Source organism: Urocampus carinirostris, chromosome 17 (genome assembly GCF_059441175.1).
Source record: "Urocampus carinirostris isolate Australia breed hairy pipefish chromosome 17, RoL_Ucar_1.0, whole genome shotgun sequence".
In the NCBI taxonomy this organism is placed as follows: Eukaryota; Metazoa; Chordata; class Actinopteri; order Syngnathiformes; family Syngnathidae; genus Urocampus; species Urocampus carinirostris.
The window spans coordinates 8,545,043-8,605,990 of record NC_142365.1 but is presented as its reverse complement, the minus strand read 5'-3'; the positions used below and the strand labels follow the sequence as shown (position 1 = coordinate 8,605,990).

Here is a 60,948-nt window from a genome sequence, read left to right as displayed (position 1 = left end):
CCGGTGATTCCAATGCTGAGCGATATTTGGCGTCTGATCAATGTTTGCTCAATTACAGGTCATACATGCACAACCAAACTATTGAGTTTTTTGGGTGAAAACTGTGTGTATGCACTAGTAAATCCAGTATTTAAATATTTTAATGAACTGCTTGTTCGAGCTGGGAAAAAACTCGTAAACTAGAATGAACTTGTAATGACCAGCGTCATTACAAGTTCCTCCCAGTTCACGTGGGTCTTTTCTACTCATGCTTATGTTCAATAACTCAACACCGTGTCCATCAAGTTATCGCCAGAAGGATTCTTGGGAACATTTACAGACAGGGACTGAAAGGGGCTCAGCAACGTGTCAAAGTCTGCACACCTCCCACCTCGAGGAGGCCCTGGGGTCCTGGTGCCGCACAACAAATAAAACGTCCGACGGAGGGGCCAAATCCTTTCTTCTTTGTGAACGTGCGCACGTTTAATCCTTTAAGGCGACTCAGCAGACCGCCACCAAATCGTGAGTAAGCGGTCGCTGCCGTCATGATGACCTTCAGCTCAGATGTTCGTTTTTTGTGGCAATCCGGGTGATCTTTTGACAGCTTGATTTGAAGTCAAGGAGATTGGAAGTGTCTGCAAAATGGGATTCAGTGAGCTGCTGGATGAGGTGAGTCATCTGATTACAAATGTCAACTTTTGGAAGTGAATCTGATTACCAGAAAAAAGTTTCAGGAGTTACCCGATTACAGTCCATGATTTAAGACATTTTATTGTCCCTCCAGTTGGGATTTCTGTTCAGAAGAGAATACACTTACAAAGTATAACAATACTGTCCAGTAAAATTAATAAAGTGACCGCTATTAATGACGCATTTTTACATAAAATTGTATTAGATAGACACTGTATTCATCCCCGTAGGGAAATTCACACTTGCAGCAGTATCCTCGTGTTGAAAAATAAAATAATAAAACAAAAGGGATAGAATACAAAAATACCCAATATTTGTTTATATATATAGCAGGGGTGGCGAACACGTGGCTCTAGAGCCGCATGCGGCCAATAAGAATGCGGCTCTTTGCCTCTTCATATTTTCTATTTACTGTGGCTCTTTGCCTTGTTTCATGTTTAGTTTTTTTGTGTGTGTGTGTTGAGGGTGGACACTTTCCTTGAAATCAACACAAGAACAATGCTTGTTGTATTGTAAGGAGAGGAGTGTGTTATGGGAAATAATATGTTTTAATTGTTTGTGTTTGTGTGTGTGTCTGTCATGGCAGGTCAGTGCGCGGTGTGGCTCTTTGACTCTCACAGTTAAAAATTTCGGCTCTTTGTGTCAAACTTGTTTGCCACCCCTGATATAGAGTATTTAAATAGTGCTACTGAAAATACTGTAAAAAGAATAGGGTTATATGCAAATGAGGGGGTCGAGTTTAATGTAGGCTTTTACTCCCCCGGGTGGAGTTAAAGAGCCTCATTGCATGAGGAAGAAATGATCTCCTCAGTCTGTCCGTGGAACAAGGCTGTGACAGAATTATTACTTAAAACAGAATTTAAATTAAATACAGTATACCCCCAGGATATAACTCTCTTCTAATGGTGGAGGATAGAAACCATGGTAATTTGCTATTGCGTTCCAAACCCAGTTACCTTAATAAACACATTAAAATAACAAAATAGTATTTGAAGTACTACTGATGTGTAATACACATGTATATGAATAAACAATGTGATAAATGAATATACATCATACATCTCAGCCAATTCATTCATTATCTGCATCACTTATCCTCAGTAGGGTCGCGGGGGTGCTGGAGCTCATCCCAGCAATCTTCGGGCAGTGGGCAGGGGACACTCTGAACTGGTTGCCAGGGCACACAGGGACAGACAGTTCGCTCGCTCATTCACATCTAGGGACAATTTGGACCGGCCAATTCACCCAACATGCATGTCTTTGGAATGTGGGGGGAAACCGCAGTGCCTGAAAGAAACCCACACAAGCATGGGGAGAACATGCAAATTCCAAACAGGAAGGTGCAATCTCATGACCTCAGAACTGTGCCGCACATGCGCTAACCACTGCACTGCTGTGCTGCCCTTTGAGCCAATTGCCCCCTTTAATTATTTGGATTCCACTTATTATGCCACAATAAGCCTTGCACAGGAAAACGGACCATGTTGAATAAAAATTAAGATAGTGTGAAGAAGTGTATTTACCAATAAACGCCGGAGAACGCCTATCTACTCAGATGGAATAAAGCCAAAACCCCTTCACTTTGCCATTGTAGATAGATCGATAGATACTTTATTCCTCCGTGTAGGGAAATTCACACTTCCAGCAGTATCCTTGCGTTCCAAAATAAAGTAATAAAATAAGATATAGAATACAAAAATACCCAATATAACATGTTGATGTAGAGTATTTAAATAGTGCTGCGGAAAATACACACTGTAATAAAAATAGGGTAATATGCAAACGTGGGTGTGGGGTTTAATGTGGGCTTTTACTCCCCTGGGTGGAGTTAAAGAGCCTCATGGCATGAGGAAGAAATGATCTCCTCAGTCTGTCCGTGGAACAAAACTGTGACAGCAGTCTGTCGCTGAAGCTGCTCTTCTGTTTGGAGATGTGTTTCTGTTAAAGTCAATCATTATTATGACTATTTCGTGGCCATATTTCCCCATATAAAATACATATATATAGTTTAATTCGACATGATGGTGGGAGCATAAACTCACGACCTTCTTGGCTGAGGTCCCGAACAGAGAGAGGGGAGTGTTTATTGACGTCAGAGGAAACAGTTGACAAGAACACGATTTCAAAATAAAAGAATACAAGATTGATAAAAGTACAAGAGATATAATTACACTCATTGTTGAAACGTTCCTTTATGTGTGTGTTTGTATGAGAAACATTGTTTTTATATTTAGTAATATAAAAACAAGCTAATTACCTTGAGACAGAAAATCAAAAGATTTACATTGAAAACCTGACAGTTTCTTTTTCCCTTGTGATTAACTGCAGCTGGCATTGGTTTGTACGGTATTGTCCTATGAAGTGTCATCGGTCCCTGCGGGTTGCGCCCAAGGTGCATGCTACATCTAAACAGAGTACTATGAAATGCTTACTAGTGTAAGGATTACATATAAATTATGGACATTTATTTTGGGCCATGCAAAAAATAAGGTAGTCAAGTCATGTTTATTCGTATAGCCCTTAATCACAAAGAGTCTCGTAGGGCTGCACAGATCACAGTTTATTACAAACTACAGACTATTGTTACACCATCCCCTGATCTAAAACCTACACGAGAGCAAGGAAAAACTCAAAAAGCTCAGAATGAGGAAAATAAAGAAACCTTGAGAAGGGACCACACATGAGGTAATCCTCCTTCCTGGATGACCAGGCTGCAATGTAATATTGATAATAATAAAAGTTGTATGCAGTTAACTCTTCAACAGAGCTTATTCCTTTCATTAAAAGGTGAAGTCTCATCGTCATCGTCTGGTCAGAAGGGATGACGTTGAATTATTGAGCTAACTGTTTTACTATTGAACATTATAGAATATATCAATTTAGCGTTTCCTTGTGGTAAATTGTAAATCCTGCAACTAAAAATGTAAGCTACATATGTCATTTCTACCCAACATCTACATCGGGAGGGATTTGTCTCTGAAACAATTATAGTAACGATTTACCCAAGATCTAAAAAATCTTGTGCACGGGCAAGATAAAATCACATAGTTAAATTGCAAAATACATGATTTAATTCATTTTTTTAAATCTTTTAACGATATTGGAGAAATTGGAGAACTGGCTTTGAAATTCTTTAAAAAGTGCTTGAATTTGACCAGGAAAAATGTACAAACCCTGTTATCCGGTCTGACTAATCAGTTCCCGATATCGTGGGTTTTTAGAGTCTCATCTCATCTCATTAGCCGTTACGCTTATCCTCAATAGGGTCGCGGGGGTGCCGGAGCCCATCCCAGCCATCTCTGGGCAGTGGGCAGGGGACACCCTGAACTGGTTGCCAGCCAATCGCAGGGCACACAGGGACAGACAACTCATTCGCTCATTCACACCTAGGGACAATTTGGACCGGCCAATCCACCTGAAATGCATGTTTTTGGAATGTGAGAGGAAACCGGAGTGCCCGGAGGAAACCCACGCAAGCACGGTGAGAACATACAAACTCCAGGAAGTCTGGAGCTGGATTTGAACCCACGACAGATTCCCATGACATGAACTGTGCTGCACAAGCGCTAACCACTGCGCCGCCGTGCTGCCGGTTTTTAGAGTAGTAAGACCAATTTCGGCCATCTCACCATTAAATCTCCTATTTGTCAGATGGGCGGTTTTGGGCGATACCAGTGGATCCACGTGACCCTCATCAGTTTTCCGGGTTTATTGATGGCGAGTCAAAACCTCCTCAACAACTTTGTGTCCGGAACCCCCACACACCACTGCAGCTTTTCTACCAATCACAGCCTTTGGAACCTCACCCAGCAGGTACGAGTCGGCCTTTTTCGATCGGGCGCCACGCCACTGACACAGGATCTTATTTCAGCCAGACATGTTGAAGGCTTTCATCCCAATGGACTCTTCGGGAACACGACTGGAGCGCTGCAGGAGGTCAAATGGATGACTCGGCCGTTCTTCCTGTTTGTGGCCTCAATTTAATGATGTTAACTGTTTCTCAGATTTGTGACACCACAGTGGCAATTGCTCATCGCTAACAGCTCAGCTAACACAAGTCTCCTGCAAACGGAAAACTGTGTGGACGGGTGGACCTTTGACCACTCGGAATTCCTCGCCACCACCGTTTCCGAGGTAACCAAGATTACCCATTCTCAAGCATCAATTCACTAGAGGTTTTGTGTCATCGGTTACGTTTGATCATGATTTGTCTGTTTTATCCGAAATCTCTGGATGAGGTTCAATGTTCCCTCTAATTTTTTAGGGGTCTGAGCTTTCATTCAAAGTCTGTGAGCAACGCTTGAAACAACAGTGAGCAACAGCAATCCCAAGCGTGGCAACTAAATCATTATCAAACATGTCTATGTTTACGGCAATGCAAAATTATTTTTCACTTCTGCATGAATTGACTAATGTACGATACTTCGTTTGTTTTTACAATTCTTTCACAAGATTTCCATTTCTTTTTTTTTCCTGATATCTTTTGTCGCAGAATACTAACATTTTTGGGGGCTTATTTAGTCGGTTGAACGATACAGAACTGTATTTAATTACATTTTTTAGTGGAAGTACAATGTTGGCAACAAGATTGACTTGATATAATCGGTAATTATTTGAATGCAACACAAACTTTTTCTTCTTTTTCCCTGTTTTTTTCTACCTTTTTTTGAATTCCTTTAAAAAAATGCTTTTTCCTTCATTTGTATATTTTCTTTTTTCCTGCTCTTTTTTTCTTAGCTTTTCACTACTTTTTCATTTTGGTATTTTTTTTCTTTTTTGTTCTATTCCCCCCTTCCTTTAACTCATTTTGTACATCATTTTACATAATATTTGGTCATGTTGGGATTAAAGAAGCAAAACAACCCGAAGAGCCGCTTGGGACCCGAAAGAGCCGGTTCTTTTTAGTGAGCCGAGCCGAATAAGCCGGCCCCCAAAAAATTCTACTGACTTTACTCAACTTCGTTCTACTTCGACCTTGACTTCAAAATACCGCATTTAGAACACAGCTTCAGGGGAACCCTTGTATTTTTACCTTCATGCACTGTAACTTTGACTTAATTCGCTTCTTTATTAGCAATTTCGAGCCCTGATTTTTGAGAGCTGGCTAGAATTTCTTGTGCGCGAAAAAGCTCTGGGTAGTGCGCAATTGCGCACACATGCAGTTTAGAGGGAACATTGATTAGGTTTTTGCTTCTCCCTATAGCATCACTGCAAGTCTGGTTACCATGGCGATTGTATACTGTGCAAAAAATACAGTGTTGTATCGTCTCGTGTTGTCTGTCCTCAGTGGGATCTGGTGTGTTCCTGGCGACCCCTCAAGCAGATGATCCAAACGATTTACATGGGCGGCGTTTTAGCAGGCGCCGTCATCTACGGTGGCCTCTCCGACAGGTGAATTTCTTTCATTTGGATAGCACATCAGTCCCCCAGGATACAACATTAATTTGTTCTGAGTTGGGGTTAGCAGGGGGAAATTCTAGTATAGCGAGGTACAGAAACCCATTATAATTAACTACTGCCTTCGAAACCCCCAGTACCCCAGGTAAAGTTAATAAAATACAAAATTGGTATCTATAAGTAGGATTTATGTATAATACATGTATACGAATAAAAAACAAGTAAAAATACATATGATTTAAAAAATGAAACTGTAAAACCTTGGTGTGACATGACTTAAGCTGGTCGGGTGGAGTAGAGGGTGGATGCAGGAAAAAGAAGATTCTCATACTCTTAGATTTCCATGCTTTAATCGCCTCCTTATCATTAATGGTTCATTTTCATGGTTATTAGGTTTTCGTTTCCCCATTTAGCATCACAGCAATCCTTGAATCCCAAGTGACTAAATACAGTGGAAAATATATAGTACTGTATCGTACTGACTTGCAAAGTCTTAAGAAGGAGAGAAAGACCCCAGCATTTTTGATAATATCTACCAATAACAGACAAGCATCTTAAACATGGCCGCATGAAATGTTTTTCTCGTTGCTGTCGCGTAGAAGGTTCTTCTAGTCAAGTCACATTTATTTATATAGCCCTTAATCACAAAAATATCTCAAAGGACTGCACAGGATTACAATTACACAATTTCCTGATCTTAAACCATCTACACCATAAATTCAGAGTGTCAAAGGCGGGTATGCCGTATCATGGTGTTCTTCTGTATAGGATAATATACATTTACAAAAGTACTTTAGCAGTTGATGATAATCCCAGAAGTAGATATTCTGTAGAAAAAATACAGTACTGTATCAATGACTCTCAAAGTCTTTATGAAGCGCATAAGAACGAGAGAGGGCATGGTAGGAAGGAGTTTAGCTAAAAGCCTGTCGGCATTTTTATGATACCAGAACCAAACCAATAGCAGAACAGCAAATATGAATGACCTATATTTTATGTTGACGATTTCTGTGTAGGGCAGAACGGCGATACAGTGGTTGGCGTGTGTGTGGCAAAGTTCTGAGGTCATAAGATCGAACCTCCTGTGTGGAGTTTGCATGTTCTCCCCGTGCTTGAGTGGGTTTCCTTCGGGCACTCCGGTTTCTTCCCACATTCCAAAAACATGCATGTTAGGTTAATTGTGAATGAGCGAGCGAATTGTCTGTCCATGTATGCCCTGCGACTGGCTGGCAACCAGTTCAGGGTGTCCCCTGCCCACTGCCGGAAGATAGCTGGGATGGGCTCCAGCACCCCCGCATACCTACTGAGGATAAGCGGTGCAGATAATGGATGGATGGATGGAATGTCTGCGTATTATTTGTTATTGCGACATCCGTGGCTGCCTGGTCATCCTGAAAGGGGGATTACCTCATGTGCGGTCCCTCTCAAGGTTTCCTCATGTTGAGGTTTTTGAGTTTTTCCTAGCCCTCATGTCGGTTTTAGATCAGGGGATGGTGCCATAATAGTCTCTGGTTTGCAATAATCTGTGGTCTGTGCAGTCCTTTGAGACTCTGTGTGATTAATGGCGTCAGAAATACTCATGATTTGACTTGACTTGAAGTTTTTGAGTTTTCCCTTGTTCTCATGTTGGTTTTAGATCGGGGAATGGTGTCATAATAGTCTGTAGTTGGCAATAATCTGTGGTCTGTGCAGCCCTTTGAGACTCCTTGTGATTAAGGGTCTCACAAATAAACTTGACTGGACGGGCTTAGAGATGTCCTTCGTTATACGCACAAATTGATACTGGGGAAAATTACGTAATGTTAGATTTTAATATTACAAATGTATCGTTTACCAAACTGTTCGAATTAGTTAGCTGATTTCGCCTAACAATGAATCCTCGTTTCTTTATGGAAAAATGAACAAGAGACCGGCATTTCCACATGCGGGCAGATTTAATTTCTTAAATAATAAACTAAGTGAATTCCATCGAATTAGTGTTGCTCTTTGTCGAGCCTCTCTCTTGATTGTTTCTCTCGATCTTCTGAAGTTCTTCCTCTGCCCACGCCTTTCTTCCAATCTGGCGTGTCAGCTCCTCCCATGTGGGCTCCACCTCGTCGCCTCGATGTCTGGACCGGTCAAAACATCCCCGCGCGTTTCCATGTCATCAGGGCTTTGTTCTCCAAACATTGCCGGCCATCTGCGTCAGAATTCTGTTATCAACATAAATAAACAAAACATTCGCATTCGGAACGGCGTGACCTGTCATTGGGGGCGGCAGTAGCTCAGGAGGTAGAGCGCTCGTCTTGGGATCAAGAGATCGCAGTTCGAATCCCGGCTCCTCCGTGTTACATGTCGAAGTGTCCTTGGGTAAAACACTGAACCCCTAATGCCCCCAATAAGCAGGTTAGCGCCTTACATGGCTGCACGGCCGCTATTGGGAAATATGAAGCACACTGTAAAGCACTTTGGGAAGTCTTGACTTGAAAAGCGCTATATAAATGCAGATCATTTCATTTCATTGAACTTAAGCCTTCTCTGTGAAAAATCTTCATTGCAATGAATAAATGTAACTTGTATAAAATCCTTTATAGTAAAATGTATAAAATCCTTTAGTAAAGAGGGGCTGAAAATACATCCATCATACACCTTAAATTGAAAACGTGGCAAGGCGAGGTCGCCATATCCTCAAGGTCTATTGTACAAGGTTAACTCTGTTTTCTCACTTCGTCCCAGGTTCGGGAGGCGCTCCATCTTGATTTGGTCTTACCTCCAGCTCGGCGTCTTGGGCTCCTGCTGCGCCTTATCTCAATCTTACACCATCTACTGCATATTTCGGTTCCTGAGCGGCATGGCGGTGTCCGGCATCATACTCAACTCCGCGTCCTTGAGTAACGCTTTGAATGAATGAATGAAAGAATGAAAACTCTATTTTGAACATTAAAATAAAAACGGGACAAAAACATTGAGTCAACAACAAAATAATGTTACATAACTTCATTTATTTGTAATTTACATAAATTACAATAATCACATATTTTATACACTAATCTTCGTAATACCCATCCCTCAACGTCATAATGCCATTAGTTACCAAATATAACTGCGGCACCAATGATAATAACAACAATAAAAATAAACATAATATTTATAACAGTTATGATATAATAATAGCAACAATAACAACAAGTTAACCATAGTTTTAAACCCAGTATTTCCAATCTCACTCATATACCATTTTCTTCATCCCTGTATTTCGCCAGTAATATTTTTTGGTATTTAAATTTGAACTTGTGAATAGTTGGACGTTGTTTGATCTCATCTTGTAAATTACAGTGGAACCTGGGTTTTCGAACGCCTCTCAGTTCGAACAAATCGGTTCTCGACCAAAAATTTCGAGAAATTTTTGCTTCGCTTTTCGTTCAAAAAATCGGAGTTCGAACGCCGGTACGCTAGGGGCGATGCTGAGCGGCGTACGGGTGTAGATTGCCCCCACCCCTCGTGAAGAACTGTTGTCACGTGACCGCGCACTTCTTTTTGCTTTCGTTTTTAATATCGGTGAACGGAGTGTTTTATCCCCTAATTATGCCTCGGAAGAAGGGCGGTGCAACTAACAAAGTTGCTACAGGTGAAAAAAGAAGAGTAGTGCGTACAACTATTGCATTTGAGAAAGAAATAATAGCAAAATATGAAGATGTGCGAGTTTCCCTTCTTTCGAGGGAAAAGAGCATGGTAAGAAATCCTATTCATAAATCTTTTATTTATCCTTTAACCGCTCACCACTTGTTGTGGAGACCCCAGTGCTAAATGACGTGTAAACTACCTGATTTTTTTTATTTTTGCACGTTCATGTTAGCGTCATCTTTCGTACGGAAGATTACACTAACGTGAACGTACGATTAGCCTGGGTTAGCTTCATGTTTACGTTCATGGTAAGCCTTTAAGGATTCGGAACGGATTAAAATGATTTTACATTACTTTTAATGGCAAAAACGATTTTCAGTTATCGACCAAATCGGTTTTCGAACAGGGTTCTGGAACGGATTATGGTCGAGAACCGAGGTTCCACTGTATTCCAAAGTTTGACTCCACACACAGACACACACATACTTTTCCTGGTGGTTCTCACCTTTGGGATTTTGATTTTACTACAGCCCCTCACGTTATAATTTCCCTATTTCCGAATGAATAATTTTTGGATGTTTTCTGGCACCATGTTTTTGTTGACCTTAAATAACAGTTGTGAAGTGAAAAATGTTATTAAATCATTCAATTTTAATCATTTGGACTGCAGGAATAAAATATGAGTATGATCCTGATATCCTACCCTGTGTATGGTTCTAATTGCACATTTTTGGAGGATAAAAAGGGGCTGTAGTAAACTTTTGTCATTATTGCCCCAGACTTCTGCACAAGTATGGCAGAACTAGAGAACAATATAATAAATACAATGCATTATAGTTTAAAATGAATTTGGCTTTATTAATTATTGAAATGCTTTTAGACACTAGTTTGTATGTGTCTGATGTGTGTTTTCCAGCTTAATCTATTGTCTATTATGACCCCTAAAATCTTAATTTCTGATACAATGTTTATTGCGGCACCATCCATTTTTACTTCTAAATCTTGATTTGCTTTGCGATTACCAAAGAATATTGCTTAGGTTTTGTTTGAATTTAAAGATAATTTATTTATATCCATCCATACTTTTAGGTGAATTAATTAACGATTAATGCAGGTATTGTATTACACCCGGGCGCTCAGGGTTGCACTGATGTACCTGACCCAACCCACTGTTTTCTTTCACCAGAAGTGGAATGGATCCCGACTAAAACCAGGACTCTGGTGGGCACGCTTACTTCTTTCTACTTCACCTTTGGACAATTAGTCCTGGCAGGGTTGGCTTATTGGCTGAGGGACTGGAGGAAGCTACATTTGGTTGTGTGTGCTCCCCACTTAATCTCATTTGCCTACAGCTGGTTCGTCCTTTTTCAACATTCAGTTTGCATACCTGCCAACCTCCAGGGCTCCATGCGCTTACAAACTGTCGTATTTTCCCTTACAAAATACAAAATAATCCTACACCATATTTTGTTTTCCAAACGTGTTTATTTATGTAGTTTAACATGTTATATTGTACATGTGTTTCGTTATATCATATATATTGTTAATTAGCATTTTGTTGTGAGATACTGAGTTGCTCGACATGAATGAGGTTTATTATAAAAAAGTTCAAACATTAAGTAGCTTGGATCCACTATAGAAGGAAAAAATACATGCAAATAGAATTAAGTAGAATAATACATTTCCTTGTTCAAATTATTTATTCATTTTCTGCATTAAATTATTGCTGGTAATGTACTTATATTTTTCTTCTTTATGCAACATAATTCGTAATATAATGGATCAAAGCAAGTGAGCCGTTTGAGCGCCGGCTCTCTTTAATGAGTTGAGCCGAAAAAGCCGGTTCTTTAAAAAGAGACGGACTTCCTTTCATTACACAACTACCACATGAAATCCCATGTTTTTTAAGACAGCATGTATTTCAAATTTACTCAATCAACCCCGCCTGTTGTTTTCGGATCAAAATGACTTACGGCGTTTTAATTCAGGTTCGGCCATTACGACTTGATGATTGTATCCAAAGAAAATTCAAAACTATGTTGTAAGGTAGGCCTACTGCTCTGCTTTCGCTTTGTTCACTCGTGATCAGAATGATGCATGATGGGAAATCCCCAAGCGGCAGACACATGCGCCTAGTAGCATCAAACCGCTCGCTTCGTTTGCAACGAAAAAACGATACCGAGATGGAGGATACCGCGGCGAACTCGTTTGACTCGATTGATTTACCGTTTCGGATGGTATCCATAATTGAAAAATTTGCGTTTTTCCGTACAGATTTTCTCGTACGTCGTACACGTCTTAAAATGCATAATAAACGTACTTTGTACGGCAAAAACCTACAGGTTGACAGGTATGAGTTTGTCTCCACGAAAAATACCTGCCGATGACAACTGTTCCTTGCTCAGGTGGTTATCGGAGTCGCCGCGTTGGCTGGTCCTTAGGGGGCGATCTCAGGATGCCTTGAAAGCACTCCACAGAGTCACTGGCATCAATGGAAAACCGGAAGTGGTGGACAAGCTAACACTGGAGGTAATCCTGTTAACAGTGTTGAGCGTGTTACTGAAAAATAGTAGTTAGTTATTTTTACTAGATACTTTATTTCAAAAGTAATCCCCTTACCCCGGATTACTGACACCCAAAAGTAGCACGCTACTCTGAAGGTAGTCCTGTTAACAGTGTTGAGCGTGTTACTGAAAAATAGTAGTTACTTTTAATAGATATTTTATTTCAAAAGTAATCCCCTTACCCCGGATTACTGACACCCAAAAGTAGCACGCTACTCTGAAGGTAGTCCTGTTAACAGTGTTGAGCGTGTTACTGAAAAATAGTAGTTACTTTTAATAGATACTTTATTCCAAAAGTAATCCCCTTACCCCGGATTACTCACACCCAAAAGTAGCACGCTACTCTGAAGGTAGTCCTGTTAACAGTGTTAAGCGTGTTACTGGAAAATAGTAGTTAGTTACTTTTGCTAGATACTTTATCCCAAAAGTAATCCCTTTACCCCGGATTACTCACACCCAAAAGTAGCACGCTACTCTGAAGGTAACTAACTAGTTACAAAATTAAAATAGCCACATGATAATAGAAATACAAAACGTGTACACCAACCTCTGGAAGTAGTGAACCCCTTTCTTAGCTTGAGTAATCTTAAGAGCTTTTCAACAAACACTTAGCCGAGACACTCCATATCCATTTTGTTTTTGGACTTCAAACCACTCAAAGATTTCCTCTTCTGTTGCTGAGTACTATCCAAGATGATTTTACCAAAAAAATAACTATAAATGTTTGCCCCATTGATCTCCCATTGGTTTGTTGACCCTGTATAAGCCACGCCTATTTCTCATGCGCTGCCTTCCATTCGCTATTGATGACAGGCAACCAAATTAGTGCATTGATTCTGACCCCCTGATTTCAGTATTTTATATCATTTATGTGGATAAAGCTTGGATGGGAGTATACATATATATATATATATATATACAGGACTGTCTCAGAAAATTAGAATATTGTGATAAAGTTCTTTATTTTCTGTAATGCAATTAAAAAAACAAAAATGTCATACATTCTGGATTTATTACACATCAACTGAACTATTTCAAGCCTTTTATTATTTGAATATTGCTGAATTTGGCTTACAGCTTAAGAAAACTCAAAAATCCTATCTCAAAATATTAGAATATCATGAAAAAGTATACAAGTAGGCTATTCAACTAATCACCTGAATCATCTAATTAACTCGAAACACCTTGCGAGGGTTTCCTGAGCCTTAAAAACACTCAGCTTGGTTCAGTAAACTAAATCACAAGTATGGGGAAGACTGCTGATCTGACTGCTGTCCAGAGGACCATCATTGATACCCTCCATCAGGAGGGTAAGACACAAAAATAAATTTCTCAAAGAGCAGGCTGTTCACAGAGTGCAGTTTCAAAGCATATCCACAAAAAGTCTGTTGGAAGGGAAAAATGTGGCCGGAAACGCTGCACAACCAAGAGAGATGACCGCAGCCTTAACAAAATTGTGAAGAAGAGCCGCTTCCAGAATTTGGGGGAGCTTCAAAGACAGTGGGCTGAAGCTGGAGTCCAGGTATCAAAAGCCACAGTTCACAGACGTGTCCGGGAAATGGGCTACAATAGCCGTATTCCCATGGTCAAGCCACTTCTGAACTCAAGACAACGGAAGAAGCGTCTGACTTGGGCTATGGAGAAGAAGCACTGGACAGTTGCAGAGTGGTCCAAAGTCCTCTTTTCAGACGAAAGCAAGTTTTGCATTTCATTTGGAAGTCAAGGCGCCAGAGTCTGGAGAAAGGCTGGAGAGGAGCAAAATCCAAGTTGCTTGAAATCCAGTGTGAAGTTCCCACAGTCAGCAATGGTTTGGGGAGCCATGTCAGCTGCTGGTGTTGGTCCACTGTGTTTCATCAAGTCCAGAGTAAATGCAACTGTGTACCAAGAGATTTTAGAGCACTACATGCTTCCATCTGCTGAAAAGCTCTATGGAGATGAGGATTTCATTTTCCAGCATGACCTGGCACCTGCCCACAGTGCCAAAACCACCAGTAACTGGTGCACTGACCATGGCATCACTGTCCTTGATTGGCCTGCTAATTCCCCTGACCTGAACCCCATCGAGAATTTGTGGGGTATAGTTAAGAAGAAGATGAAAGACACCAGACCTACAAATGCAAATGAGCTGAAGGCCGCTATCGAAGCATCCTGGGCATCAATAACACCTCAGCAATGCCACAGGCCGATTGCCTCCATGCCACGCCGGATTGATGCAGTAATCCGTGCAAAAGGATTCCCAACCAAGTACTGAGTGCATCAATGGACATTTTCAAATGTTTGATTTAGTTTTGCTGTTATAAAATTATTTTTTTACTTGGTCTGAGGAAGTATTCTAATATTTTGAGATAGGATTTTTGAGTTTTTTTCAGCTGTAAGCCAAAATCAGCAATATTCAAATAATAAAAGGCTTGAAATAGTTCAGTTGATGTGTAATGAATCCAGAATGTATGACATTTTTGTTTTTTTAATTGCATTACAGAAAATAAAGAACTTTATCACAATATTCTAATTTTCTGAGACAGTCCTGTATATATATATATATATAGTAGGGAGAATATCGGTAGGGAGAAATTATTTCACTCAGTGCTTGAGACGGGGCCATCGTAACTGTATTAACTTTGTTAGAGCAATATACTGTAAACATGCCGTGTGATGCTGGCAGGCTATAGCTAATTAATTTTACCTGAGCGCAGGGGGAACAGATACCGATTAGATCAGGGGTGTCAAACAGGCGGCCCGTGGGCTGGATCAAGCCCGCTAAGGGATTGAATCCGGCCCGCGAGACAATTCGGAGGGAAGCGCAAGAGAAAAACGAACTGCAGGTTGAAATATGTCCACTTGACGTTGCTAAAGCCAGGTGCCTCTCACAAAGATGATGTACTTGTATTTCTTTCCCTCTGTCTTCCTCCCCTTTTCTCTCTCCATCTCTCTCTCCCTCTCGCTCTTTCACTCTCCCTGTCTTTCTTTGTCTCTTTCTATGTGTGTTTCTACATTATTTTGCTCTCTTCCTTTTTCCTTCTCTCACTTTCTCTCGCTCTTGCTCTCCCCTTCTCTCTTTCTCTCCTCTCTTTTTCTCTTTGGATTTCTTTATTTCTCTCTATTTCCCCCTCTATCACTATTTCTATTTTTATTATTTGTTTCTCACATTCTCCCTCTCTCCTTCTCCCTTTCTTAGTCCCACCCTCTCTCTTTTTCTCTCCCTCACTTTCTCCTATTTCTTTATCTCTCTTTTTCTTTCTAATCTACTACTCCGGCCCGAGGGAATGTGTGTTCTATCGTGTGGCCCCCGAGTTAAAATGAGTTTGACACCCCTAGACTAGATGGTGTTAAAATTCTGTCCATACAAGTAGCTGAAATACTCCCCATGTTGCAAATTCGCTAGTTACAAGGTTTAACAAATAACGCATTATAGTAATTGCAATCCAGGAACGCGTTTCCCAACACTGCCTTTAATGCATATTTTCAATCCATCCAGCACATCTTGCAGCATATTGATCGAGAAACCGTATTGTAGCCAATCCAAGCTTGACGTGTGCACCATGTGACCCGCAGGTTCTCCACTCTCACATGAGCAAGGAGCTGGAATCCAATCGTAAAACAATGACCGCCTACGACCTGGTGAGGACGCCTGGCATGAGGCGGATCTCTATCGGCCTCATGGCTGTCTGGTGAGCGGGGTTCGTACGGGTGCTTGAAATCCTTGAAAATGCTTGAATTTTCATGTTGTGTTTGAAAGGACTGAAAAACTGCTTGAGTTTTGGGGGAAGTGCTTGTAAATGCTTAAAATTGTTGCAGTATTCTCAACAAGTCTACTTAAGAATGAGGTTGACACTGCTCTCTGGTGGCTTCTTTGCTATTGCATTTCTTCTTCTCGCGGTTAACTGCAGCTGGCATGAGTTTGTACAGAATAGTCCTATGGATCGCGCCCAAGAGGACAGGTGCATGCTACACCTTCATGGGACACTAGGAAATGTGTATTAGTGCAAGGATTACGAATCAATTATAGACTTGCAAAAAAATTAAGGTAGTGTTTTCCCAGTGGTACAAGAACTTTTTGCAAATAAAACGTAAACTACATATTACTGTCAATTCCACCCAATTCCTATATTTTTCCAATATCAACTACGCCATATTCACGATTTACTCAAAATCTTGTTAATTGTACACGTGTAACGACCCTCAATCATGCGCGACACAAGGTTTCACAGTCACTCGGTTTATTGCCTGCATTCAGTAAACAAAACAATACAAGGGCATCTGTTCGCGACTGCAATAATCTTCAGCGCGATGCAAATTAGCTGAAGCTACGGCAAGCAGACAACATGCGAGCACATTAATAGTGAAACTTTAATAATAACAATGAACATAACTTTCCCACGTACCTGCATTAATCTAAAACATTAAAGATAGAAAAAACGGGTCATCACTCAACTGGCCGCACCTCGTGGCGTGTTTGCATCAAAATATGTTACATCATCGTTTCAAGCTGTATTACTTTACTTCTTATTTAGTGCTTTTTTAATATACATCATTTAGCACAACTTGTATATCTTTATATACAAGAATAATTTGTGAAAGCAGCTCCTATATCTAGCAAAATATGCATTTTTTTATCCAACTGATATTGGGCACATCTTACCTTCAGCGCGATGCAAATTAGCTGAAGCTACGGCAAGCGCCGAAGCCCATAAAGTGACAAACGAAAAAAGACAGTCACAGACGCCCATGACTTAACAATTGAATGAGGTACCGGAATATTAACAGTAATACAACAAAAACACACATTTTGTGAGAATTCCAAAAAACATTCAAAACAATCAAATTTTAACTCTGTTACACCCGCAATATTAAACTCTTATATATAGAGAGACTAACTGTAACTCATCCTGATGCTAACCAGCTAGCTTTAGCGCATGTGTGGAGCTCCAGTCACTTGAATTGACTCCTTACAGACTCAAGTAGTCAGTTATAAAGATTTGGGACTTGCTTGGGAGAAATCGGTCCATTCTATGAGCTTGTTTTTTCTTTGGGTCTGGAGGAATCCTCGCTTGGGGCACTGATCATCATACGCGTTGATCAAGAAATTTTTGTTTTATTGAAAATATTTTAGACTTAACATAAAGGCAGCTGACATGATTGGCTGATGAACAGTGGGTGTTATGCGAGTGGCGCCCTGCTCCGTCGACATATTTAATTACAGTATTTTCCGCACTATAAGGTGCACCTAAAAGTCTTAATTTTTTTCAAAAGCTGACCATACGCCTTATAATACGGTGCGCCTTATATATGGCTCAAAGGTGTGTCGCAAAGTCTTGCAACTAATGCAACAGCCGCCGACTAAATTTTCCCCCAAACGTGAAGTAGTCCACGGTGTATGATGGGATTTATATACCGGCGTTTTATTGGCTAACCAATGTGTCAATCATCAGTTGAATCGATCACTATTGGCTAAAGTTATCTGGAGGTAAAGGGGGCGGATCCTTTTTATCATTTACGGGCTTGCATAGGCTAAAGCGACAAAACAAAGCCTGCAATTGGCCGAAAGAGATGAATGTGAAAAGTTTGGTTGGTTGTCAACGGCATAGAGAAAGCATGTTTTACTATTCTGTATTTGTAAATATTTTATTCTCCTGGATTTACTACACTCACGAATATAAGAGGACCATGGTTGCACATTATTGTTGAACACAACGACTTCGGTGAGCTACTCCGGCTATATATTTTCCCAGTATCTTGTTTCTGAGTGATATTGATGTTTCTGTGATGGGTCTTATTTTAAATTAAACTCAATTCCAAGTGTTTATTGTCATATGCACAGTTAAGTTGCGAGCGAAAAAGAAAATAGAAACTAAGGAATGGTTGGCATTTCTTTAACCTTCCGAATGATATTTGGAACGATGCATTTGAGTGACATCGTACGGACACCGCATCCGCACCACATCCGCACGTGTCTACGACACGTATTTGCTTCTTTGCAAGCTTTGGGAATGTTAAGGGGGTAATAAGTTTGACTGAACTATCTGACTGTTTTGTCCACGTTCCCATTGTAGCGCCTTATAATCCGGTGCGCCTTATCTATGGAAGATATAGGACCAAAAACTATTTTTGGGGGTGCGCCCTATAACCCGGTGCGCCCTATAGTGCGGAAAATACGGTAAAACTGCAGGTCATTGCGTGACACCATGCGGCTTATCTCTCTTGTGCTTCTCTCTGCATTGTCTCGCAGGCCACGAGTTTCATACATCAAGGATAACATTTAAGAATTCGACAATAATATTATGAAATAGCCTCTGATACGGTGTCCGTCCATGTTCTTCTCTTAGGTTTGCTACCAGCTTCGCTTACTACGGTTTAGCGATGGACTTGCAAAAGTTTGGGGTGAGAGTGTTGATATTTTCTCCTAGTTTCTACTTTCACTCAGCTAAGAAGTATTTTTACCTTGGCGCAGGTGAGTATTTATGTGATGCAGCTCATCTTTGGAGCGGTGGATTTTCCTGCCAAATTTGTGGCTCTGGGCATGCTCAGCTACCTCGGAAGAAGGATAACCCAAGCCGTGTGTCTCTTCATGTCTGCTCTTGTCATCTTTGCCAATATTTTTGTCCCGAAAGGTATGAACACGCAACTTTTCATTGAGAGTTTTTACGTTTTCTAATATACAGTGTATTTCTCTCTATCAGACATGCAAGTTGTCAGAACGACTTTGGCGTGTCTTGGTAAGGCCTTCACGTCGGCATCCTTCACCACCGTCTATTTGTTCACGGGAGAACTTTACCCAACCATCATAAGGTACGTTATTGTCATTCCCTGTTTCTGAATACGTCTGTCCAACTCAGTTCATAGAAAATCAATTCTGATTGATTGAGCCTATTGTAGCCTTGTTCCTAATGGTTACAACCAAGTACAGAAGACCAAGGATAGGACATCTCATGTTGAAATTTCAAAGTAAAATTGGGGTTCTGGAAACTTATTTATGATTTTTGATATTCGCAAGCTTTATTTCCATGGTTATCAGGATTTTGCTTTCCCCTTTAGCATCTCTGCACACCTTGAAACCCATAGCAAGTAAATCACAGTTCACGGATCCCTTAACCACTTGGGTCGTAGGGGCACAAACTACTGTGGTGTGTCTTGGGCTAGTACAGCCTGGTGCTGCTCATCTATTAACAGGCTGTTTAGTTTTTTTTTTTTTTTTTTGCTCCCCCTCATGAAACAGATAGTATTGGTTTCCATGTTTACCAGTAGCAGGAGAAGCCTCCTGATTTGAGTCAGATACAGCACCTTCATCATCTGGTCGCCGTTGTTTTTCAATGCAATGCGTCGACCATCTTTTTTAACCACTAAGAGGCACCAAATAATACAAAATATCCCTTTTAGTGAAGAATAAAACACATAACTTTTTAAAAAAAGGGGAACATTGATTTTTAAACTACAGCTGACAATTATATATGATATATATATATATATATTTATTTTTTTAAGCATGTTCTTAGGATTTGTGCCCTGAGATGTTTTTTTTTTCAAGTGGGCCTTTAAAAACAAACATTAAAATGATTGTTCCCAAAATAACATCCACGCGGAGGTCAAGACTTAGTCAGATTGAAATGGAATTGCTACACCTTCATGCTTAAAACAAAACAAAATGTCATAGATCATGATGACCCCATTGCAGTTCTTGTACACATCCAAAAACTCTGCATCAAGGGCTACCTCATCTGACTCTTGCTCATTCTTTAGTTTCAAATTGTCCCCATGCTTTTTATCGACTACGTCCCACACTCTTACCTTGACCACATCATGAGCAGTTTTAGTCCCAAAAAATATATTATTGTACCTAAGACTCGCACCAGAGATTTTGAACTGGATAATGGGAGAGAAAGGCATTGTGGGCATTTCGGCATTTTGATTATACTATGACACGAACCAATAGTGGTTTTACATAACATCGACCAAAAGTAGACAGGCATCTTAGGGACAATTGGTTACACCACATCAACAACAAATTATTTTGTGTTCCTAAAAACGTATACATCAGTTATCTGCACCGCTTATCCTTGGTAGGGTCACGGGAGTGCTGGAGCCCATCCCAGTTCTTTTCAGGCAGGGGACACCCTGAACTGGTTGCCAGACAGTTGCAGGGCACAGACAACCATTCACTCGTTCACTCATACCTAGGGACAATTTGGAGTCACCAATTACCCTTCCACGCAAGTTGAAATTATGGGGAGAACATGCAAACTCCTCACAGGAAGGCTGGTAGCCGGATTTGATCCCATGACCTCAGAACTGTGCCGCAGACATCCTAACCACTCATTCACTGTGCTACAGTTGTTGATGTGGTATAGTAGGGAAATAGCTGTAAGGAGGGTCCGAAAAAACTTTAACCCACTCTGTAAAGCGAAAATGCTCAAGGTGGGGACGCTGTACGCCTAGGGCTTACCCCAGGGGCCACCAACCTTTTTGAGGCTAATGGCTACTTTTTGTTACTGATTTTCACAAAGGGCTACCCTTTTTTATATCAATTTCTAAAATAAATATGTATGTCATTTCTATGCCTTTACTGTTATTAGCGAGTTGTTATTATTAGAAGTCAACCACTAAAATATGTCAGTTAGAAATCAAATTTAGTAGAAAATCACAATGACCCATACCTTGTGGACCATTTTCTAAACCTGTCCACGGGCTAGTTAGGTGATCTTAGGGGGCCATATGGTGCCTGCGTGCACCACATTGGAGACCCCTGGTCTACTGTAATATTATTAATAACATAGCAACAACATAAACATGTGGTAGTACTAATCCGTAGCTCTCAGCTTTAAAAAATAAAGTTGGTCCTCTAATTTATTACAGTCAATTTTATTTTTATGTATTGTAAAAATTTGTGGTCAAATATGGACAGTATTTATACTGGCTTTTTCTCCCAAACGTCTGTAGGCAAACTGGTATGGGGATGGTGTCCACTATGGCCAGAGTAGGCAGTATGGCGGCACCGGCTGTTCTTATCCTGGACGAGGTAAACCTTTTTAGTTACTTTAGTTTCCTCAGTTAGGTTTTGAGTTTTCCCTTGCCTTCATGGAGGTTTTAGATCAGGGGATGGTGTGATAATGGTCCGTAGTTTGCAATAATCTGTGGTCTGTGCAGCCCTTTGAGACTCCTTGTGATTAAGTGCTATACAAATAAACATGACTAGACTTAGTTGAATGCAGTCGCTGGTCGTGGATTTTACACTTGGGCCTTCAGCTCCGGTCTGAATTATTGATGTGTTGTTTATAAACGAACCGGCTACAAGAGCTGCCTCTTGGAAGTGACATCTCCTTTTTTATTTGTGAGGACTCGGGTGGGGGAGGTGTGATTTTGGCTGGTCCCCACCTTGCTCCCAGTTCGATCGGGAAGCTGGCAACGCACACTGCGTGAGAGGAGGGGGTGTAGGCTACGAAGTTAAACAAGACTCTCTAAACAGAGAAAACGAACAATGACTGGTGGATATTTTTTTCAAAGTCAGCAAGAGAGAAGCTCGACCCGACCCTAAAGTACCAACCCGGCGTGACCGCAGCGTACGGAGCCGGCCCAAGATCCAGACAGACTTGGGTTAAGATCTTACCTCTAGGCTGAAAGCGGCAGACAAAACCTTTCCCCGCTTGCAAAAGGCCTGCTTGCTTTGGAATTGTTTGAACTCCGCTTTTAACAAATTAACACTATATACTGTATTTCTTGGTGCAACTATTTTCTCCAAGTTTAACGGCTGTTGGCATGATCAATTAGGTGGATTACCGCCCCTAGCCAATCGGTGTTGTGAAGCAGGTGACGTTCCTTAATGCCCAGTAGCAGGCGTTCAGATGCCAACTCGAAATCTGATTGGCAAAACCGACAGCTTTCTCGAAGACTGATGTTACGGGACAAGGCCTGCAGGATTTTTGTAAAGGCTTCGGCGTAGATTTCTAACCCTACCAATAACTAATGGCTGAAATGTGATCGCTTAATATCTCTGTATTATTTGTGATTGCAACATCCTTTGCTGTCTAGTAATCCTGAAAGGGGGATGCCACATGTGCGGTCCCTTCTCAAGGTTTCTTCATTTTCCTCATGTTGAGGTTTTTTGAGTTTTTCCTTGCCCTCATGTTGGTTCCAGATCAGGGGATGATGTAATAATAGTCTGAAAAATGGTCTGTGTATTAACCTGTGCAGCCCTTTGAGACTCTTTGTGATTAAGGGCTATACAAATAAAAATGACTTGACTTTTGGAAGCGGAAAGACATTTTGGAATTATTTATGAAATATTCATTGACACAATGTAATTAACATCACATGATTACGATATTCTTCAGGCCAGCAGAGAAAGCCTTGCAGGCCCCGACAGCCCACCACCGGTTAGAAGCGATTTCATGGCAGCTTAGTTGAATCCCGAATGTCATTTCTGCCAGATATTCCCCGCTCTTCCCAGCGTGGTTTACGGGGGCGCTGCTGTGTTGGCTTCGGGCTTCGCTTGCATCCTCCCCGAGACGCTCAACGCTCCGCTCCCGGACACGGTGCAGGATGTAGAGGAAAGATGGTGAGCGGTGCTTATGGCTAAAAATAAGGACTGGCAAGCTGTTTTATTTTAAAGGTTGGACTTTTTCCCATGGAAAAAGAGGTTCAGGTTAAGTTAAGTTTACATGAAGAGGTTGGGGAGCATTTTATTCGCCTTAAAATTCCACACAGAGATTCTATACAAGACTAGTGAGACAAATGCAGTTCTCATCATACTTTATCTGCATGTTTTTTCTTATTCAAATCCATTTCTGATATTTTTATACACTTAAAAAACACTCAAAATAAGGAGAAAAGACAACAAACAATTTTGAGCTTGCAAGGATGATAAGAGAGGACCCTAAAAAACCCTTAAAATGTACCATACTGAGCCTGTTCTGTTAAACACGTGCATAGAATATTTATTATAATGCCAGGGTTGGTTTATTCCTTTGTTTTGGTGAAATAAAAAAAGAGTTTGATAAGGAAATCAGTCCATGTTCATTTTGCGATTTAATTTTTGTTTTTATTCTGCTTGCAATGAAAATGCTTATAATGGTAGAAGAGGTCTATTTTTAAATAGTAAACCCGAGGGTTGGTTTATTTCTTTGTTTTGGTGAAATAAAAAAAGAGTTTGATAAGGAAATCATCCCATGTTCATTTTGCAATTTAATGTTTGTTTTTATTCTGCTTGCAATGAAAATGCTTATAATGGTAGGAGAGTTCTATTTTTAATTATTAAAATCCAAGGTTGGTTTATTTTGACTATTATTTTGTATAATCGTCCCTGTTTGCCAACCCTTCATGCTGCATATTGTACATCTTGAGAATTGTGTAATATCCTCTTTTGTTCTCCTTACAAGTTAGAAATTATTGTCTTTTCTCCGTATTTTGAGTTCCTGTTAAACTAAAAAACTATCACTTTCATTTCAATGCGTTTGAATTGCTTTTTGTTTGTTTGTGTGAAGGTCTGGGAAAAAACCCAAGGAACAGAAGTGCATTTCTTCAGAAGACGAGCAAGTGGCCTTGTCTTTAAAACAAGTGAAAGAAGTCGAAGGGAGCGGTCTCAATGCCCTCTGACCAAAAATGTCGTTAACCATGTGCATTGTGTATTATTTGACTGTAACCAAGTAATTTTAATTGATACAGATGAATCAATGATTAACCTAAGAAAGCATTTAAGAAATACAAATCATGATAAAGGAGGTGATTAAAAGGATGTCATCCATACCTTCCAATTGATACTGTTTTCTCAGTATTTTGATTTTTTTTTTTATCATTTCAAATTGCATACGCCGTAGGTCAATTTTTGTATGGGAAAAATGTTTTTTTTTTCTTTTTTACTTCATTTTTTGTCAGACCGATCTCCTCTTGCCCATCTTGGCTTTGTTCCAGATCGTCTCAGTCACCGCGGTACACTAACAAATGTTCTCCTTGATCAAGCAGTTATTTCAAACTGAATTGTGTTTCTAATACAAAGTAAAACCATCTCTAGAACATGAATTCTGTGAAAACCTGCACTGCTATGTACAGTGGCTTGCGAAACTATTGGGCCCCCTTGAACTTTGTGACCTTTTGCCACATTTCAAACATCAAGATATACAAGTGTAATTATCTTGTCAACAATAAGTGGGACACATTCGTGAAGTGAACACACTTTATTGGATATTTTAAACTTTTTTAACGAAAAAGTGGGTGTGCAAAATGATTCAGCCCTTTACTTTCAGTGCAGCAAACTCTCTAGAAGTTCAGTGAGGATCTCTGAATGATTCAATGTTGATCTAAATGACTAACGATGATAAAAAGAATCCACCTGTGTGTCATCAAGTGTCTGTATGAATGCACCTGCAGTGTGATAGTCTCAGAGGTCTGTTCAAAGCGCAGAGAGCATCATGAAGAACGAGGAACACACCAGGTAGGTCCCAGGACAACAATCGGTCGTATCCTGCACAAATCTAAGAAAGAATCAATTTCTTAAAGATATCCATAGAAAAAGTGTCTTTTAAAGTTTGCCACAAGCCACCTGGGAGACACACCAAATGTGTAGAAGAAGGTGCTCTGGCATTTTTGGCCACAATGTAAGAGCAGCACAGCTCATCACCCTCAACACCATCCCCACAGTCAAACATGGTGGTGGCAGCATCATGGTTTTGGCATGCTTTTCTTCAGCAGGGACAGGGAAGATGGTTCAAATTGATGGAAAGATGGATGGATCCAAATTCTGGAAGAAAACCTGGTGGAGTCTGCAAAAGACCTGAGACTGGGACGGAGATTTGTCTTCCAATAAGACGATGATCCAAAATATGAAGCAAAAGCTACACTGGAATGGTTCACCCAAAAACATAAGGTCTTAGAATGGCCATGTCAAAGTCCAGACCTCAATCCAATTGAGAATTTGTGGAATGAACTGAAAACTGTTGTTCACAAACGCTTTCCATCCAACCTCACTGAGCTTTGAGCTGTTTTGAAAGGAGGAATGGGCAAAAATATCAGTTTCTCAATGTGCAAAACTGATAGAGACATACCCCAAGCGACTTGCAGCTGAAGGTGGCGCAAGTATTAACTCAATGAGGCTGAATCATTTTGCACACCCACTTATTCTTTTTTTAATTGTTAAAGTTTAAAATATCAAATAAAGTGTGTTCCACTTCATGATTGAGTCACACTTATTGTTGATGCTTCACAAGAAATTAGTTTCTTATCTTTGAAGTCTAAAATGTGGCAAAAACTCAAAGTTCAAGGGGGCCAAATAGTTTCACAAGCCACTGTATAATAAGCAATACACAATTTATTGTAAGCGGGCAAAGAACTAAGAAAGATGCTGAAAGAAATGTTTGTGTGGTCTATTCGGTAAATAAACATGTTTACACAATTTACCTTTGATTTTATTCCACATATGTCAATCAATTTTGGGCTGAAATAATATTTCTGGTTGACTGAGTCTAGTATAGCCTCAGTCATTTAAAATTATTAATAAGAGGAGGAATTGGCTGAGGTCGACAGGAATGGTAATGTCACGATTTATTTTTAACTTTGCTGGAATTAAAACTTTGTAACAGGATTTAGAAGAATTTACTTTTATTGTCATTCTTCTTAACAATGCACAAGGAACGAAATTTCGATACACCTGACCCGTACAGTTAAACTGCAGCGTATACCAGCGCATACTGTTTCTGAGCGTTTCTACGTCATCAGGGCCTTGTTCTCAAAACAACGCCTGCCGTCCTCAGTTAGAGTCACGTTATCAAAATTCCCTAGTCAAAATATTCTGCATTTGGAACAGTGTGACCTGTCATTGAACTAAAGCCCAGTCAGTGAATATCTTGCATTAAACTCAATAAATGTAACTTGTATTCAACCGTATAAAGTCTTTTATAGTCAAATGTATAAAACCCTTCAGGCGTTAGCAGCCCAGTCTCACTTTGAATAATGTGCACTTATTTCAACAAGTGCTTGAAATTCTTAGGCTTGTTGTGTTTTCAAGGATTGAAAAGTGCTTGGCTTTTGGGTGAAGTGCTTGCAAATGCTTGAAATTATTGCCATGTCTGCTTAAACAGGACGCAGACACTGCACTCTGGTGGCTTCTCTTTGCCATTGCATTTCTTCTTCTCGTGGTTGACTGCAGATGGCATTAGTTTGTACGGCTATAAAGCATCGGGTCGCTACACCTAAACAGGGCACTATGAAATGTGTATTAGTGCAAGGATTATGTATCAATTATGGGTATGAAAAATGAAGTTAGTGTCTCCTAGTGGTCAATTGTAAATGGAAAACATCCTGTAACTGAAAATGTAAGCTCCATATCACTGGATTTTTTACCCAATGGAAAGAAATTTGTCTCAAAAACATATCTTTCTGATTTACTTAAGATCTACATGCGTCTTGATAAATGCAAACGCAAGAATAAAAATAAATTGCTGATATATTTGTGGCCCTGCAAAATCCTTGATACACACTGGATTTTCTTTCTGAGAAATTTGATAATTGGCTTTGAAATTTCTTAAAAAGTGCTTGAATTTGAATAATGTATACGAACCCTGTTGTAAACGCATACATTGAATGAATTCTAGGATCACATGATGACTTACGTTGGGGTTAAAATGCAAAAATATTCAGTATTTAGTTCAAGGGTCACATAGATTTCTCCTTTATTTTTGTTTTCTTTTTTTCTTAATAAATTGAAATAAGTGTCGTGTCCCTTTCCACGCGACTTTTTTTGTTCAATGGGATGCTGGCCGATGTTTTGTTTCGCGTAAATATGAACATCCTGCTGACGTCATTGTACTTCCGCGTGTCCGACGAATCGCAGGGCCTATTTCTCGGGGTTTTACTTGATTGACAGGCTCATAGGCAAATTGCAGCCCGCCAATCGCCTGACCCTTTGTACAGGATGGGCGGGGCCACGTGCGCCCGCTCGCATAGCGGAAGAAAATGGCGGCCGTGGCCACAGAGCCAGGAGCTGCGGCGGTCCGGACAACAACGACAAACGACGACGGCTCGCCGGAACCGGCACCGGGCAGCCCGGGAGTCTTGCTCGGCTCCGTGGGGCCTGATGGAGAACCGGAGCCCCAACATGCAGCCGGGCCCCAGCTGGACGCCGAGTTGTATAGCCTTAGCTCGGGGGACGATGGGGACAGGGAGGAGCGCCGCCATCTCAGGTCTGAAGTCGAACTGGAGCCCTCGGCGGGAAAAGTGCAAGGTGAGGCCGCCGCCATTGACCCACTCACCCCGAACTGGACCTCCGGTTTCTCCCCCGGGGATTCGGCATGGAACGGCTCCGCGCAAGCGGCGTACCACGGCATCCACGCACAGCCCAAGCCCTCCTCCTCCGCCGTCTTCCTGCACTCCTTTCCGGCCCCTCGACCGCCGCCCGGTGCCGAGGCCGGCCTCTCGTTGGCGGAACCGGCGGAACCGACCACGAACTCGGCAGGTCGCGAACGAGGCTACGCGGCGTCGGTGCAACCGGAGCGAAGGCCCGCTACTAGCCAAGACGCCCTATTGGACGGCACCGCGGAAGCGGAGGTAGATCCAGAAGAGAGGGTTCCGAATTGCGGTTCTCCGCCAAAAATGGACGGAAAGCCGACCGAAGCTTCGGCGGTAGTTGACGCCGCTTCGCGGGTCGCCGGCTGCGCGCAGGACCTGAGCCTCAGTCTCGGTTCCGAAGTCCGGGTCTCCTTGGACCACGTCATCGATGACGCGCTTGTTGTGTCTTTCCGACTTGGAGAGAAGTTCTTCTCCGGGGTTCTGATGGACATTTCTAAAAGGTACCATTACTGTTTATAATCTAAACCTGAAGGCAAGTTTTATGAACCTATCAAAATATCTCATCTCATTAGCTGCACTGCTTATCCTCAGTAGGGTCGCGGGGGCGCTGGAGCCCATCCCAGCAATCAGTGGGCAGGGGACACCCTGAACTGGTTGCCAGCCAATCGCAGGGCACACAGGGACAGACAACTCGCTCGCTCATTCACACCTAGGGACAATTTGGACCGGCCAATCCACCTGAAATGCATGTCTTTGGAATGTGGGAGGAAACCCACGCAAGCACGGGAGAACATACAAACTCCGCACAGGAAGTCCGGTAGCTGTATTTGAACCCACACAGGAGGTTCCCAAGACCTTAGAACTGTGCCGCACAGGCGCTAACCACTGCTCCACCGTGCTGCCCATATCAAAATATACGTTTACCAAATAGTTCAAATTAGTTATTTGACTCCATTAACCAAACACAACCTCCATTCACACAACAATTTATGCGCGCTCTTTTCTTCAGGTAAAAGATGAACAAAGGGGCAGATTTAATTTCATTAACAATGTAACTAATTGTACTCCATCGAATTTGAGTCTCTGGCAAGCCCTCTTCTGAAGTCCTCTTGCTTTTCTTCTCCTCGGCCCGCGTCACCCCGCAAGATGGGTTGCCGGCTCCTCCCGTGGGCGTGCCAAGGAAGCCCAACGCGGAGCTTCTCAAAACAACGCCGAGCGTTTCCACGTCATCAGGGCCTTGTTCTCAAAACAACGCCTGCCGTCTTCAGTCAGAGTCACGTTATCAAAATTCCCTAGTCAAAATATTCTGCATTTGGAACAGCGTGACCTGTCGTTGAATCTAAAGCCCAGTCAGTGAATATCTTGCATTAAACTCAATAAATGTAACTTGTATAAAATCCTTTTATAGTCAAATGTATAAAATACTTCAGGTATTAGCAGCCCAGTCTCACTTTGAATAATGTGCACTTATTTCAACAAATCTCTGCTTAAATTACCATATTTTCCAAACTATGAGGCGAACCCAGAATCGGCCAGAAATTTTAAAGTGCGTCTTATAACCAAGTGATAAGATTGGCAATAAATACAGTAAATCTAGGTGTGCGCCTCGACACAAGGTTTTACAAAATATTTTATATTTTTGAGCAACGATTGATCGATAATTATTGCTGGTCCAACATCGCAATACATTATATAACGCACAGGTGAAGAAGTGTAGAGACTGTTTAACCCTTGGATGTGTAACTTTTTTGACCCAAAGAGCTATAAAAGCAAAACTATTTTGATTTATTTTTCCTGAGGGGGCACCATATATTTTAAGACAATATTCAATAAACCCGCTCTCAAGACAAGCTAGTTCTTCAGCACACTTTATTTCACAGTCTGATGATCTGATAAAAATCTATAAAATATTTGTCAGAGCATGTGCTCCATATCTAGATGAATAGTCCTGTTTATTTGTGACGCCCATAATCACAAGTTGTTTCAAAGGACTGCACAGAACAGAGATTATTGCAAACTACAGACTATTATGACACCATCCCCTGATCTAAAACCTACATGAGGGCTAGGAAAAACCCAAAAACCTCAACAGGATGACCAGGCTTTAACGGTTGTTGCAATAACAAATAATACACAGATATTGTCAAAGTGAAATATAGGTCATTCATAAGCTATACAATAAAAGTGGGTTTTAAGCCTGGATTTAAATAATTCCACTGAGGTTGCAGATCGAATCTCAGGGGGCAGAGTGTTCCACAACACCGGGGCCCGAATGGTGAACACTCTCGAGCCTGTGGATCTCTTCTTGGCTCTTGGGATCACTAGTAGACCAGCATTTTTAGAGCAAAGGCTCTTTACCGGAACAAAGGGGGAAATAAAATCTGAAAGATAAGAGAGCAAGTCCATGCATCTTTGTATAATACCAAGAGAACCTTAAAATCACATCTTAAGCTAACAGGGAGCCAATGCAGGTTAGCTAAAATCAGGGTCATGTGATCAAAACATATACAAAATATACCTCTTAAAATTCAATCGAATTGCTCTAAGTGCTTTGCTAGAACCTTTGGGTGTCTTAAAATGAACATAGATTCTTGAATGAGCTTCCATATAAAGGATTATTTAGCGATTAACGGCCACAACAGGGTCTGTTGGCGTGACACCTTGACTGCAAACTGTAGTTGATATTGTGTCCTATATATGCTGGACCAAATCCCAAGTTAATTAATACAGCCTCGGCATTTACTTTGCGTTTACTTCAATCGGTGCTGCATGTATCAATTCATTAATTGTACAAGTTCTAGTTTATCAACAAAGCCAAAGGTACTCCTGAAAAGGGCCACCTATGGTTCCTGGTTGTACCTATCAGAATTGACAATCCAGGTGGTCAGGAACTTGCAGCTCTTGAACCACATGCGGCTCCCTAAAACTTTTTCCAGAATGTTGAAAATGGAAAAAAGATGGGGAAATTATATGTAAATTATTTTCATTTTGTGGTTTTCTGTAAGAGTACAACTATGACACAAATATTTTTAACGTTTTCCAATGCTTTAAAAACATATTAAATGATTAACTTTTAATTATGAAGTCCAATGGTTTCAATGTGAAAATAGGTTTATACAAGACTTATTTTTATTTTTTCTGCTATATGCAAATTGATGTTTTTGGCACCGTGAGTAAAAAATAGTCTTAACGAGATGAGCTCTAATGCCTTTTCGTATGTCATCCTTTCTACCGTTTGTCTGGTGAGAACGCGTCAGTGCCCTCACCACTGACATACCTGTTGCGAACAATATTTTAACATTTTAATCAGCGATACTTATTAACTGATTAATTATTGCACTATTATTTATTGGGGCTGCACGATTTTGGGGAGGAAAACCCAATTGCGACTTTTTTGAGCTGTATTGCAATTTCGATTGGATTTTAAGAGAAAAGTGTATTTTCTGGTTTATTTTTGTTTCTTATTGGTACTTCATATCATCATAATAATACGTTTTAACCGTAAGAAAATAGCACCTTGCTCTGGGGAGCTTTGTTAGGGTTGCGGTCTGCTGACCATTATTTACGTTTTGATTCCTCAATCGATGTAAGTACCTACTTGCCTATAAAATGCAATGCTGTAGATAGCTTTTGAAGCTTATTAAAACAATGGTCTACACAATTTTCAAAAGAAATAAACATTTTGTCTTGGGATCCCCCCCATTACAGACTTAAAGGGGCTCACGTTCATAGCGTGCCTCGCCTTTATTGGCTAATGCCGTTAAAACTTGCCTCTTATTGGCCGGCGCCGTTAAAACCTGAACTGTGAAAATTCTGGTTGGCCGAACACTCCATCACTCAGTCTAGTGCGCCGTGTATGAAAAATCTATGACAAAAGGCTGTTTTTTTTTTTGCGGTTGGGTCTTATATTCTGGAATGCTTTATTGTGCAGAAAATTTGGTACTTTTAATTTTCTGGTCTTAGAAACGGGCAAAACCTGTTTCTCTACTAAATCTGTTCTTTGTCGCCGATATTTTGAAGGTGTTGATGTTTGAAAAACTGTCTCTAAGGTTTTCATGTGGCTTACTCAGGTTTGGACCTTACGGGATTCCCATCACGACGTTTCCCTGCCACAAAGACCAGAGTGGACCTCAGAGTGCGGCAGTCCCTGCCGAAGCCAACGCGCCCGTCTCCCCCAAGCAGGAAGTGCCCTCGGAGCCTCCATCTTGCCCATGGAGCACGAAGCCGCCCCCGCTGTTTCAGGACGGGGCGCCGTACCCTCCACCGCTCTTCATCAGGGACACCTACAACCAGGCCTTACCTCAGCCGCCGCCCCGTAAAATCAAAAGGCCCAAGCGGCGCTACCGCTGCGAGGAGCCCACCTCCATCATGAACGCCATTAAACTCCGGCCGCGACAGGTTCTCTGCGACAAGTGCAAGAGCGTCGTGTCTAGCGGGCGGCGGCCGGGTTCCGTGGATCTGAGGGGCGAAGAGGCGTCGCGGCGGCGAAAGGCGGCCGAGGGCCCCGTGTCCGCCGAGGTCAAGCGGTTGAGAAGCGACGATAGAAGCGCGCGCGGCGACAGGCGCGTGCCCTCGGGCATTCGGGTGCCCGCAACCTCTTCCGCAACCTCTCGTCGCGTCCTGCGCGCCGTGTCCTCGTCCTCCTCCATGCATCTGAAGCTGAACTCTAAAAAGGTTCTGGCCAAGGGAAACTCTGAGGACGGCTCCAAAGCTCGCCAGGTTCTCAAGAAACTGGCGCGGCAGTCGCCCACGTCGCAGCTGGAGGAGAACCGAGGCAAAGAGGGCCGCGCCCACGCCTCCACGCGGGCCGCGGCTTTGCAGAACCACAACCAGAACCAGAAGGTCCACTTCACCCGTCGTCTGCAGCACCTTAGCGCCGCATTGGTCGGCCCCGCCACGCACACGGCGCTGCCGCCTCGAATGCGTCTCAAACCCCAAAGGTATCGTACCGACGACCCCGAGGCCCCTCCTTCCTCTTCTTCCTCCTCCAATTCCTCGCCACCCAAACACAACGCTCCCCCGAGCCCCGTCGCGTTGAGCCCCATAGTCGCCCCCGCTCCCCCCACGCCTCCCTCTTCTATTTGTGCTGCTACAGAGGACGAGGAGGCTCCTCCTCCTCCGCCTCCACTCGCCTCCCCGCAAAGCGACCCGCCCGAAAGCGTAGAGCTAGCCCCGCCCCGGGATCCGATCCCCTTAGCGGCCCCGCGCCCTACCGAGCCGGGCGACGAGGAAGGAACGGAGCTGAAACGCGGTCGCAAGTCTTCCACGCCCTCTTCCTCGTCGTCCAGCTCCTCCGTCTTGTCCAAGTCTGTGTCCAAATGTCTGCTGCCCGACGGGCGTAGCGTTTGCGTGGGCGACATCGTGTGGGCCAAAATCTACGGCTTCCCCTGGTGGCCGGCGCGGGTGCTGGGCATTACGGTGGCGCGACGGGCTAACGCCGAGCTAGCGGGCCGACAGGAGGCGCGGGTGTCCTGGTTCGGATCTCCCACCACTTCGGTCCTGCCGCTCTCGCAGCTTTCGCCCTTCCTGGAGAGCTTCCAGTCGCGTTTCGACAGGAAGCGCAAGGGCCCGTACCGCCGTGCCATTTCCGAGGCCGCTAGCGCCGCCAAGCAGCTAACGCCCGAAGTGCGCGCGTTGCTAACGCAGTTCGAGACGTAGCGCCGGCGAGGGGCCTTCGTCCCGGCTTTCGTATCGTCCCGTACACGACCCTCTTTGCTGCAGAAAGTCAGGCGGCCCGCCAGAGACTTTCTTTCGGTCCTTTTGGTGTCGCAAGGCAGATTTCAAGCAGCCTTCCCAACTTTAGCCAAGAAATATGTCAATTCGTCCTGCCGTTGGAAGTCTTTGGAGAACCGGTCCTGCCATATGTAGAAATAAATACCTACAAATTTATGCAATACAAATAAAATGACACCTAAACATAGGATATGTGATTTTTTTTCATGTAGTTATGCATTCTGTCATGTCATTCAGTAACAATTTGTCTTAAAAAATAAACGACCAACTAACTGACAGAATGCATAACAAAATGAACAAAAAAAAAATACACTACAAAATTGGATTCTTATAGTTTGACTTAAAGGTACATTGTGTAATATTTGACCTCCAGGTGGCACTGCATTGTCTAATGCAAACAAAAACCAGTGCCAGCAAGATGTCAGACAAACATGGCGGCGACTACTAGGTATGAATTCTGCTGTGTAAAAGAAATACAAATTTGTCTACCGATGAATATTTGTAGAAATTAACATTGGTATGATAGTTCATGTATTTTTGCCAATCATTCAAATCAATGTTTGTTTTTTTACTGAATTAAGTTTATTTTAGTACCACTAGGAGGCACTAAATATAACACATTGTACCTTTAGCAAAATAAATGACAATATACTCAGCAAAGTTTGAACAGCTCCCTCATTTGAATAAAATGGTTGGTTGGATCCCTTAACCGCTAGCGTCGTAGGGGCACTATTTTCTGTGGTGCGTCTTGGGCAACTTCAGCCCGGTGGCGCCCATCTCTCTTCAGGCCTACAAATGTTTCCACCCAGTCTCGAACGAGGGACTTTTCCGTGTTAGGCGAATGTCTTAATCATTGCACTACGGAAACAAACACAATTTTGTTAGTTGGATCTCTTAACCACTAGGTTGGTATGGGGTATTATTTCCTATGGTGTGGCTTGGGCAAGTACAGCCTGGTAGCACCCATCCCTCTCCAGGCCAACATATTTTTCCAAAATTAACAAAAAAGTACACTACAAAATCATGACATTTTACCCGCCCCATCAGGTGACAAACATTTTGTTGTGACAAAAAAAAACGACATGTTAAATGACAAACTACACCACTAAATACACGAGAATACAAATGTAACACAACAAAATAAATGACGTACACAACAAAATAACATCAGAAATTGACAAAATACCTGACAAAACACACGTCGAAATGCGAAAAACGCACAGTAGAATTCATGATCTATAACCTGACAAAATAAATACTGAAATGACTAAATTCATAAATGAATTAGTTGCATGTTGGTCATTGGTCATTACACGGCCAATTTGCTCGGTACAGACGCTGCCCTACTTAGGAACAAGGTTCTGGATGATCGTTCGTATGTTGAATATGTTCGTAAGTTGAATTCGTTCATAAATTGCTTCAGTGCTATAGTTTCTATGTTTAAGGCTTATATAAGTAACCTGTATTGTTTTGTTCTAAAAAATAAACATTTCTTAAAATAATATGCTCTATAAAGATAAATAAAGTTAAGTTTAACTTACTTTTGGAAGATGAGCTTCAAAAGTTAGGCGATTTCCTCCTTTGTGGTAAAAAGTGGCCGAAAAAAAGCGTTCAGACCATTTTCTCAACCACATCGAGCTTTCTTATTCCACTTCCATTTCAAATGATACGGCTCGCCTCTTTTTTATACTTGACACCAACCATATTGAATGGATGCACAAGATAATAAAATATAAAAATGTCAAAGCGCGCTGGAGATACAGTATAGAATATTTGCTCACGAACTAGGAAGAGGAAGCGGATTTCTTCTTCAGGGTGGATGCTCTCACAGCGCCACACGCCGGTAGTGGCGGAAAGAAGCACTACAGCACTGTCCACTATTCGGAAAAAGGTGCACTCGGTACAAAATCCAATAGCAATGTCCGAATATTTTTCGACATCCTGAAAAAAATGTTCGTATCTACCGTTTTTTGTAAGTAGGGGAGCATCTGTACTCTTCTATTTCTACATATGGCAGTATCGGTCCTCCATGGAAGTCGACGATGGCGCAACGATCGATCTCATTGGTGATCAAACTCTCAAAATTGTATTTAGATGTTTGGAAAAAGAAATCAGAATTCTCCCTGGAAGTGTTTGGGAATTTCTACCCCGGAAAGGAGGTTTTTGTGCGTTTTTGAGGCTTTTTTGTTATTCTCGTGCTGTGACAGAGACAACGAACTGATCAAAGCTGTGATAACTGTTCTCCAAACGGAGATCGGGGGAGGGGAGGGGGGTCTCAAACCGTTTTTCCGTTTTGCGGCCCCCCATGTCGAAGATGCCGTGGTGTATTTTCCCTCTCTGGTCTCCTGCGCTACTTCGGGATTCCTTTTTTGTTTCCCGTCTGTTTGCAGATGAGAGATTCTGAACAAAGGATTTGTGTAAATGTTCTTTTCTTTCTCTGCTGTTTCCAATTGTTAAATAAAACTTCTCTTTCAATTGTGGTCATTTGAGCTTTTTTCTCCCGCTGCGCCTGCGCCACTCCACACTTTTTTGGTTTTTCCCTTGTCGGATTTTCTTACCTGCAAACAGAGTTTTGGCAAACGGGCAGAGTGGGAAAATACTAGGATGTCGGCGGGCAGAATAACTCTTAAAAATCAACAATCTCCCGCTAATTAGGTTCACCGTCTTGCTAGTTTCCTGCAAATGCGCTTAACTTTACAGATGATCTTCCTAACCTCAGGCCATTATCTGCACCGCTTATCCTCAGTAGGGTCGCGGGGGCGCTGGAGCCCATCCCAGCAATCATCTGGCAGTGGGCAGGGGACACCCTGAACTGGTTGCCAGCCAGTCGCAGGGCACACAGGGACGGACAACTCACTCGCTCATTCACACCTAGGGACAATTTAGACTGGCCTACTGACATGCATGGGGAGAGCATGCAAACTCCGCACAGGAAGGCCGGTAGTTGGATTTGATCCCATGACCTCAGAACTGTGCCGCAGACGCGCTAACCACTCATCCACCGTGCTGCAGTTGTTGATGTGGTACAGTAGGGAAATTTCTCTAAAGAGGGTCCGAAAAAACTTTATCCCACAGGGGTGTTAAACTCGTTTTAACTCGGGGGGGCAACACGATAGAAAAAACATTCTGTCGGGGGCCGGACTAGTAGATTAAAGAAAAAGAGAAAAGAAATAAGAGAAAGAGGGAGGGAAAAGGAGAGAGGGCGGGACAAAGAAAGGAAAAGAGAGAGTGTGAGAAACAAAAGATAAAAAGTCGTGAGAGAGGGGGAAAAGAAAGGGAGAGGAAGAAAGAAATCCAAAGAGAAATAGAAAGAGGGAGAGAAAAGAAAGTGCGAGCAAAGTTAGAGCAAAAGAAGTTAAAAAGTCACAGAGAGAGAAAGAAACAAAGAGCAACAAAGGAAGAGAAAAAGAGAGATACAGAGTGGGAGAAAACGGGTGGAAAAGAGAGAGAGAAAGAGAGATATATAAATACAAGTACAGTGTCTGTGAAAGGCACCTGGCTTTGGCAACATCAAGTTGACATATTTCAACCTGCAGCTTGTTTCTTTCTTGCGCTTCTCTGAGTGTGGTCTCGCTGGCCAGATTCAATCCCTCAGCGGGTCTGATCTGGCCCCCGGGCCGCCTGTTGGACACCTGTGCTGTAAAGCGAAAATGCAAGGCGGGGTCGCTGCATGGCTAGGGTTTACCGCCGGGCACACAGAAGGACATTATCTGCATCGCTTATCCTCAGTAGGGTCGCGGGGGTGCTGGAGCTCATCCCAGCTATTTTCGGGCAGTGGGCAGGGGACACTCTGAACTGGTTGCCAGGGCACACAGGGACAGTTCACTCGCTCAGTCACACCTAGGGACAATTTGGACCAGCTAATTAACCTGAAATGCATGTTTTTTTAATGTGGGAGGAAACCAGAGTGCAGGGAGGGAACCCACGCAAGCACGGGGAGAACATGCAAACTCCACACAGGAACATTTGATCTCATGACCTCAGAACTGTGCCGTACATGCGCTAACCACTGCGCCGCCGTGCTGCCTGCTCCCCCATTCCCCCTTTTAAACGATGATAAACCTTTCAAACACAACGCAGAACCTATTTACTCACAGCAAGGCAGATTACCTAGAATAAATACAAAGAATAAGCAAAAAATAAACACTCGGTCGAGGATAATATTCTAACCACTAGGGGCACTGCTTCCCGTGGTGTGTCTTGGGCGAGTACAACCGGGCGGCGGCAACGGAACCGTGGCAATCTACGACGAGGTCTTCTGCTACCGGGGACCGAGACGATCCGGATGAGAGCCGAAATGTGCAAAACGAGATCGGTCTAGTTATAAAATAAAACCTCAGTGTACGCCAAAAATTTATCCAATTCGCATTAAACGCATATGTTGCCAGGTAAGAGATGACCCACTTGACATTTCTGTGCAGTAGCAAGATTACACAGTAGATAAAAAACGCACTAGTAATGTACAGCAGCTTGTTACTCGTTTATATTTAATTGCATCTTTATTTTTAATTCTTGATTGTTATTAGGGATTTGCCATGTAGTGTTGGGAACACTACTTTAAAAGAGGAATTGGTCAAAGTTAATACTCTTCCCAAAAAGTAATTAAATTAGTAACTGGATTATTCTATATTTAAAGAAACTAGTTACCAGGGAAAGCATATCAGAAAATCCGCGAGGACATCTTTGACTGGAGTGTACTTGTAGAGATGGGAATTCAAACTTTTCAGAGAACCGGCTCTTTCAGCTCACTATAAAGAGCCGACTCTTTTGGGTCGCAAACGGCTCTTCGGGTGGTTTTTGTTGCTTTAATTCAGGGGTGTCAAACAGGAGGCCCACGTGCCAGATCTCAGAGAAGCTCAAGAGAAAAACGAGCTGCAGCTTGAAATATGTCCACTTGATGTTGCCAAAGCCAGGTGCCTCTCGCAAAGACGCTGTACTTGTATTTCTTTTCTCTCTCTCTTTTTCTCCCTTTTATCACTGTCTGACTCTTTTTCTCTCTCTCTGTTTCTCTTTGTCTCCTCTCTCTCTGTCTTTTTTACCTTAATTTGCTCTCTCTTCCTTTGTTACTTTTCTCTTTCTCCCCTTCTCTCTTTCTCTCCTTCTCTTTTATCTCATCTCTCTTTTTTTCTTTGTATATCTTTATCTCGCTGTATTTCCCCCCCTCTCACTATTTGTCTTTTAATCTCTTTTGTTTCTCGTGTTCTCTTCTTTGTCTTTCTCCCTTTCTCTTTCTTTGTCCTACCCTCTCTCTTTAACTCTCTCTCTTTCTCTTCTTTCTTTTTCTCTCTTTTTCTTTCTCTCTAATCTACTAGTCCCAATCCACCCCTGCTTTAATTCCTATATTACCATGTAATAATAACCGGTTCAGGGTGTTTCCTGCCCACTGCCTGAAGATTGTTGGGAAGGGCTCCAGCACCACCGCGACCCTACTGAGGATAAGCGGTGCAGATCATAGATGTAACAATATGCACTGAATAATTTAAGAAGGGGGTAAAATAGAAAAACAAAGACACCATGGAAAGAGAGAAACAAAAGAACATGCAAAAACCAAAGGAAAATAGGGAAACAAAAAGGAATAAACATTATGTTTTGACTCATTAACACTGAAAAACACAGGGAACCAGCTGTTGATGGGTAGGGAGCCAGCTCATAGAGCCATTTCGTTTGCAAACAACACAAGTTGGTCGGCGCATCAGCACAAATCCTCCTTTTCTTTCGGCGCATTAGTAAATATGTACGCAATGGCTGTTTAACTAGAGGGTAGTTTCTATTTTGAATGGTGAAAAGACGGGACGTAAACAACTCAACGGAGAGAGGGAAACGGCGTCAGGCTTGACTGTCGCATCGCTTTTGGCCGTCAGTAACGGTAACGGCGTTGTAATGGCGGAAAACCGAATTAGTTAGATTACCCTGATGCTGAAAAGAAAAAAACAGCTTCTACCTTTAGCATCGTGGCAAGCCTTGGCACACAACAAATATAGTATCCCCCCACTTACAAAGTTTGATACAATATCTCAGAAAAGTTCTGTTATTACTATGTTATCATTGTGCAATTGTCAGAAGTAGGGTTAAAATAAGTCAGTAAATCAGTAAATAGCTAGCTTCATTTCCATGGTTATCACGTTTTTGCTTCTACCTTTAGCATCACACTAAGCCATGGGACCCATAGCGAATATTTAAAGTACAAAAATACAGTATGGTATGCCTGACTCGCAGTCTTTACGTGACGAAAAACATGATGCAGGGTTAAAATTGGCTCAGTAAATAGCTTGCTTCATTTCCATGGTTATCACTTTTTTGCTTCTACCTTTAGCGTCACACCAAGCCATGGGACCCATAGCAAATATTTAAAGTACAAAATTACAGTATGGTATCGCTGACATGCAGAGTCTACAATGCGCACAAGATTTTGAACTGAAAGATAGAAAGGAATTGTGGGAAGTAGTTCAGCATATACCATATATGCATTTTCATTGTGTCGTAAACAAACCCACGGCAGACATTCAAATGACGTTGACCAATAGCAGATAGGCATCTCAGTAACCATTATACGCCCGAAGACCGGAGTTTTTGGTTACATTAAATAATTTATTGTTGCTGTCTTAAAGGGACATTGCGGGTTATTTAGCGCCTTCTAGTGGTAAAATTTTTTGAAAAAAAAAACACAAAATTTGTCTAAAATTACATAAGAAACAACGATTAAACATACAAATTAAAAATAATCATAGGTTTAGAAGTTTGAATTTACATTATACGCGCTTCACCTAAAGCACAGGTCCGCTAAGGGATTGAATCCGGCCCGCGAGACAACACTCAGAGAAGCGCAAGAGGAAAACAAGCTGCAGGTTGAAATATGTCAACTTGATGTTGGCAAAGCCAGGTGGCTCTCACAAACGCTGTACTTGTATTTCTTTCTCTCTCTTCCTCCCTTTTTCTCTCAACCATTATCTCTCTCTTTCACTCCCCCTGTCTCTCTTTTTCTCTTTCTGTCTTTTTACTTTGTTTTGCTCTCTCTTCCTTTTCTCTTTTTTCTCTCTTTCTCTCTCTCTTTTGCTCTCCCCTTCTCTCTTTCTCTCTCTTTTGCTTTCCCCTTCTCTCTTTCTCCCCTCCTCTCTTTCTCTCAGTTTCTTGTTTTCCTTCTCTCTTTCTATTTCTCCTCGGATTTCTGTCTTTCTCTCCCTTCCTCACTTTTTCTCTCAACCATTATCTCTCTTTCACTCCCCCTGTCTCTCTTTTTCTCTCTGTCTTTTTACTTTATTTTGCTCTCTCTTCCTTTTCTCTTTTTTCTCTCTTTCTCTCTCTCTTTTGCTTTCCCCTTCTCTCTTTCTCTCTCTTTTGCTTTCCCCTTCTCTCTTTCTCCCCTCCCCTCTTTCTCTCAGTTTCTTGTTTTCCTTCTCTCTTTCTATTTCTCCTCGGATTTCTGTCTTTCTCTCCCTTCCTCACTTTTTCTCTCAACCATTATCTCTCTTTCACTCCCCCTGTCTCTCTTTTTCTCTGTCTTTTTACTTTATTTTGCTCTCTCTTCCTTTTCTCCTTTTTCTCTCTTTCTCTCTCTTTTGTTTTCCCCTTCTCTCTTTCTCTCTCTTTTGCTTCCCCCTTTTCTCTTCCTCCCCTCCTCTCTTTCTCTCAGTTTCTTGTTTTCCTTCTCTTTTTCTATTTCTCCTCGGATTTCTGTCTTTCTCTCTCTTTCTCCCCCTCTCACTATTTCTCTTTTTATCTCTTATGTTAATCACGTTCTCTCTTTTTCTTATCTCTCTCCTTCTCTCTCTCTCTTTTTCTCCCTTTCTTTCTCTTTTGTCCCACCCTCTCTCTTTTTCTCGCCCTCTCTTTTGCACTTTCTCATTTTCTTTCTCTCTAATCTACTAGTCCGGCCCCCGAGAGATTGTTTGTTCTATCGTGTGGCCCCCCGAGTTAAAATGAGTTTGACACCCCTGATCTAAAGGGTGCTCACATAGTCGTCCGCCGTCTTGCTGCTACGGGTACCCGAAAACTTAAAGAGACTAAGCAAAAAAATGAGAAGTAAAAAATTTTGCGTTTTTGGTCACTTCGTGTCTCCGTAGTTTGTATGATAGCACTCGTTTTCAGTTGCATTACACAATAGGGCGACATCTAGTGGACAAATGATGCACACTGTCTCTTTACAGTACACGAAAAGAAACACTTATAACCCGTTTTTATTCGAGCGTGGCCTTTTTTTAAGAATGGAGACTAAATTTGACATGTTACTTGCACTAGTAACGTTTTTGAAAACAAAGTACTACGCAGTAGTACAACAGCAGTGAGCAAATGACTGATTAGCATTAGCTCAAAGGCCTAACGGTTTGATTTGAATTGCTAGTTGTTGTAACAATGTCGTTATCGTGTTATTACCAGGTAGTCCTGATTAGAAGTAGGGTTCAAATTCCCAGTAAATCACAATGACCCATCACTGGCGAGCTATTTTCAGAACGGGTGTCACAGATTTTCTCATAAATGAAATGTACATCATAGAAAATGTGTGTCGTTGCAGCTCCGCCTCCTTGAAGAGCTGCTGACGTCCTCTGCCCCGCCTCCGCCGGAGCGTCCACCAATCACCGATTGATATTTAATGGAAGTTTTTAAAATGGGCCAATCGCGGAAGTCTCCGCCCCCTCCGTCCGGGACGCTAGCTTCTTCGCAACTGCTTGGTGTATTATGTTAGCCGTCACGGAAACGAAGACGAGCAGGGCAATTCAATGTTGCATGCGGCCTATCTATCACAGGGGTGTTAAAAATGCGGCCTGCGGGCCGGATCGGGCCCGTCCTGGGGTTGAATCTGGCCTGTGAGACAACACCGAGAGAAGCGCAAGAGAAAAACGAGCTGCAGTTTCAAAGATGTCTACTTGAGGTCTCGCCAAAGCACGTGGAGCTGTAATTTTTCCTCTCTCTTTTTCGCGTTCTCTGTTTTCTCTCTCTTTCTCCCTTGTTCTCTCTTTTTTTTCAATTGTTCTATTCCTCTATTCTCTTTTTTATACCTCCCTCTTCTCTCTCTCTCTCTTTGTCTCTCCTTTTTTCTCTCAGTGTTTCTCTCTTTTTCTCATTCGTTTCATCTATATTTCTCTCTTTCTCCCTTTCTTTTTCTGTTTGTTTTCTATTTTTGTCTTTCTACTTTTTTCTTTTTCTCTTTTTTTTATCTCTCTGTTCTCTCTCTTTTTATCTGTTTCTCTGAGCATTTCTCTCATTCTTTTTATCTATATTTCTTTTTTTTTCTCCCTTTCCCTCTCTCTCTCACTCTCTCTTTCTCTCTGTCTTGCCATCTCTTTCTGTCTCTCTTTATTTCTTTCTGGCCTATATATTTTTTTTATTTTTATCAATCTTTGCCTTACTCTCTTTCTTTCTTTCTCTCTCTCTCTCTCTCTCTCTCTCTCTCTCTCTCTCTCTCTCTCTCTCTCTCTCTCTCTGTCTCTCTGTTCACCTACCTCTCTTTCCTTTTAATCTACTAGTTTGGCCCCCATGACTGTTTTTGATATCATGTGGCCCCCGAGCTCAAATGAGTTTGACACCCCTCGTCTATAAGGTCGAAAGATGAATCCATGAATCGATTTTATTTTTGGGATGAGGTTTAGTTAGGACAGTTTTATAAATCCCAGAAAGTGTCAAATGATGGCTGGTCTTTAAAAAACAAACCCGGTATGATTACATGACACAGATGAGTCATTTATTTATTTTGTGTAGAAAATATTTTTGGAAAGAGATATTTAATGCATGCCGCATCGTAAAGTATTATGATAGTTGTTTTCCCATTTGATTAGCTACGTTCATAACAACCTTGCATCAAAAGCTCAAATCATTCAAACCCAAACATTTATCTTCAATTTTAATAACCGATGAATCGTTTCAAGCCCTCGTGAGTGTTGTATCGATTGGATTTCCCGCCTGAATCGATTCTTCGGGTGAGTGATTACGGCGACCCCAAGTGGAAGAAAATATTGTTTGTTTAATTTTTGTATGGGACAAGCTTTCAAATGTCTAAAAAATAAAATATGTATCTATTGTATGCCTGTGTGTGTGCGTGTTCTATCACAGAAGGTAGACGAATCACAAGAAGATGTTAAATGATTCACCCGACTTAAATGATTCAGTCCAACTCTTAACTGAACCTCGGAGACCTGTTGATTCGATTCACAGACACTCAACGTGAAATACTAGATTTTTCTGTTTACAGACTAAATCAGCAGGAGCATTAAGGTTAAACATAGATGAATCAACAAAAAAGATTCAAGGATTCACCTGACTCAGATGATTCAGACCAACTCCTAATGGAACCTGATAGACTTCCATTCAAAGACACGATTGAGCCGACTCTTGTCATCGTATCAACCTGAGACACTGGATTTGTCTGTTCACAGACTCAAATTTTGTAGGAGCATTCAATTTGAACGTAGTTGAAACGCAGAAGACATTAAATGATTCATCTGACTCGAATGATTCAGTCCAATTCTTAACTGACCCTCGCAAACCTGTTGATTCGATTCACAGACACGATAAAGCCGACAGTCATCGTACCAAAGTAAAATCCAAATTCTTCTGTTCACAGACTCAAATTTTGTCGGAGCATTCAATTTGAACGTAGATGAATCACTGAAGACATTAAATGATTCGTCTGACTCTGATGATTCAGTTCAACTCTTAATGGAACCTCATAGACTCGTTGATTTGATTCACGGACACGATTGAGCCGACTTTGTCACCATATCAACCTGACACACTCGATTTTTCCGTTCACAGACTCAAATTTAACAGGAATCAAAACGAATCACTGAAAACGTTCAAGGATTCACCTGGCTCATGATTCAGATCAATTTCCGATGGAACCTCATAGACTCGTTAAACCGATTCAAGGACACAATTGAGCCAACCCAGCGATTTTATCAACCTGAGGGACTTGATTTTTCAGTTCACAGACTCATATTGACATGATTGAACGTAGATGAATAACCGAAGATGATTCACCTCACTCAGATGTTCCAGTCCAACTCTTAATGGAACCTCATAGACGCAAAAGACTCATCGTATCAACCTGAGACACTCGATTTTTCTGTTCAAAGACTCAAATCGGCAGGAGCATTCAATTTGAACCTAGGCGATTCACTGAAGACATTCAAGGAGTCACCTGGCTCAGATGATTCAGTTCATTCCTGACGGCTCCTCATAAAATCTTTCGAATCACAGGGCGCAGATGAATTTGTTTTATAAACTTGTTTTATAAAATTGTTTCTTGAGACTTTGATTTGCTGTCACCAGTCAGAAAAAAACTTTGAATCACAGGGCACTGTTGAAAAAGAGGTCCGTCGACTGCTTCTATTACCATGTCCTGATGGCGAGGCGAAGGTCCCTCGGCTGCCTCTGTTACCCTACTTGGGCAGCGAGGAGAAGGTCCCTCAGCCTCTTCTGTAACTCTGTTCTGGCAGACAGAAGAAGGTCCCTCGGCTGCTTCTATTACCATGTTCTGGTGGTGAGGAGAAGGTGCCTCGGCTGCTTCTCTTATGTCCTGATTGCCGATTCAGAGCACCTGTGACTACTCAATTGGCGCCAACAGCCCTTAGAGCTGATGGACTTATTTTAAACCCCTGGCTTTCAAGAGATCCCTGTCAGATTGTTGCAAACCGTTGCTCCCAGCTCGGCAAGCTCTCGCGTTCAGACTCTGTTCCTGCCCTGTTTTTCTCTGCCAGACACCCGTTGCCAACCTGTTCCCGGACCTGACTCTGCCCCGTTCTGCCTTCCCGATACCCGACCTGTTTTGCCCCGCTACCTGCCTGACACCTGTTGCCGACATTGTTTCCGAACTTGACACCGCCCTTGCTCTCCTGTCCCGGCTAACGACTTGTATTTCCTGCCAATCTTCGACCATCCTCGCTCGACACGGAAGTACCACTTCCGTGTCTCATGTCACCTGCTACCCTTGTCCGTCAACCAATCCCTACTCTCCCCTCTTTATTAATAAAAACTGAGCAAATGAGTGCTATTGGGTCCTGTGTCTATGTCTGGTCTGTGACATCTCTCCCCATTTGGGCAGCAAGGAGAAGGTCCCTCAGCCACTTCTGTTACCCTGTTCTGGTAGCGAGAAGAAGGTCCCTCGGCAGCTCCTATTACCTTGTTCTGGTGGCGAGGGGAAGGTCCCTCGGCTGCTTCTCTTACCTCGTTTTGGCGGCAATAAAAACTCAGCAAATGAGCGCTATTGGGTCCTGTGTCTGTTTCTGGTCTGTGACAACTTTCCCCATTTGGGCGGCAAGGAGAAGGTCCCTCAGCCACTTCTGTTACCCTGTTCCGGTAGCAAGAAGAAGATCCCTTGGTAGCTCCTATTACCATGGTCTGGTGGCGAGGAGAAGGTCCCTCGGCTGCTTCTCTTACCCTTTTTGGGCAGCATGGAGAAGGTCCTTCAGCCACTTCTATTACCCTGTTCTGGTAGCGAGAAGAAGGTCCCTCGGCAGCTCCTATTACCATGTTCTGGTGGCGAGGGGAAGGTCCCTCGGCTGCTTCTCTTACTTCGTTTTGGCGGAAATAAAAACTCAGCAAACGAGCGCTATTGGGTCCTGTGTCTTTTTCTGGTCTGTGACATCTTTCCTCATTTGGGCAGCATGGAGAAGGTCTCTCAGCCACTTCTGTTACCCTGTTCCGGTAGCAAGAAGAAGATCCCTTGGTAGCTCCTATTACCATGGTCTGGTGGTGAGGGGAAGGTCCCTCGGCTGCTTCTCTTACCCTTTTTGGGCAGCATGGAGAAGGTCCTTCAGCCACTTCTGTTACCCTGTTCTGGTAGCAAGAAGAAGATCCCTTGGTAGCTCCTATTATCATGGTCTGGTGGCGAGGAGAAGGTTCCTTGGCTGCTTCTCTTACCCTGTTTGGGCAGCATGGAGTAGGTCCCTCAGCCACTTCTGTTACCCTGTCCCGGTAGCAAGAAGAAGATCCCTCGGTAGCTCCTATTACCATGGTCTGGTGGTGAGGAGAAGGTCCCTCTGCTGCTTCTCTCACCTCGTTTTGGCAGCAAGGAGAAGGTCCCTCAGCCACTTCTATTACCCTGTTCCGGTAGCGAGAAAAAGGTGCCTCAGCCACTTCTTTTACGCTATTTGGGCGCATGAAGAAGGTCCCTCAGTCTCTTATGTTACTCTATTCTGGCAGCGAGAAGAAGATCCCTCAACCACTTTTGTTAACCTGTTTGGGCGGCAAGGAGAAGGTCCCTCAGCCACTTCTGTTACCCTGTTCTGGCGGTGAGGAGAAGAAGGACCCTCGGCAGCTTCTATTACCATGTTCCGGTGGCGAGGAGAAGGTCCCTTGGCCGCTTCTGTTACCCTGTTTGGGCAGCATGGAGAATGTCCCTCAGCTTCTTCTGTTACCCTATTCCGTCAGCGAGAAGAAGGTCCCTCAGCCACTTCTGTTACCCCATTTGGATGACACGGAGAAGGTCCCTCGGCCACTTTTGTTACCCTATTCCGGCAGCGAGAACAAGGTCCTTCCACCGCTTCTCTTACCCTCTCCCGGCAGTGAGTTGAGACCCTGACCGCTTCTGGCCCTGTTTTAGCAGGGACGGATGCTGACCCTCGGTCGCCACTGTAACAAGTTCCAGCCCAGAAGGTCTGTTTGCTGCAGTTTCCATGATCTTTTTGGGTTTTTTTGGGGGCCACAATCTGGCCACCCTACCTTCTGTTACCACGATAGGTTTGTTTTTTGTTTATGGTTTGGACCCGGCTTGTTTTTGTTTCTTGTTCCAGTTTTTAGACAATAAACCCCATCCTTTCTCGAGCACACCTGCCTCCCTTCCCCGCGTTTGGGTCCGCACACGTGACAGTCAGCTCCCTGAAGTAGCACCTCCGGCTAAGCTCTTATTACTAATATTGTAATCATTGATAAGATGGCACTCCTAGGGTCATTGATTTAGCGCTTCGAGTCTCTCGGGTGAAAGTCCGCCTCGATTGAGGACAGGTTGTCTAACGCCTTCCCAGACGACTTCAACATGGTTGCCGGTCAAGACCTAAGCAAGGTAATGGAAATGATTGATTAAGCTAGCTTTTGGAACCACTTTCTCAATTAAAATTGTGTGGCTAAGCGCTAAGCTAAATGCTAATTTTCAAACTAGCCAAAAAAATCTGTTTATACTATGTGCTTTCATTCAAGGCAGCTTATTTTAACCCTACTTCTGATGTCAATTATAACCTTTATCTTCTTTGTTTTCTTCTATCCTCACTGTTAAATGTGAAACTGGAGCGCCACGTCCAAATTCGTTGTCACAATATGTTTAACCTATTTTGTAACAATGACAATTAAGGTATATTTTATTCTATTCTATTCTATTTTATTCTATTCTATTCTATTCTATTCTATTCTATTCTATTCTATTCTATTCTATGATAACAAACTGGTAATAACATAGTTATAACAACATAATAACGACATAGTAACAACATAATACCTTGTCATTTTAGAGATCTATATCAAACTGGTAGCGCCTTAAGCTAATCAGTAACAAATAATTAGATTGCAGGTTGGAAACGGTTGCTGACCTGGCGTATAGATAAAAAATTGACTTTTCCTTTTCGTACGTACGCACGTGATTTGATCGTGTCCTGTTTGAAACTTCTTTTGAAAACACTGTACACCATAGGTGTCAAACGGGCGGCCCGCGGGGCCAAATCAGGCCCACCGATGGTTTAAATCCGGCCTGCAAGACACAAGTGAGAGAAGCGCAAGAGGAAAATGAGCTGTAGTTTTCAATATTTCCACCGGATGTCACCAAAGCCAGTTAACACTTACAAAACAATTGTTGTAGTATTTCTCCATTTCTCTCTGACTCGCTTATTTTTTATTTATTTCTCCCTCTTTTTCTTTCTCCTGTACACTCTCTCTTTCTCTCTTTTCTCTATTTCTCTCTCACTCTTTCTTTTTCTTTGTCTTGCTCTCTATTTTCTCTCTCTAATTTACAATTTAATTCTCTTTCTTTCTATTTTTTTCGTTCTTTCTCACTCTCTTTCCCCTTTTCTACCTCTCTCTCTCTCTCTCTCTCTCTCTCTCTCTCTCTTTGTCTCTTTTTCTCCTGCTGACTCTTTTTCTTTCTGTCGTTTCACTTGTCTTGTTCTTTTTATCTTTTTCTTTTTTCACTTTCTTTTTCTCTCTATATTCATTTCCTCCTTCTTCTCCATTCATATCTCTATTCTGCTCTCTCTATTTCTCTCACTGTTACTCTGTCTCCCTTGTTCTCCCCATCTGTTATCGCTCTCTCTTTCCCTCCCTCTCTTTCTCTGTCTTTTTCTCCCTCTCACTTTCTCTTAAACTTACTAGTCCGGCCCCTGTGAGATTTTTTATAGCATTTGTGGCCCCCAGTTAAAACGAATTTGGCACCCCTGCTGTAAACGTTGGTTGCAAAGGAAATTGTCAGGACCAGAACGGAGACAGGACCCACTTGCATTGCGTTTTTTGGGAAGAAAGAGAAAGGGTTGCCCACGATCCGGTGGTTGCTGGACACGGGATACAGATTGCTCTGAACGCGGAAGTGGATCTTCTGTGTCAAACAATGGCGGTGTCGGGAGCTGAAAAACGGGTCAGTAGCTGGGACAGGAGAGCAAAAACTTGGTCGGGGTCATAAGCGAGTCGTAAGCTCGGAGCGGAGAATAGACGTGGTCAGGGACAAAAAGAGGTCGAAAGCCGGGACGGGAGAGTAGACGTGGTCAGGTTTAAAAACGGGTCGAAGACGGGAGCAAAAAAACAGGTGGGAGTCAGGGTCGAAAAAAGCATTAGCATTTTATGACAATCTGGAATCTTGTGAATGATGGACTTAAATGGAAGACATTGGAAGGCAGAATTTGTGGATCGGGAATAAAAAGGGGCGGGGTCTCCTGTTTTTGTCAGGGTCAAGATGACGTCCCGAGGAGGCGGAGTCACGAAACAACCAAAGAATCAATGACGGGGGGCAAAATGGCTTCCGACATGATTTACACCATCGAGGACGTCCCCCCCTGGTACCTCTGCATCCTTCTGGGGCTGCAGGTACGCAATATTCCTTAAGTTTTTCTTTTTGTCTCATTTTTTTTATTGTTTCATTTGTCTTTTTTTGCCCTTTTTTCTTTTCATTTTTTTCTTCTCTTATTTCTCTTATTTTTTATCTTATACTTCTTTCCTTAAGTTTTTTTCTTTTCATCTCATTTTTTGTTTAATTTTTCCTTTTTTTACCTTTCTTCTTTTCTTTTTTTTTCTTCTCTTATTTCTCTTTTTTTATCTTTTCCTTCTTTCCTTAAGTTTTTCTTTTTGCCTAATTTTTTTTACATTTATATTTTTTTGCCCTTTTATTTATGTTTTCTTCTTCTCTTATTTCTCTTATTTTTATCTTATACTTCTTTCCTTAAGTTTTTCTTTTCGTCTCATTTTTTGTTTCATTTGTCCTTTTTTTACCTTTCTTCTTTTCTTTTTTTTCTTCTCTTATTTCTCTTTTTTTATCTTTTCCTTCTTTCCTTAAGTTTTTCTTTTTGCCTAATTTTTTTTTTACATTTATATATTTTTTGCCTTTTTATTTATGTTTTTTTCTTCTCTTATTTCTCTTATTTTTATCTTATACTTCTTTCCTGGAGTTTTTCTTTTCGTCTCATTTTTTGTTTCATTTGTCCTTTTTTTACCTTTCTTCTTTTCTTTTTTTTCTTCTCTTATTTCTCTTTTTTTATATTTTCCTTCTTTCCCTAAGTTTTTCTTTTTGTCTCATTCTTTTGTTTCATTTGTCTTTTTTTGCCCTTTTTTCTTTTTTTTGCCTTATTTTTCTTCTTCAAAAGTTATAAGCTGCTATTGTCACTTTGACACTCCATATTTTGTTTTCTTCCGTTTTTAGCACTCGTTTTCAGCGGCACGACAGAATACAGCAACAACTAGTGGTCTAATAATACACACTGTCCCTTTAACCTTTCCATGACGTCAGGCGCCAGTTGACCTAATTAGGTGTTTTGCTCGAAGCCAACCTGAAATTTCACATTTTATTTTGAAGACTCAGTAGAAGGGAAAATGTATGATGAGAAATTCAATATTGTGTTACGTAACGAACTCTAAGTTCAATAAAAATATATAATTTTTCATATTTCTGTGCATAGTGTCATGATTATCGGGAGAGCAGAAGTAGTCGGGATCAAAAACAGGTCGCAAGCCGAGAGGGGAGAGCAGAAGTAGTCGGGATCAAAAACAAGTCGTAAGCCGAGACGGGAGAGCAGACGTGGTCGGGATCAAAAACAGGTCGTAAGCCGGGACGGGAGAGCAGAAATAGTCGGGATCAAAAACAGGTCGTAAGCCGAGAAGGGAGAGCAGACGTGGTTGGGATCAAAAACAGGTCGTAAGCCGGGACGGGAGAGCAGACGTGGTTGGGATCAAAAATAGGTCGTAAGACTAACAGGAGCAAAAACGGGACGGGCGGGAGTCAGGGTCGAAAAAGGCTTGCCTTGTATACACAGAGGTTCGCAGACAGACTGACGACAGGGGACAAATAGGGGTGGGTTTAAATGGGGACAGGGAGCCAATCAGAACCCGCGGTGGTTGGCGCCAAAAGAGCGGGCACAGGTGATTCAAATTGGTAATCATGACAGCATAGGTTTCGTTGAGAGTAGAGGGATATATTTTCAGGCTATTAACCACAGCAGCAGTATGTCTTTAAGAATCTAGTGCAGCACTTTAAGAGAGAGAGAGAGAGAGAGGCAGAGAGACAAAAAGGAACAACGACAGGCGGATAATTTTGTTCTAGTCAATAAGATGGAAATCTGTCCCGACTTGGAATTTGGTTTGAGCTTTCCTCTACCTCGTCCACTCTGCTTTCTTAGCACTACCTGACGTGCTTCAGCGGCACGGTGGCGGTCCCCTTCCTGCTGGCCGAGGCCATGTGCGTGGGCCAGGACCAGAACACCGTCAGCCAACTCATCGGGACCATTTTCACCACCGTGGGGATCACCACGCTCATACAGAGCACCTTCGGAGTCAGGTGAGAGTCGGGATGGAGACGGAATCCGGATGTTTGCTTGACGCTTTCGCTTGCGGCACAGGCTCCCCCTCTTCCAAGCGTCGGCGCTGGCCTTCCTGATTCCGGCTCAAGCCATCCTTGGTCTGGAACGATGGGCCTGCCCCCCACCAGGTCAACACAACACACTCCTTGTCCTGGTGGATGTTTTTGCTTCTCCCTTTAGCATCATTGGAGCCTTGGGTCGATAGCGTGTAAATATGATACAAAAAATACAGTTCCTTAGGGGCTTTGTGAAAAACACAAGGTTCTGAACTGAATGAAGAGAAAGGGATCGTGGGAGGTAATTCAACCAATAGCCAATCGGCATTTTCATGTCACCATGATGCAAACCAATAGCAGGCAAGCATTTCAGAGACGTAACTTGCACAGTATATATATAGGTAGGTTGGTGCTTGGATACGTGGGTGGATTGTTGTTTGTGTGGTAGGTAGGTAGGTAGGTAGGTAAGTAGGTAGGTAGGTAAGTAGGTAGGTAGGTAAGTAGGTAGGTAGGTATGTACATAGGTGGGTGGGTAGGTAGGTGGGTAGGTAGGTTGGTAGGTAGGTGGGTAGGTGGGTAGGTAGGTAGATAGGTAGGTAGGTAGGTAGGTAGGTAGGTAGGTAGGTAGGTAGGTAGGTAGGTAGGTAGGTAGGTAGGTAGGTAGGTAGGTAGGTAGGAAGGTAGGTAGGTAGGTAGGTAGGTAGGTAGATAGGTAGGTACATAGGGAGCCAGGTAAGTATGTACATAGGTAGGTAGGTAGGTAGGTAGGTACATAGGGAGGTAGGTAAGTATGTATGTAGGTAGGTATACAGGTAGGTATGTAGGTAGGTACGTAGGGAGGTAGGTAAGTATGTATGTAGGTAGGTATACAGGTAGGTATGTAGGTAGGTACGTAGGGAGGTAGGTAAGTATGTATGTAGGTAGGTATACAGGTAGGTATGTAGGTAGGTACGTAGGGAGGTAGGTAAGTATGTATGTATGTAGGTAGGTAGGTAGGTAGGTAAGTATGTATGTATGTAGGTAGGTAAGTAGGTAGGTATGTAAGTATGTATGTATGTAGGTAAGTAGGTAGGTAGGTAGGGAGGGAGGGAGGTAGGTTAGTATGTAGGTAGGTAGGTAAGTAGGTAGGTAGGTAAGTAGGTAGGTAGGTAAGTATCCATGTATTTATGTAGATAGATAGGTAGGTAGGTAGGTAGGTAGGTAATTATGTAGGTACATAGGGAGGTAGGTAAGTATGTATGTAGGTAGGTATGTAGATAGGTAGGTAGGTAAGTATGTATGTAGGTAGGTAGGGAGGTAGGTAAGTAGGTAGATAGGTAGGTAGGTAGGTAGGTAGGTAGGTAGGTACATAGGGAGGTAGGTAAGTATGTATGTAGGTAGGTAGGTAGGTAGGTAGGTAGGGAGGGGGGTAGGTAGGAAGGTAGGTAAGTAGGTAGGTAGGTAGGTAGGTAGGTAGGTAGGTAGGTAGGTACATATGTAGGTACATAGGGAGGTAGGTAAGTATGTATGTAGGTAGGTAGGTAGGTAGGTAGGTAGGTAGGTAGGTAGGTACGTATGTAGGTACATAGGGAGGAAGGTAGGTATGTAGGGAGGGGGGTAGGTAGGGAGGTAGGTAAGAAGGTTGATAGGTAGGTAGGTACGTATGTAGGTACATAGGTAGGTAGGTAAGTATGTATGTAGGTAGGTCGGTAGATAGGTAGGTAGGTAGGTTGGTGGGTGGTTGTATGGTTAGGTGAGTTGCACGAGCAGTAGGATAGGTGGGTGTGAATGTCTGGACTAAAGTCTGCGTGCTCCTTGACAGAGGACATTTACGGCAACTGGACTCTCCCGCTGGACACGTCTCACGTTTGGCAGCCTCGCATCCGAGAGGTAGCGAATCTTCCATCACCCCAAAAAAACCCAAATCTCTTTTTCAAAGCAACAGTCTGATGTTCGTGTGTCTCAGATCCAGGGCGCCATCATGGTCTCCAGCACAGTGGAGGTCTTTATCGGCCTGCTGGGCTTGCCGGGGGTCCTGTTGGAGTATATCGGGCCCCTGACCGTCACGCCGACCGTCTCGCTCATCGGCTTGTCCGTCTTCACCACGGCGGGCGACCGGGCGGGGTCTCACTGGGGATTTTCGGCACTGTGAGGAAGCGAGGACTCGGGACGGAACGCGGACGCCGGTCTTGAGACTTTTCCGTATGCCCAGGTGCATCATACTCATCGTGCTGTTCGCTCAGTACCTGCGGACCACCTCCATGCCGTTCCCCGTCTACACCAGGAAGGGAGGTCTAAAATGGAGCCGGCTTCACGTCTTCAAGATGTTCCCGGTAAACCACAGGTGTCAAACGGGCGGTCCGCGGGCCAGATCAGGCCCACCGATGGCTTAAATCCGGCCCGCAAGACAACAGTGAGAGAAGCAAAAGAGGAAAATGAGCTGTAGTTTTCAATATTTCCACCAAATGTCACCAAAGCCAGTTAACACTTACAAAACAGTAGTATTTCTCCATTTCTCTCTGACTCACTTCTTTTTTATTGATTTCTCTCTCTTTTTCTTTCTCCTGTTCACTCTCTTTTTCTCTCTCTTTTTATCTTGTATCTATTTCTCTTTCACTCTCTAACTCTTTCTCTGTCTTGCTCTCTTTCTATTTTCTCTCTCTAATTTACACTTTAATTCTCATTCTTTCTATTTTTCTCTTTCTTACTCACCCTCTTTCTTTCCCTTTTTCGACCTCTCTCTCTCTCTCTCTCTGTCTCTCTCTCTCTCCTCACTTTCTCTCTTTCTCTCTCCTCACTTTTCTCTCTCTCTCTCTCTCTCTCTCTCTCTCTCTCTCTCTCTCCTCACTTTGTCTGTCTCTCTCTCGCTCTCTCTCTCTCTCCTCACTTTGTCTCTCTCTCTCTCTCCCCTCACTTTGTCTCTCTCTATCTCCTCACTTTGTCTCTCTCTCCTCACTTTGTCTCTCTCTCTCTCTCTCTCCTCACTTTGTCTCTCTCTCTCTCTCTCTCTCTCTACTCACTTTGTCCCTCTCTCTCTCTCTCCTCACTTTGTCCCTCTCTCTCTCTCTCCTCACTTTGTCCTTCTCTCTCTCTCCTCACTTTGTCTATCTCTCTCTCTCTACTCACTTTGTCTCTCTCTCACTTTGTCTCTCTCTCGCTCTCCTCACTTTGTCTCTCTCTCTCTCTCTCTCTCCCCCTCTTTCCCTCCCCTTTTCTCCCACTCTCTGTCTCTGTCTCTTTCACTCTCTGTGTCTCTCTTTTTTCTCTTCCTTTGTAGCTCTTTGTCTCTTTCTCTCTCTGTGTCTTTTTTTAATTTTGCTCTAACTTCCTTTTTTCCTTTTCTCTCTTTTCTCTTTCTCTCTTCCTACCCTTCTTGCTTTCTTTTCTTTTACCTCTCCTTCTGTCTTTCTATTCCTCTTTGGATTTCTTTCTTCCTCTCCCTTTCTTTTCCCCTCTCTCACGACTTTTTATCTTTTGTTTCTCCCTCTCTCTCTTTTTCTTTCTTTCTCCTGCCCTCTCTCCTTTTCCCTCCCTCTTTCTCTTATTCATTTTTCTCTCTTTTTCTTTCTCTTTAATCTACTAGTCCGGCCCCCGACAGAATGTCCGTCCTATCGTGTGGCCCCCGAGTTAAAACGAGTTTGACACCCCTGATCTAGAACCTGCTGCATCGGTCAAGAATATTTCATGTTTAGGATGGTCATCCTGGAAGAGGATGACCTAAGGTTTCTTCATTTTCCTCAGGCTGAGGTTTTTGACCGTTTCCTTGCCCTCATGTTAGTTTCAGATCAGGGGATGTTGTTATGGTGGTCAATGCATGTGATTGAGGGCTTTACAAATGAACAGGACCTGCCATTGTTTTCCTATCTGTTCCCGTTTTCTGCCCAGATCATCCTGGCTATCATTCTGGTGTGGTTGCTGTGTTACATCTTCACTCTGAGCGACCTTCTACCGAGTGACCCGCATCAGTACGGCTTCGGGGCGCGCACCGACGCCCGGGGGGACATCATGACCTCCGCCCCTTGGTTCCGGGTGCCTTACCCCTGTGAGGACCGCCCACCTCCACGTTCGTTTAGCTTTAAGTGTTGTCATGATCAAAAAGTGGTGCAGTGTTTCCTCTAAGCTGCGCGCGTGCACAAATGCGCACATTCTCAGCGCACAAGAAAATCTAGCCAGCGCACAAAAATGAGGGCTCAAAATGACTAATTAAGAAGCGACTCAAGTCAAAGTTACAGTGCATGAAGGTCAAAATACCCGGGTTCCCCTGACGTTGTGTCCTAAATGCGGTATTTTGAAGTCGAGTCGAAGTAGAACGAAGTTGAGTAAAGTTAGTAGAGTTTGTCGAGAACCGGCTTCTTCGGCTCGGCTCACTAAAAGGAACTGGCTCTTTTGTGTCCTAAACGGCTCTTCAGGTTGTTTTTGCTTCTTTCATCCCAACATGACCAAATATGATGTAAAATTATTCACAAAATGACTTAAAAGAAGGGGGGAATAGAACAAAAAAGAAAAAAAATACCGAAATGAAAAAGTAGTGAAAAGCTGAGAAAAAAAGAAACAAAAGGAAGAGAAAAAAGAAGGAAAAATTCTGAAAAAAGCCAGAAAAAAAGAAAAGAAAGAAACAAAGGGAAAAAAGTAAATAGAGAACAAAAAGAAAAAAAGTAACAGCTAGGAAAAAATAAACACAATTATATTTTTTTAAAAAGGGATTAAAAAAAATACAGGGAAAAAGAAGAAAAAGTTTGTGTTGCATTGAAATAATTTCCAATTATACCAAGTCAATCTTGTAGCCAACATTGTACTTCCGCTAAAAATGTGATTAAATACAGTTCTGTATCTCGCAACCGACGAAATAAGCCCCCAAAAATGTTAGTAGTATGCGACAAAAGATACCAGGAAAAAAAAGAAATGAAAATCTTGTGAAAGAATTGTTGTAAAAATAAATGATGTTTGTAGGCCGTACCACCTTTGCAATAATACATGAGTCAATTCATTCAAAAGTAAAAAATAAGTTCGCATTGCCGGAAACTCAGCAAAATGTAACTTGATGTCAAGTTTTGGGATTGCTGTTGCTCACTGTTGTTTCAAGCGTTGCTCACCGACTTTGTGTGAACGTTCAGACCCGTAAGGAAAATTACAGGGAACATTGCAGCGATCCCTCATTTATTGCGGTTAACGGGGCCCAGAACCTCCCTGTGTTATAAGAAGTAGCCCCCTGCCCCTTATTTTTAACATGTGCTCTAGCAGACCCCACTCAAAACAACAGTCGAATGGGGATAATGGATCGCAGCCGTATGGTGTTGTTCATTTTAGGCAGAAAAAAAAGACAAAAATGAGACGCTACACATGACACTGATGATGTCACAAACCAAGTCAGGAAACAGGAATGGAGAACCCAATAGCGTAACGTACTCACGGTTTATTAGGGAGAGGAGGAATGCGCGCACACTCGATCCGGAGCTCAATGGTCGCGGAAGTGGGTCGAAATCCGAACAAAAGAGTGGTCAAAATCAAACAGATCAGGCCGAAAATAAAACAGGATCAAACACAGGAAAATTCACAGAACTGGGCATTTCACACAGAGTTTAACAGAAGTTTCACAGACGCTCTGACAACTAACTGCTCAAAGGACAGCATTTAAGTACTCCCAGTGAGCAATCTGTCAACGCGTTTCAGCCGGTGTCCATGGGCGGGGCCAATTGGGCGCCGTGGCAACCGTGACAGAACCTGGCGCCACACAGCTGGGACCAATTGGGCGCCATGGCAACCGTGACAGATGAGCTCTCTTGGACCCTGCTCTCAGCCCCTGCTCTCGGCAATAGTCAACTGGGGATAATGTATTACAGGGGCACGGGGGCTGTATATTTTAGGCAGACATAACGGAAAAAAGAGCAGCTACGCGTGACACAAATTCGCACACACTTGACCTAACTAGGTGGCGACACCATGACGGATGGTAGTAACCTGTAGTAAACAGTTGACGAGGCTAGTAAACATCAACAAAAGCTAGACTATTCAACACCATTAGCAATGACTAGCCAAACCAATAGTGTGCAGCTTTCGAATGTGGTGGCTCGTCATAAACCACAAAAAGCGCTGTTCAGAGAAAAAACAAATTTTTCCTGACTTCAGTCCAAACGATCTCTACCACTTTGCTTAGATGGAGTATCCCCATACACCAGTGCCGATCTAAAAGCTTGTAAAAGTCTGGATGCTTGACAGTTCTTCGTAGCTGGTACGCTACGAAAAATGCAACACCGGCGTGAAAAAACGACTTTGTATGTAAATTTTGGGGAATGGAATAGAACATTCATTTCATTTCATTTCAACAGTAAAGCACAGGGCATTAGCACCCTGTGCAGAAATCCCGTCTTGTCTCGTATTGTGTTTTATTCAGCGATATAAGGTGATAGCGAATAAATCTCATCTCATCTCATCTCATTAGCCGTACCGCTTATCCTCATTAGGGTTGCGGGGGGGCTGGAGCCCATCCCAGCCATCTCCAGGCAGTGGGCAGTGGGCAGGGGACACCCTGAACTGGTTGCCAACCAATCGCAGGGCACACGGGGACAGACAACTCACTCGCTCATTCACACCTAGGGACAATTTGGACCGGCCAATTCACTTGAAATGCATGTTTTTGGAACGTGGGAGGAAACCGGAGTGCCCGGAGGAAACCCACGCAAGCACGGGGAGAACATACAAACTCCGCACAGGAAGTCTGGAGCTGGATTTGAACCCACGACAGGTTCCCATGACATGAACTGTGCCGCACAAGCGCTAACCACTGCGCCGCCGTGCCGCCCAGTGGTGGTTATATTCTTCTGTATTTGCTTCAACTGTCACAGACCAGAAACAGACACGGGATCCAATAGCGCTCGTTTGCTCAGTTTTGTCATGTCCTGCACGGTTGTCATGGCGCCCAGCTGGCCCCGCCCCTTGACACCGGCTGAGACGCATTGGACTGATTGCTCTTGGAGTACTTAAGCGCTCCTTTTGGAACCGCCCGCTGCCAAATCATTGTTGAACCCTCGTAGAATCCCTGTTCATGCCCGTTTGATCTGAGTAATGCCTAGTTTGTAATTTTGATTGCCTTTGAACCTGTCTGGTTTTGTTTTTGGTCCGTTTGTGTGTCGGACAACTTTTCTTTCCTAATTAAAGGGACAGATCGTCTACGCATATGAGTTCCGACTTCCTGCTTCCCGGTCCGTTACGTGACAGGTTTTTCTTAATAAAGAGGGAGAGTAGGGCTTGCTTCCATGATCTGACGGTTGACGGACAAGGCTAGCAGGTAGCAGGAGGCGCGGAAGAGGCACTTCCATGTCGAGCGAGGATGGTCGAAAATTGGCAGGAAATACAAGTTGTTAACCGGGACAGGAGAGCGAGGGCGGTGTCTAGTTCGGAAAGAAGGTCGGCAACAGGTGTCAGGCAGATAGCGGGGCAAAACAGGTCGGATATCGGGAAGGCAGAACGGGGCAGAGTCAGGTCCGGAAACAGGTTGGCAAGGGGTATCTGGCAGAGAAAAACAGGGCAGGAACAGAGTCTGAATGTGAGAGCTGGGAGCAACGGTTCGCATAACGGTTTGACAGGGATCTCTTGAAAGCCGGGGGTTTAAAAGGAGTTCAGCCAATCAGCTCTTAGGGCTGTTGGCACCAATTGAGAAGTCACAGGTGCTCTGAATCGCCAATCATGACATCAACTCAAATCCTAATTCAAGTGCTGACCACCAGGGTGCCTCTGCTGTTCGTCATGGTTCTCATTCTGCTGGGGAAGGAAACTTGATGTCAAGGATTGATAGTCAACTGAGGATAACGACAATCCTAGCATATTTGACCGTGTTTCCACTCTAGGCCAGTGGGGGTTGCCGACGGTGACGGTGGCAGGAGTTCTGGGCATGTTCAGCGCCACTCTGGCTGGCATTGTAGAGTCCATCGGCGACTATTACGCATGCGCTCGTCTCGCCGGGGCGGCTCCGCCCCCAGTGCACGCCATTAACAGGTAAGATGTTTACCTTTGACCCCTGCCAGCATGGCTTTTAACAGAATATCTGTTGGCAGAGGAATCTTTACCGAAGGAGTGTGCTGCATCATCGCCGGACTCCTGGGCACCGGGAACGGATCTACGTCCTCCAGCCCAAACATCGGCGTCCTTGCCATCACCAAGGTACCGTATTTTCCCCACTATAAGGCGCACTGTGTTATATGGCGCACCTTCAATGAATGATATATCTTTAAACTTTTTCCATACATAAGGCGCACCCCATTATAAGGCGCTATAAGTGCATGCTGGTTTAAGATCAGGTAATTGTGCAATTTTGTAATTATAATCCCGCGCAGTCCTTCGAGACATTTTTGTGATTAAGGGCGTCATAAATAAATGTGACTTAACTTGACTTGGCTACAGTAGAGGATGTAGTTATGTTATGCAACCATTAGATGGTGCCGCGCTAAAGGGAATGTCAACAAAACAGTCAGATAGGTCAGTCAAACTTTATTAATAGATAACAAACAAGCTTTCCACAACTCCATTCACTCTTTTATTATTTTCTCTGAGGTAAAGCATTTTCGTGACACATCTTTAACATCTTTGAACAACAGCAAGGCATAACATTTTACTTTTCCTCCATTTAGTCAACACGCAAAAAAACGTCCGATACTGTTAGGGTAAATTAAACGTTCGTGCAATCGCGATATAGTGACACTCGTAATGTGCAAAAACAAGTGCAAAACAATAACAGTAAAGCAATAACATAATAACTGTAAAATGTAAACCGTTGTAGTGGGTTTTACATAATTCACCCATGGAACTATTATTCAGTTAGCGAGTTCCTAGGGGGACTCTTAATTCTGCCGGCTCGAGCCACTCTCGTGTTCGATTCATTAATGTTGAACTCTCTCGCTGCTGCTCTATTCCCGTGTTCTACTGCGTGACTGATCGCCTTGAGTTTAAACTCTGCGTTGTAAGTGTGTCTCTTAATAGGAGCCATTTTTATACAAACGCACAAATAAAAGAGAATCGTTGTTTAATATTTCCCAGTATGCACAGCGCACTTCTTCTTCTACGCGAAAAATGGAGTCGGTGGCTGCTAACCGTAAGTTGCAAGACCTTGTAATTCAATATTGATCTGTATATAAGGCGCACCGGATTATAAGGCGCATGGTCAGCTTTTTAAAAAAAAATCAGATTTTATGTGCGCCTTATAGTGCGGAAAATACGGTAACCGTCCTCGTGGAATTTGATTGGTTTCGGTAACCCGTTACCGGGGGATTTTGGACAGGTGGGCAGTCGCCGCGTGGTCCAATACGGCGCCGGCATCATGTTGCTGTTGGGGTGCGTGGGAAAGTTCACCGCTCTGTTTGCGTCTCTGCCCGATCCCATCTTGGGAGGGATGTTCTGCACGCTCTTCGGTAAGTCCAGATCCCGGCAGCCATTTTGGAACATGGGAAGGGCGAAACGACAACTGTTGTTTGTGTGTGTGAGGCATGATCACGGCAGTGGGCCTGTCCAACCTGCAGCTGGTGGACCTCAACTCCTCCAGGAATCTCTTCGTCCTCGGCTTCTCCATGTTCTTCGGGCTCACGCTGCCGGCTTACCTGGACGCGCACCCTAAATGCATCCAGACTGGTGCGAAAAATAAGGCGCGGCGCCCATTTTTGTACCCGGGCTAGCGACCGATACTGTCGTTTGAATCCAGGTGTGGAGGAGCTCAATCAGATCTTGACGGTTCTCCTGTCTACTGAGATGTTTGTCGGCGGATTCCTGGCCTTCTGC

At 42.9% G+C, this 60,948-nt stretch overlaps 3 protein-coding genes across 3 annotated transcripts in view; all 3 read left to right on the top strand.

The window, feature by feature from the left end:
- Positions 1 to 285: 285 nt before the first annotated feature.
- Positions 286 to 25,608, top strand: oatx (organic anion transporter X). The gene is made up of 16 exons (XM_088321745.1): positions 286 to 501; positions 584 to 648; positions 4,321 to 4,482; positions 4,541 to 4,605; positions 4,674 to 4,803; positions 5,957 to 6,060; positions 8,782 to 8,936; positions 10,856 to 11,024; positions 12,075 to 12,198; positions 15,786 to 15,901; positions 18,557 to 18,611; positions 18,682 to 18,841; positions 18,911 to 19,019; positions 21,165 to 21,243; positions 22,652 to 22,779; positions 23,705 to 25,608. The coding sequence occupies exons 2-16, from the start codon at positions 622 to 624 to the stop codon at positions 23,814 to 23,816; spliced, it is 1,695 nt and encodes a 564-aa protein (XP_088177871.1). The 5' UTR covers positions 286 to 501; positions 584 to 621; the 3' UTR covers positions 23,817 to 25,608.
- A 1,531-nt stretch (positions 25,609 to 27,139) lies between these two features.
- On the top strand, positions 27,140 to 35,713 carry pwwp2a (PWWP domain containing 2A). Its single transcript, XM_088321744.1, has 2 exons — positions 27,140 to 28,000; positions 31,571 to 35,713. Exons 1-2 carry the CDS (start codon positions 27,168 to 27,170, stop codon positions 33,156 to 33,158), a joined length of 2,421 nt encoding a protein of 806 aa, XP_088177870.1. The 5' UTR covers positions 27,140 to 27,167; the 3' UTR covers positions 33,159 to 35,713.
- An 11,486-nt stretch (positions 35,714 to 47,199) lies between these two features.
- Positions 47,200 to 60,948, top strand: part of slc23a1 (solute carrier family 23 member 1) — a 16,026-nt gene continuing 2,277 nt past the window's right edge. Inside the window, exons 1-13 of the mRNA XM_088321666.1 lie at positions 47,200 to 47,226; positions 49,089 to 49,226; positions 51,029 to 51,186; positions 51,248 to 51,336; positions 53,006 to 53,073; positions 53,150 to 53,331; positions 53,396 to 53,516; positions 55,069 to 55,225; positions 59,028 to 59,175; positions 59,235 to 59,340; positions 60,455 to 60,584; positions 60,658 to 60,801; positions 60,872 to 60,948. The exon at positions 60,872 to 60,948 is cut by the window's right edge and continues 19 nt beyond it. Of these exons, the coding sequence (XP_088177792.1) occupies positions 47,200 to 47,226; positions 49,089 to 49,226; positions 51,029 to 51,186; positions 51,248 to 51,336; positions 53,006 to 53,073; positions 53,150 to 53,331; positions 53,396 to 53,516; positions 55,069 to 55,225; positions 59,028 to 59,175; positions 59,235 to 59,340; positions 60,455 to 60,584; positions 60,658 to 60,801; positions 60,872 to 60,948 (1,545 nt within the window). The remainder of the gene's footprint in view (positions 47,227 to 49,088; positions 49,227 to 51,028; positions 51,187 to 51,247; positions 51,337 to 53,005; positions 53,074 to 53,149; positions 53,332 to 53,395; positions 53,517 to 55,068; positions 55,226 to 59,027; positions 59,176 to 59,234; positions 59,341 to 60,454; positions 60,585 to 60,657; positions 60,802 to 60,871) is intronic.

Bases quoted from the DNA above. Each gene is read 5' to 3' on its own strand.
- oatx (XM_088321745.1), top strand. From the start codon at position 622: ATGGGATTCAGTGAGCTGCTGGATGAG. The intron at 4,483-4,540 runs GTACGAGTCGGC...ATCTTATTTCAG, and splicing joins TTTGGAACCTCACCCAGCAG to CCAGACATGTTGAAGGCTTT. The intron at 15,902-18,556 runs GTGAGCGGGGTT...TTCTTCTCTTAG, and splicing joins ATCGGCCTCATGGCTGTCTG to GTTTGCTACCAGCTTCGCTT.
- pwwp2a (XM_088321744.1), top strand. From the start codon at position 27,168: ATGGCGGCCGTGGCCACAGAGCCAGGAGCTGCGGCGGTCCGGACAACA. The intron at 28,001-31,570 runs GTACCATTACTG...TGGCTTACTCAG, and splicing joins CTGATGGACATTTCTAAAAG to GTTTGGACCTTACGGGATTC.